The following is a 72,089-nucleotide window of genomic DNA, read 5'->3' as shown; positions in this document are numbered from 1 at the left end:
TGGACAAAGTCCGCCATCTTTCTTGCCCACAAAAAAGAAACCTGCCCCCATCGGGGAGGTGGAATTCCGGATCAGCCCGGCAGCTAATGAGTCCCGGATGTAGGTCTCCAATGATTCGCGCTCAGGTCGTGAGAGGTTGTACAGCCTGCTGGACGGGAACTCAGCGCCTGGAACCAAATCAATGGCACAATCGTACGGACGGTGCGGGGGAAGGGTGAGTGCCAGATCCTTACTGAAGACGTCAGCAAGATCGTGGTACTCAACCGGCACTGCCGTCAGATTGGGAGGGACTTTGACCTCCTCCTTAGCCTGTGAACCGGGAGGAACCGAGGATCCTAAACACCCCCGATGGCAGGTTTCGCTCCACTGAACCACCACCCCAGACGGCCAATCAATCCGGGGATTGTGCTTCAACATCCATGGGATGCCCAAAATCACGCGGGAGGTAGAAGGAGTTACAAAAAACTCAATCTCCTCCCGGTGGTTTCCAGACACCACCAGAGTTACTGGTTGTGTCTTGTGTGTGAGTAAAGGGAGGAGGGTGCCATCTAGTGCCCGCACCTGCAACGGCGAAGGAAGCGCCACCAGAGGGAGCCCTACCTCCCTTGCCCATCTGCTGTCTAGCAGATTCCCTTCTGACCCCGTGTCCACCAGTGCCCGGGCTTGAAGGGTTAAATCCCCGCTCAGGATTGTGACTGGAAGTCGTGTGGCAATTTGTGTGTGTCTCACTTGAATGTTTTGACCCCCCCTTAGCCCAGTCTCTAAGGGCGAGTGTTGTCGTTTTGGCCGTTTGGGGCAGTTTCTCTGTGTGTGCTCAGTTGAGCTGCAGAGAAAACACTCTCCACGGATCAGCCTCCCCATTTTGGCCCTGTGCGTTTCCCTAAAAACGTCAGCAGGGGGAGCTGTTGCCCCACAAAGCGCTGCGGCTGTGGAGCATGGGGAGGGCGGCCCCTTTTCGAACCCGGAAGGGAGAGGGGCGGCGCGTATCCGGTCACGTCCTTCGCCTCGCTCCCGACGGCGTTCCTCCAACCGATTGTCTAACCGTATAACGAGATCTATAAGCCCATCTAAATCCCGCGGTTCCTCCTTAGCTACCAGCTGCTCCTTCAGAACCAACGATAGTCTGTTTATGAAGGCGGCGCGGAGCGCAACGTTATTCCAGCCGGACCTCGCAGCCGCGATGTGGAAGTTGACTGCATAAGCGGCTGCGCTCTCGCGTCCCTGTCTCATTGACAGCAGCACGGTTGAAGCGGTCTCTCCTCTGTTAGGGTGATCAAACACTGTTCTGAACTCCCCCACAAACCCAGTGTATGCTGATAACAACCGTGAGTTCTGTTCCCAGAGCGCCGTAGCCCAGGCGCGTGCTTTACCCCGAAGCAGAGCAATCACATAAGCTATTTTACTAGCATCTGACGCGTACATGACGGGACGTTGTGCGAAGACGAGCAAACACTGCATAAGAAAATCCGCGCACGTCTCCACACAACCTCCGTACGGCTCAGGAGGGCTTATGTATGCTTCAGGGGATGGTGGGAGGGGTTGTTGAACCACCACTGGAACGTTTATATCCTGCACAGGGTCGGCAGGAGGACGAGCTGCAGCAGCGCCCTGAGCGCTCGCCGCCATCTGTGCGGAGAGAGCCTCCACCCTGCGGTTCAGGAGGATGTTTTGCTCAGTCATTTGATCCAACCGAGCCGTAAAGGCGGTGAGAATGTGCTGCAGCACACCAATCACGTCTCCTGCAGACGCCTGCACTCCCTGCTCTCCCATTGGTCGTTCAACAGCCAGGTGTCTTCAGCCACTGGCCTCTCCCCTTTTGAGGTGTGTCTGGGGTATCAGCCCCCGTTGTTTCCGGTGGTTGAGGGAGAGGTCGGTGTGCCCTCGGTCCAGGCCCACCTGCGGAAGTGCCGTCGGGTGTGGCGTGCCGCCCGTTCTGCTTTGCTAAAGGCCCGGACGAGGGCAAAAGCCCATGCAGACCGTCGGCGGACCCCGGCCCCTGCGTATCGGCCAGGGCAGGAGGTGTGGTTGTCCACAAAGGACATTCCCCTGAAAGTGGACTCCCCTAAATTACAGGACCGTTACATCGGTCCCTTCAGAATCCTTAAGGTCATCAGTCCAGCCGCAGTGAGGCTTCAGCTTCCGGCCTCACTGCGGATCCATCCTGTTTTCCATGTGTCCCGGATAAAGCCGCATCACACCTCACCCCTCTGTGCTCCGGGTCCGGCGCCGCCTCCTGCCCGGATCATCGATGGCGAGCCGGCTTGGACTGTGCGCCGGCTCTTGGATGTCCGTAGGATGGGCCGGGGCTTCCAGTATTTGGTGGACTGGGAGGGGTACGGACCCGAAGAACGCTCCTGGGTGAAGAGGAGCTTCATCCTGGACCCGGCCCTCCTGGCCGATTTCTACCGCCGCCACCCGGACAAGCCTGGTCGGGCGCCAGGAGGCGCCCGTTGAGGGGGGGGGTCCTGTTGTGTGGGCCGCTGAAGAGGAGGTACTGCTGGCCCACCACCACCAGAGGGCACCCTGCCTGGAGTGCGGGCTCCAGGCACCAGAGGGCGCTGCCGCCTCACAGGAGTAGCTGGGGTGACAGCTGACACTCATCACCTATGACAGCTGTCACCACTCATCTGATCAGCAGTGGTATATCAGCAAGACGACATCTCCACCTCTTTGCCGAGATATTGCTCTACCTAGGAGGTAAAGTGCTCAGCCGACTGTGTTGTCTTTTTGACATTAACACTTTGTTACTTTTGTGCGTTAAATAGCAGACATTCTTCCGACGAGAGGTGGAGGTGGTTTTCCCGCCATACGGGTTGCTGGGTGCAAACGCACCCACATTTAACTGTTTTTGTTCCTCGCCAGCAGTACCAGATCCGACACGCGGAGGCAGTGGCCACCTGGGAGTTCGGGACTTGGCGGCTCCAGTATTCCCGGGGTTCGGTGGCGGAGGAAATCGTGTGGTTCCGGTTCTGCTTTGGACAGACGTCTCTTATCTTCGAGCCTGCCCACGTGACACATTTTGTGAATTGACTTCTTTGTCTATTGTTGTAATCTGTTGTGTTTGTTGTGCTTATTCACAACAGTAAAGTGTTGTTATTTGACTTCCTCCATTGTCCGTTCATTTGCGCCCCCTGTTGTGGATCCGTGTTCCTACACTTTCCCAACACTTCTCCAAGGTCTAACAGTCCTCCCTGTGTCTATTTCATTGTGAGATGGTTGTTCCTGATGGTTGATCTTTTTTCTAACATATAGTTCCTGATTGTTGACATTTGATCCTGATTATTTACCTTTGTTTCTAAATGCTAACTTAACCTTTTTTGACCATTCATCTTTGATCCTGCTTGCTAAACTTTGATCCATTTGTTTGTTTGTTAAGTTACCTCAGTAGACAACCTGATCATGTGGCAAAACGTGACTGCGTCATGAAAAGTGATTTCATATAGTAGTTTGTGATGTCGTCATGAAATTGAGTACATTATTATTATTACTATTATTATTTTATGTTTGTGATGGTAAATTTCTTCTGGAAATTTGGGGTGACACTGGTGGGAGGAGGGTGTCTTAGGCTTATGGTTATGGTTAGGGTTAAAAATATTGAATGAAAGTTGACCATGTCACAAAAATATAACACATTTTGCGACAATATTACAAAAAACCACAAAACAAAATGTGAGACTGGACTGCAGCAGATCGACTACCCATGTTCCGCTGGATAGATCCTCATTCAAGCTCCATTTTATGTAACAAAAAGGGAATTTTGAACACAATACCAAACCTCAGTGCAAAGTCCAAACACAGGACAAGAGAAGAAGAAACAAACAAACAAACAAAACCCCAAACAGAACACTTTGACAACATCAATTTTTTCCAAAAGCTGCATGTCAGTGATTGTCTAAAGATCTGGACATGAGCGTTGAACATGGCGTGTCATTATCATCACTGTCTGTCAATATTTCCTTGGTACTGCCCCTGTCAACTGCCCCTTCCTAAATCATTCTATTGTAACCTAAAGGACAGTGATGTAGAGGGGTGTGGTGGTCTAGTGGTGATGTCCCTGTTGTGTTCTTTCACTGGCACACTTTTGATTGGCTCTACCTTTTGTTTTTATATCTCGGCATTCATCAGACGTGACTATTTCAGCCTGACAGAGAAAAAACAAATGCACAAGAAAACAGCAGCAGGTTCCACTTTGCTACATAAAACATACACAGTATGGTACTTGACACTGGAGTTAAGTCTAGCATCTAGTATCCAGGTGTCTTGTACTGCTACAGGGAGAATTTGTTCCCCGCTTCCTCCACTCCACATCTACTCGTCTCTATCTGGATCAATACAGACATCCAGCTTGGCCTGATTTTTAGATTCTCACTGGCTCTACTTATTTTGATTACATACTTCGTAGGGGTGTAACAATTAACCCATACAAATTGAAAATTGATTTTAATGTAAGAACTATGACTACATTGATACACGGACCCTTGAATCAACCCAAATATACTATGAACCGGTCGATGGCTTGATTTTAACATCATAAATTGGTTGAATTAAGCATCTTCAATCTCTTGTAAATGTTCGAAGGTTGGTCCCAGGCTCTCGCGAGACTGGTTAAAGGAACGCTAACTTTGCAATGTAAAAACAAAATCAACATGTCTGATAGTGACAGAGCGTATTAGTCTTGTAGTATTCAAGTCTCCTTAGTATCATCAAGACTACCTTTTCACTTATTCTGTCTTGTCTTGGAATTGAAAGCAATTGTAGTCCAGCTTGACTTGGTCTCAGACTAGAATAAATCTCGGCCTCTGGCAAGAATCGATATGTCAGTATCAGTAATATATCAGTATCTATCTCAGAGACTTACAACAGTTGAGTTATGGTACACTTTTTTAAAAAACTTTTTGACTTCATACAGTGTTCAGGTTGACCCCAACTGAGGCACTGAGCCCATCATGGTCTTGAAAACAGACTTGTTTCTTTAGGTCTTAAGCCTGATTTATGCTTCTCCATCGTCACATCTCCATAGTGACACAGCGTTGCTGCATACCCTGCGTAGTGTTACGTGTACTGTACCTCCCAAAAATTCAAACTACACGCCGAAACAATTGCACTATGATTGGTCTCTTTTCTGATTTCACTCTTTCCTCTCCCTTCATATTTAAAAGTTTTTGCAGTGCGTATGGCAATTCCATTTTGATCATGGATCAAGTAGATGAATGAATGTCTGGCAGAAAAGGCCGCAGATATGACCAACTTTACAACATGGAGTTGAAAAGCTACAGAGACACTCAAATGACACTCAATTCATGGAGGGAAATTGCATGTAACACTAGTTTGGAGGTTCATGGTTGTACAACGAAGTGGAGCTCATTGGTCCGGAAAAGCGTGGAGGGGGTGACCATGGCGGAAAGAAAGCATGTAAGAAAGAATGTCCCTGCCTTGTTTGTAACGTCGCGCTTCCTACTATTTCAGTGGTAAATTGCATTACACCACCCACCAGTGTGATGGAGAACCTCGAAAGGGTCACGCTCGCATCGACGTCATTGTGTGGCCACAGAGTTACAGAGTTGTGGAACCATAAATTAGGCGTCAGCTTCAGCTTGGTCTTGCCTCTTCAAAAGACTTAATCTTGACTGTCTCAACCACTCCAAAATCCCAAGCTTTTGGTCTTGACTCATACTCGGCCTTGTTCTTGATTCTGACTAGATATAGGTGGTCTTGTCCCCATCCTTAGATGGTATAATGGATAAATGTAACCGTTTTAACTTTATGTTGAATTCACAGTTTGTTAATACAGTCTTACTAGTTCAGAATAGGGCTGCCATGACTTGTCGACTAGTCATGACTACAGCGACTATTGAAACTGTCGACAGCTAATTTAGTAGTCGACAAGTCATTTGCTTCGATCCTTGAACCAATGAAGCAGTGGTTCTATCCGCTGCTTTGTTGGATCTTTGCTTCGCTCCTCTTCAGAAGCGGCAACTCCGCTTCTTATTCTCTCTCAACGCCATTAAAATATTTCAATCATGAGTCACTTTTGTGCAGATTAAGACTCCTGTCTTGTTGCAAGAAAGAAACAAGAATCTCCCTCCGTTCCGTTGCTCCAAACACTGCTCCGCCGACTCAAATTAGAAAGATAGAGTTTGCTTGGAATTAATAACTTCAAATTGAATTGCCATTTAAATCAAATGACATCTCTTTCCAAATGTTGTAATACAAACAATAAACTTAAATCGATCAAAATGGGGTTTTTTTTCCTCCCAAAATGAGACATCCTGGCTGACGTGCAGCAGCCCAAGACTGTGTGGCTGCAGACCTGCAGACTCCAGCAGCCAGTTGATCTCAGCTCAGACATATGGAGTGACATCCATGACGTTACTGTCTGAAAGGAAATGCTTTTGACAAAAGCTACAGATTTTCTTCTGTCTATGTCCAAAGATCAAGGATTCAGTGACCAATTTCATATTTATTTACTTTAAGACTCAATAAAATGTTGTTGACATAGAAAACCTGTAAAGCCTACTTTTAGCACACAGAAAATTCTCAGAGGTGTTGATAAGGGAATCGATATGGAATCGGATTGATAAGCAGAATCAATAATGGTATCGACATCGATAAAATGCGATAAGCTGCAATTTATGTATGATCCGACTAGTCGATTAATCGCAAAAATAATCGTTGACTATCAAAATAGTCAATTGTGGCAGCTCTAGTTTAGAATGGAAAAATTACGCTATGCTATTTATGTTACACAAACACATGGCATGTCTTCTAGGCTTCTTCTATGCTGTGCTTTCTGCTACTGTATGTAGTGCTGCCCCAGTGGTAAATAAAAGGTGGCACAATGCTTTGTAGCACAGTAGCAAAACCTGAAGAAGGTCCCTAGTATTTAATGAAAAATGTATTTGAAGGTAGGCAATACCACTTTTGGCTTATTCTGACTGCATTAATCAAAGATTTCTGTTGGATTGCTTTGTATCGTACTGCAATGACTCAAATTCCATTGAATGAATCATTTAATAATAAAAATTATTGTTCCTAAATTGAATTGTAGCCCATGTATCTAGATACGTATTCTATCATTTTATAATGGAAAGATCCACACATGTCGTCCTCCCTTTTTTGGTCAAGAACATATTCTTTCATTTGTTGTTTCCGTTTTTCTGTCACTCTCTGTCCCCTCTCTCCCCAGATGCCTGCAACCCTGGGGCTTGTCAAGCTGGCCATGGCACCGCATCTGCCAGCACATCTTTAGCAGCTTGGCAGTGAGGAACGTCCGTCACAGGTTGTAATCAAACCTGCCTGGAAACTGAGCAGGAGGAGAGAGGAGGAGGAGGTGGAGGGAGTGCAAGTGAGGGGGAGGGCCCCTACTTCTGCCTGATTAATCATAATGTAATTTTAATTAAAAAGCACAGTGTCAAAGGGTTTAGCTGCTTGAGAAGTGAGCCCAGATTGCCACACAGCAGCAGCCCCCTCAGTCTGCGGGCAGGAAATCCATCCTGACAAATCCAGGCGCCTGGGCCAAGAAAAACAAAGGCCACCATTACGGGGATATTGTCATTGAGAGAAGAACAGGGGAGTGGGTGGGAGTGGGGGGTGTCACGGATGATTTTGGGACACAGAAAAGAAGAATAACGATGCGAGGGGATGGGATGTGGGGACGACAGAATAGGGTTGGGGGTCACACTGTCATGCCAATTGGCTCTTGGTGCAAACGCCTACATCATGCAAAATGGAAAAGAAAGTGGAGATGCAAAAGTAAGGTGATGGAGGGAGACTGCAGAATCATGTTTTGTCAAAGGGGCTTGGAGGGTGGGTAGTGTAAGCTTATGTGAGGGTTGCTGCAGGCTGGAGGGGAGGGGGGGTGTTTGATGCTTAAGTTTGTTTACAGCTCAGGTGGATCCACCGTCCGATCAGTGTCAGGTCAGCTTACCTGTATCAGTCGGCTCCAGGCCAAGCTGCAGCTAAGATGACAAAAGCGCCATTGACGGGATGCCAAAGGGGAATTTCTGAGGAAATGTGGCCAAGAAATGGTGGAGGTGGAAGTTGACTTGAACCCTTATGGTGACACGGTTATGGAATGTGTCTGTGTATGGGTACCCATAAGGTACACATATGCATATCTGAAATAGCACTTTTCCAGAAACTATTTTTCTGCCAGTTGTACATTTTGACAACCCTTATGTGCCTATTAGAGTTGATGATGATGATGATGATGATGATGATTCATCCACATATACAGTGCAACCTCTGTTTAAGAACAACTCTGTTTAACAACAACTCTGTTTAAGAACATTGTTTTTGAATGAATGAAAGATGCATCACTTTTCAAAGTCTTGGTTCATGAACACCTCCGCTGCAGTAGGTGGCGGTAATGCACCATGTTAGGTTGCAAACTCAAAAGAAGAAGAAGCAAGAAAGTCCATATTTGGGTGTTTATTAAATCATATTTTGGGGGAATGCACAGTGGTTCTCCTAATGGTTTACTTTGTTGTGGACATTACAAGTTATGACATGAAAACTTACATATTTTTTCCAGTAGTCATACATTAAGTGGAGATAACAGGTGAAGCTACCGACAGCTAAAAGTGCTGATGGTGTTAGCATACAACATTAAAGCCAACCATAGTTTCACTGCAGCAGCCGCGTTTGATCCGTTTAGAAGTTTGGTTACCTGATGTTCTTATGGTCTCTTCTGTACAGGTAAGGTGAAATTAAAAGGTCTATTTTGTTACAATTACAGGACAATATTTTGTATAAGATATTGTGCATATTCTTTATGTATTTTGTCCGCCTCTTTTGCATGAAATGCTGTTAAAAAGGTAAAAACACTGTGTTCTTTTTGGGGCCAAGAACTGATTAATCCATTTTCCACTGTTTCTTATAGGGAAATTGGTTTTGCTTTAAGAACAGCTCGGTTTAAGAACACATTTATGAACCAATTAAGTTCTAAAACTGAGGTTCCGCAACACAAACACCCATGATGTACCCTCACAGAGAGAAGGTCCTGCTACATCTTCTGTTTGGTATTTGCTTTGTCCCAGTCCCCTCTTTCCCTGGTTTTCGGGGGTGGACTTATGCCAGGATTCAATGACCTTTAACAGGGGTCTGGGTGGGGCTGAGGTGGGGGTGGGAGGATGGCGGGGGCATTACAAGCATCCAGATTGGGGAGGGTGTTTCTGGATTGAGGTTTCGGAGGTGAGAGACCGTGAAGTGCCCTCCACTGGGCCCTAACAAGCATTTGATTTCTCCCTCCGGGTGCCGTGTGCCTTACACTCCTCAGACAAGTGCTCTCGAAGCAGCAGAATATCCTCCGAGGCCTTTTCCCCTTTTCTGCACGTGTCGCTTCAGCATGAAGGAGCGTTTTCAAAACCTCTCTTGCTAATTGTAACATGGCGTGCACGAGCTAAAACCAAAATCCTACCCTCCAAATCCTGCATTTAACTGTGTTATATGAAATCAAAACCTTTGATTGTGTTTGAATCTGAATCTTATCCTTTGCCTTTCCTCGTGTTTGTCAAATGTCCTCAGATTCTTTGTCAGAAAGAGCCAAGAGGCCTCAAAGTGCAAAGAGAATAATGAGGTCTGCGTATGATCTGATGTGGCCCATATTGTCCTGTGATCCAGCAGACCACACGTGCATGCAGTCACACTGGGACGCTAACGAGGGGTTGAAGAACCTCTTTTGACACCTGGGGTTGGAACCCAAAATGCACCACCCGCCCCAACTGAACTGAGACACAATAAGAGCCAGATGACATCTTAAACAAGCACAAACACACAGGTAGGTAACAAAGCCAAAGGCGTCTCATTTGCATGTCTAAAGGCGTGCACGTGCTTCAGAATTGCCGAGCACATGCCGAAATGGCGTGTGATATATGAACCATATGAACAAATAAAAATAACACAGCAATCCTACAGATCAACACAAGGAGTTTATTGTGTCATTTACCAACGGCTGAATGGAGACGCGTCTTTCTTACTGTCAGCCTCCTTTTCACTCGGAGCTCCTCGCACTTCGGCTCACTGGTCCCCCTGATGGACCCACCCGCTGGCTGCCTTAACCAGCCTTTAATAAACCCATCTGTTGGGTCATTATTGCATTTGAAGAGGGCCGCCACCGCGCAAAGCAAACAGAGACCAAGGCTGAGTGCCGGAGAAGATCAGACAAAGTCAAGGAGCGGCTATTTAACACAGTCGTTTCAAGTGTAGGTGACACGATATGTAAATTTTTTTTTTTTAGTATTTACGACTATAATTAAACAACAGTTTGAAATGTATCCTTTCCTGGTGCACAGTTACTGAAGAGATAAATATTCGGATTTTGAACTGCACACCACTAAAAACCAAGAACTTCCTGGCGAGTCCCGACATTGGAGAAGAAGGAGGAAGTGATATCAACGCTGGAACCATTATTTTAGTAGGCCCATTAATTTATGGATTAATTTATGGATTTTACAGGCTACTGATAGCCCCGTTTCCACCGAGTGGTTTGGGTCGTGATGCACATTTTTATATGTGTCAGAACGGTTAATTCTCACCGGCAGAATCCTTTTGATTGGCAGGTGTAACACTTATATTGACGAGTGCGCACGCACAGTGTCTGCGGCTTCTCCACGCTACACAGAGGCAAAACTGAGTATTTACACATTATTTTATTGTTTTGTGGATCATGGAATAATTTCATCGTGTGCAGACTGAGATGTTACGATCAGATGAGGCGCTGCGAGTCTTTTAACTTGCAGCTCTAAGCAGCCCACTGTGGAACAAGAGGGTCCGTTCACAGCAGAGACTCAATCCATCAGCCGCAGACGCGATTAACGAATTACACCTGTTGTTGACCGTGTTGGTCCCGGATCAGTACAGCAGAGACTCAACCCATCATGGACTTTTCTTCAGCCATGACAACAAATTACATTATTTTCAGATGTTTTCATCAGACTGAAGATGATCCCACTGAAACGGACAGGTAAGACTATATTATTTACTCCTTACGTGAATGGTTTTAATATTTAACAATAAGGTGTTACGCTACTAACTTAAGAAGGAAACAATATTTATATTAAAATATAGCTGATATTTTCAGTCCCAAGTGACATTTTTCAGATTTGAAATGTATGTACCTGTTTCTCAGAAAGGAAAAAAAAAAAATCATAAATAAAAAATCCAAACTTCCTCATTACTTTTTTTCTGATGTCAGAGATAGTAAAACTATTTTTTTTTAGCAGTTGACTACAACCAAAGAGCTGGCAACCAAAAAGTTTATCATCACCTGAATGCCGAAATTGCCTGTATTATGTATTTACTCATTTTATAATCACCATTCTGTGTTCTGAACTCTGTCAGTATCGTCACTGTTGTCAGACTGAAGGTTTTCCTCCAAGGTTTAGTCTCCCTCACTGTGGTCTAAATAAGGCTCAAAACCATAAGGCTGTGTCCTCCACAGCTGCTTCAGAAACACCTTCAGACTGGACTTTAAAAAAAAAAGCTCCGCACTAGAAAAAAAAAATCTGAAAACAGCTCGACCTCCACTGTGTTTACAGTTGATTTGGGCTTGAATCAGCAGGTGCCCTTTCGGCAATGACGTAGCAACAATATGGCCGCGGCTAAGGGCTGAAATACAGCGCAGGCTTCAGACAGCTGTACTTTATCCTTCACTTGCGCACTTATCATCGACTTTTATTGTTCAGGATTTTTAAAAATATCAACATTTAATCATTTTTGGTGATTACTTGTGCACATTTTTTTGGTGTCACCTACACTTTAATGGAGGCATTGTCAAAAACAAAAAACAGTAGATGATGTGATTTCTCCAATAGGTATGGTCGGACCTACATCACTTCCGCTTAGTTACGGCCACTATTTTGGATCACCAGTGAAAACAAACTGTACCCAAAACCATTGTTGATATAGTCATCTTTACCGCTATTTATTCGCAAAGGCCTGCCAATTTGGTCATGCCAAATGGTGTATGAGTATGTGGAGACCCTTGATAGGTGTGCAAAAGTTCCATCCATCCATCCATTTTCTTCCGCTTTATCCGGAATCGGGTCGCGGGGGCAGCAGCTCAAGCAAAGCCGCCCACACCTCCCGATCCACACACACCTCCCCCAGAGGAGCTGGGGGAACCCCAAGGCGTTCCCAAGCCAGCCGAGAGATGTAGTCCCTCCAGCGTGTCCTGGGTCTTCCCTGGGGCCTCCTCCCAATGGGACGTGCCCGGAACACATCTCCAGCAAGGCATCCAGGGGGCATCTGGAAAAGATGCCCAAGCCACCTCAACTGACTCCTTTCGATGTGAAGGAGCAGCAGCTCGACTCTGAGCTCCTCCCGAGTGACCGAGCTCCTTACCCTATCTCTAAGGGAGCGCCCAGCCACCCTGCGGAGGAAACTCATCTCGGCCGCTTGTACTGGTGATCTCGTTCTTTCGGTCATGAGCCAAATCTCATGACCATAGGTGAGGATCGGCACGTAGATCGATCGGTAAATCGAGAGCTTTGCCCCCCTACTCAGCTCTCTCTTCACCACGACGGTCCAATACAGCGACCGCATCACTGCACATGCTGCACCGATCCGTCTATCGATCTCACGCTCCATCTGTCCCTCACTCATGAACAAGACCCCGAGATACTTAAACTCCTCCACTTGAGGCAAGGACACTCCACCGACCTGAAGAGGGCAAAGCACCTTTTTCCAGTCGAGAACCATGGCCTCAGATTTGGAGGTGCTGATTTTCATCCTGGATGCTTCACACTCGGCTGCAACTCGCCCCAGTGCACACTGAAGGTCCTGATTTGATGAAGCCAACAGAACCACATCGTCTGCAAACAGCAGAGATGAGATTCTGTGGTTCCCAAACCAGACCCCCTCTACACCCTGGCTGCACCTAGAAATTCTGTCCATAAAAATAATGAACAGAACCGGTGACAATGGGCAGTCCTGGCGGAGGCCAACGTGCACTGGAAACAGGTGTGACTTACTACTGGCAATGCGAACCAAGCTCCTGCTGTGGTCGTACAGGGACCCGATAGCCCTTAGCAAAGGACCCCGTACTCCCGTAGCACCCCCCACAGGGTGCCCCGAGGGACATGGTCAAACGCCTTCTCCAGATCCACAAAACACATGTGGACTGGTTGGGCGAACTCCCATGAACCCTTGAGCACCCGATGGAGCGTGTAGAGCTGGTCCAGTGTGCCGCGACCAGCATGAAAACCACACTGCTCCTCCTGAATCTGAGGTTCAACCATCGGTCGAATTCTCTCCAGTACAGGGAGTTTGCATACCCGGATGATCCTATGAGCTATGTTGTCGGGGGCTTTGTGCCCCTTGTAGGGTCTCCCAAGGCAAACAGGTCCTAGGTGACGGGTCAGACTAAGGGCAGTTCAAAACCTCAATGACCAGTAAAAAATCAAGGACCGAGACGTCGCCCAGTATGGCGGAGCTGGGGCCCCACCTTAGAGCCAGGCCTGGGATTGGAGCTCGTGCGCGAGCGTCTGGTGGTCGGGCCTTAGCCAATGGGGCCCGGCCGGGCTCAGCCTGAAAGAGCGACGTGGGCCCGCCCTCCTGTGGGTTCACCACCTGCAGAGGGGGCCATTGGGGTTGGGTGCAGAGAGAGAGGATTGGGTGGCTGTGCAAAAGTTGCTGCAGTTAAAAAGCTCATAGTTGGATCTCGGGATCAATCTAACGGCCTGCCGCAAGGTGAGCTGCCGCCTGTCCCAGCCCCTGCCTCTCGCCGCCCCCTCGATGCTCCTAGCTGAGTGTCCCGTGGGGTCCAAAGCATTTACTTTGAAAAAAATTACATTGTTCAAAGCAGGCCCGGTGGCCAGAATACCCCAGCTAGGAATAATGGAATAGGACTCCGGTTCTATTTTGTGGATTTTCTTTCTCTGAACTGGGGCCATGATTAAGAGAGACGGCCGGGGGCATTCGTATTGTGCCACTAGAGGTGAAATTCTTGGACCGGCGCAAGACAGATGAAGGTGAAAGCATTTGCCAAGAATGTTTTCGTTAATCAAGAATGAAAGTCGGAGGTTCGAAGATGATCACATACCGTCGTAGTTCCGACCATAAACGATGCCAACTAGCGATCTGGTGGTGTTATTCCCATGACCATCCTCGTTTACTCGGCTGATAGCAGCCAGCCATTTATCCCTTCTGTTTTGGACTTTTGTGGCGCTTTGGGAGCTCGGAAAAACGCACTGTTCGATCTTTTAACTTATTGTGGTTGGTACAGCCAACTGCAACATACAATTGTGGCATTCTCTGTGAAAACTGGTGTATATTAAGTAGAAAAAACGTGGCAGAACGATGCGAGCACGATGGACGTCAGGTAGGAAAAGAGCGTGACAGCAGTTTGTTTTCAGCGACTCGCTGGTTACTATTCGCATTGCTCTGTGCGCACACATCAGGGACACAGATGTCTGACCGTACCTATGATGGATTCATTCTTGGAGATCCATGTACCACTAGATAATCACCATTATAGTGTTTTGAATGTTTCACAACAGTGAATCATTTTCTGAATCTATTGTTCCATTAGTGTTCTGGACCTCTCGTTTCAGAAATAACAAGTACTACAACCCCTGGCAAAAATTATGGAATCACCGGCCTTGGAGGATGTTAATTCAGTTGTTTAATTTTGTAGAAAAAAAGCAGATCACAGACATGACACAAAACTAAAGTAATTTCAAATGGCAACTTTTTGGCTTTAAGAAACACTACAAGAAATCAGGAAAAAAAAACTGTGGCAGTCAGTAACGGTTACTTTTTTAGACCAAGCAGAGGGAAAAAAATATGGAATCACTCAATTCTGAGGAAAAAATTATGGAATCATGAAAAACAAAAGAACGCTCCAACACATCACTAGTATTTTGTTCCACCACCTCTGGCTTTTATAACAGCTTGCAGTCTCTGAGGCATGGACTTAATGAGTGACAAACAGTACTCTTCATCAATCTGGCTCCAACTTTCTCTGATTGCTGTTGCCAGATCAGCTTTGCAGGTTGGAGCCTTGTCATGGACCATTTTCTTCAACTTCCACCAAAGATTTTCAATTGGATTAAGATCCGGACTATTTGCAGGCCATGACATTGACCCTATGTGTCTTTTTGCAAGGAATGTTTTCACAGTTTTTGCTCTATGGCAAGATGCATTATCATCTTGAAAAATGATTTCATCATCCCCAAACATCTTACAATTGATGGGATAAGAAAAGTGTCCAAAATATCAACGTAAACTTGTGCATTTATTGATGATGTAATGACAGCCATCTCCCCAGTGCCTTTACCTGACATGCAGCCCCATATCATCAATGACTGTGGAAATTTACATGTTCTCTTCAGGCAGTCATCTTTATAAATCTCATTGGAACGGCACCAAACAAAAGTTCCAGCATCATCACCTTGCCCAATGCAGATTCGAGAATCGTCGGTGCATATGACTTTCATCCAGTCATCCACAGTCCACGATTGGTTTTCCTTAGCCCATTGTAACCTTGTTTTTTTCTGTTTAGGTGTTAATGATGGCTTTCATTTAGCTTTTCTGTATGTAAATCCCATTTCCTTTAGGCAGTTTCTTATAGTTCGGTCACAGACGTTGACTCCAGTTTCCTCCCATTCGTTCCTCATTTGTTTTGTTGTGCATTTTCGATTTTTGAGACATATTGCTTTAAGTTTTCTGTCTTGATGCTTTGATGTCTTCTTTGGTCTACCAGTATGTTTGCCTTTAACAACCTTCCCATGTTGTTTGTATTTGGTCCAGAGTTTAGACACAGCTGACTGTGAACAACCAACATCTTTTGCAACATTGCGTGATGATTTACCCTCTTTTAAGAGTTTGATAATCCTCTCCTTTGTTTCAATTGACATCTCTCGTGTTGGAGCCATGATTTATGTCAGTCCACTTGGTGCAACAGCTCTCCAAGGTGTGATCACTCCTTTTTAGATGCAGACTAACGAGCAGATCTGATTTGATGCAGGTGTTAGTTTTGGGGATGAAAATTTACAGGGTGATTCCATAATTTATTCCTCAGAATTGAGTGAGTCCATATTTTTTTCCCTCTGCTTGGTCTAAAAAAGTAACCGTTACTGACTGCCACAATTATTTTTCCTGATTTCTTAAAGTGTTTCTTAAAGCCAGAAAGTTGCTATTTGAAATCACTTTAGTTTTGTGTCATGTCTGTGATCTGCTTTTTTTTTTTACAAAATTAAACAACTGAATGAACATCCTCCGAGGCCGGTGATTCCATAATTATTGCCAGGGGTTGTATATTCTGAAGCAGTAGTTTCATTTCAAAGGATTCAAAGGATTCAAAAGAATTTTATTGTCATATGCACATAGGAACATGTTCCCTGCACAATGAATTGTGTCTACTGCATTTAACCCATCCTAATTGCCAGTTAGGAGCAGAGGTCGCCTTTAGGCACACGGGGACCAGCTCCAGATGTACATCCCTGCCTAGGTCAACAGCAGGGCTGAGCAAACCATGACCGGCCTCATGACAACAGACGACACACACATAACACACAACACACATAAGCCGGCCCGGTACATGAACACATATAAAAAGCACACACAAAGTAAAACTAGGGACAGAAAAACCTTCATAGCTGCTGCATTAAACCACACAGTAGCAATGGAGGAAAAAAAAAACCATCAGAACAAAAAAAACAATGATCACACACACAGACGAGAGACGAGAGACGACGAGACAATGACCGAGATTTGAAAAGTCCAGTTATCAGACAGAACACTCCTGAGGCAGCCTTTAGGCGCCGTCAACCTTGTTTGTCCATCCTGGAGGGAAAAGGGGCCCAGCCCTGAACAGTCCACTGTCCACAGTCAACGTCAGAGCTGGAGAAGGTAAGGGCGGGGGGAGACCAGGGAATGAGGCTTAAGTGTTGTTCTACTTCAGGAGGTTTTTATCACAGCGGCCTTGAAGTGCAGCTGTGTTTTGGGAAGCCAAATGAATATCCAGATTAGCAGACGCCTGAAAGATTCCACAGTCTGAAACAGAGTGGCTTTCAATACATCTGAATATAGGAGAGGAGATGTGGTCATTACTGACAATCAAAGCAGTTTTCCAGTGCAGCCATCCTCCCAGAGATGGTTTCCAACGTGCGGTTAACACCCGCCGACTGAGCTGACACTCACTCATGGTTTGACACTGAATGTTTTTTTGGGGGGGGGGGGGGGGGACATTTAATTTACTGGTGTGTTTCCAAATCCATGAAAATTTTTTGAAACAATTGTTTTAGTTACTGTTTTTACAGTTTTCAAAGCAGTGTCTATGTCAACAGCCACTGTTTCATTTGGAGTTTTGAGTATGTCCAGTTTCTGAAGTAGTTTGTGTATTTGATGTTTCAAGCTTTTCAGAAACAGTGAATATTTTCTCTGACAGCTGTTTAGTTAATGTTCTGAGCATTTTCAGAACATCAAACATTTCTGAAGCAAATGTTTCTTTAAGCGTTTTGAATACAGTGAATAGTTTCTGAAGCTACTGTTTCACTTGTTCTGAGCGTTTTCAAAACAAGAATCATTTTGAAGCAAACGTTCCATTTAGAATTTTGAATACAGTGAATATTTCCTGAAGCTACTGTTTCATTTGTAGTTTAACACATTGCAAAACAGTAAATACATTTTGAACATTTGTTATAATTGCTTCATTTTGGAAGCAATGCTTCATTTACTGTTTCATAAATATGGCTCTTTTCTTTCATGTAATGTTTTGACCATTTTCAAATTGTAACTATTTTCTGAAGCAACTGTTTATTTACTGTTTTGATCATTTCCAAAGAAGTGTTTTAAAAAAAACAAATGTTTTATATTGTGTTTTAAGCATTTTGAATCACTGGATATTTTCTGAAGCAGGTGTTTCATTTAGTGTTTCAAACATTTGGGCCATTTTTCACAGTGAACTCAATAACCCAAGCTTCAGCACTTAACCACAACCAAAATGACACTTAAAAAAATCTAATCAGTATCATTTTTCCAGGCACTTAATGTCTCGGTATCCCAACGATCAGGGTCGCTGTATCTACTGATGCCAAAGCACCACCATTTGACACCTTGGGTTTAAAAATGGGTTTATTTCCTCAGGAAAGAGTCGGGCAGTGGTGGGTTTGTATGTTCGAGGCTTGTACAGCAATGCGTACTGTACGGGAGCGTTGTTCTGTTGGCATAGCCAGCCAGAAGGGCTTGTGAGGCTTTAACTTTGCTAAGCTTTTTCCTGCCATGTCCCTGAGAGATCCCACTGTTAGTTTATATTGAACTTTGTAGGCCGGCGGCTCTGCCAGGCTCCCCTGCCTACTGCTGTAATATAGGAGCTGCTGGGCACCTGCACAGCCAGCAAGACCTACAGCGAGACACACAGCTCACGCCGGCCCTGTGGTTATTACATTTACTCCGGTGTGTGCACGTGCGTGTGCACATGAAGCTGGCATTGCTCTGCCAAGTCCTCTTCAGATCGCACGGGCCCTGCCATAAACAGCCACAGTCTCTGGCAGGTGTTGCTCTGTGGTGCACAGATATGTTTCCCAAAGTGACACACATGGACACACATGTGACAAACACACAGAAGCACATCCAAACACAAACTGCTGGGAAGCCCCGCAGGTGAGCCTTAAGAGGGCAGAGTCAACACCATATTATTAAAATGCGACGACACCCACATGTGCACGCACACATACACCCTGACTGTTATGTGTCGGACGCGGTCGGAGCACCGACCCAGCGTTTGACAGGACCCAGCATAAAATAAGCAGAGCACGGTTCAAAAGGTAACAGAATTTAGTAAACATAATAGTGAGTAGAGTGATAAACAACCCAAAAAGTCCGCGGTCTGGTGAGGTGGAAACATGGTGCGCTCTCAGCAGCGCAAACGGAGCCACAGCAGTTCGGACCCAGGGACCCCGCCGACACCCCCCCAGGCGGCCACGACAAACCGAGTCTGCGAAGGAAGAAATCATGAGGTGAGTCCAACACTCTCCACACAGAGAGACACAGCTCAAAGGTGCACACAATCAGCAAACACTTCCTGGCTTTAATATAACTCAGCTTCTCACCCTGCAGGCACAGAACAACTCAGTTCAAATCTCCACTGCAGCAGAAGCTGATTAGGCAATTAGCATAGCGTAACAGCTCAATATAACAAGGTGTGAGGGACACCAAATCCACTGTCATTACTTCATGAAAGTCACCAAAACCAAATTACCTCAGGAAGTGTGCTGAAGAGCGTGAGACCTCACCCAATCCTCCTTCACAGACTGTGGCGTCAAACCTGGAGCGGTCTCTGCGTCCGTAATGGTGAGATTGTTCTCCTGACGTCGATCTCACACGTCTGCTCACAAGGTCGAGTCTCTGGCAATCACACACTGTGCATTCAAGGTTTAAGTGCAGCAAGCTCTGATCAAGACAGATACACCACAGCTGAGTCCTGATGACCTGCACGTGATAACAAGCCTCAGGTGTTCAGGGTGAGGTCCTAATACTCAGCCACACATCAGCCACTCAGTCCTGAACGCATACCACCTGGAGGGAGAAACAGAAAACAAAAACAAAGCCAGCCGAACACCCCAGCCAACAACAATGACAGCTGTTTAGGGTGTCTCCCACAAGACTTGTTCAATGCTTACTTTGGTCCAGATGTTGTATGTGTTGTTAGATTTTACTAGGGAAAATCAGAATAAATATCATTTGAAATAAAAATTAAATTTTGCTTTCTTTAGTTGATACAACAATAACAACAACAACAACAACAGTAATAATACTTTTGAATTCCTGTTTATTTTGTTGTACCAAACCTGTTTTCATGAAAAACATTTGCACTGACATTTTTGCGCTGACAGTTCAGTAGGTCAGAGGCTTTTGTGTTACTGTACTCCTTCTCTTTGGAAGTACGCCCTCGCTCAGATAAGACGGTACTTTAAATCCATTGATTTGCATAATGCAGAATTCTTGCATAATTTGTCACTGATTTTGGAGTTCGAAACAAACAAGTCCTTTTGTCTTCATGAAAAGTCATTTTTGGAATCAGCTGGAAAAGAAGTCATCAGGTTACAGGGCTTTCTCTTGTTGTTACCTGCACATGAAAAGAAGACAATCTTTTCATGGTGATTTTACAGTAAAACAAACACAAATCTTTTTATTTTCATGAACAGGACTTGCACTCAATTAAAAAAAAAAAATCTGAAAAAGTTACACTTTTCATTCTTGTGCTCCTTTTCCACAATAATACCTGCACACTTACAGTAGTGTTCACAATAATAGCAGTGTGGCATTCAGTCAGTGAGTTCGTCAATTTTGTGGAACAAACAGGTGTGAATCAGATGTCACCTATTTAAGCATGAAGCCAGCACCTGTTGAACATGCTTTTCTCTTTGAAAGCCTGAGGAAAATGGGACGTTCAAGACATTGTTCAGAAGCACAGCGTAGTTTGATTAAAAAGTTGATTGGAGAGGGGAAAACTTATACGCAGGTACAAAAAATTATAGGCTGTTTATCTACAATGATCTCCAATGCTTTAAAATGGACAACAACAACAACAAAAAAAAACAGACGCGTGGAAGAAAACGGAAAACTACCATCAAAATGGATAGAAGAATAACCAGAATGGCAAAGGCTCACCCATTGATCAGCTCCAGGATGATCAAAGACAGTCTGGAGTTACCTGTAAGTGCTGTGACAGTTAGAAGACGCCTGTGTGAAGCTAATTTATTTGCAAGAATCCCCCACAAAGTCCCTCTGTTAAATAAAAGACGTGCAGAAGAGGTTACAATTTGCCAAAGAACACATCAACTGGCCTAAAGAGAAATGGAGGAATATTTTGTGGACTGATGAGAGTAAAATTGTTCTTTTTGGGTCCAAGGGCCGCAGACAGTTTGTGAGATGACCCCCAAACTCTGAATTCAAGCCACAGTTCACAGTGAAGACAGTGAAGCATGGTGGTGCAAGCATCATGATATGGGCATGTTTCTCCTACTATGGTGTTGGGCCTATATATTGCATACCAGGTGTCATGGATCAGTTTGGATATGTCAAAATACTTGAAGAGGTCATGTTGCCTTATGCTGAAGAGGACATGCCCTTGAAATGGGTGTTTCAACAAAACAATGACCCCAAGCACACTAGTAAACGAGCAAAATCTTGGTTCCAAACCAACAAAATTAATGCCTCGCAGATGTGAAGAAATCATGAAAAACTGTGGTTATACAACAAAATACTAGTTTAGTGATTCACAGGATTGATAAAAAAGCAGTTTGAACATAATAGTTTGAGTTTGTAGCGTCAACAGAAGATGCTACTATCATTGTGAACACCCCCTTTTCTACTTTTTTTTTTTACTAATAGCCCAATTTCATAGCCTTAAGAGTGTGCATATCATGAATGCTTGGTCTTGTTGGATTTGTGAGAATCTACTGAATCTACTGGTACCTTGTTTCCCATGTAACAATAAGAAATATACTCAAAACCTGGATTAATCTTTTTAGTCACATAGCACTACTATTATTCTGAACACTATTGTAGATGAGACAGTGTTGTAAATGTTTTACCTTTTCATGATGTGATTCCAAATTCCTCTGAATGATTTTGCTATAGTCACAAACAAAAATCCTTTGTTTTCATGAAAATCATTTGCAGTGAGTTTTTTCTTGTTTTTAAATCAGCTGAAAAAGAAGTCAGCAGGTTCCAGGCCTTTCTCTTATTGTGCTACTTTTCTTCAGTTATTTAAATCCTTTAAATATGCATTATGTGAGCACATAATCTCCATGATGATTACTGAAAAAAAGAACAACAACCACCAGTAACTCCACTAAGCATGAGAATATTGTTAAATAATTTGAAAAGAGTAGAACATATGTAAAACTCTGAGCACAAACCTATGCATTCATATTTTACTTTGCCATGTTCACAATAAAAAAGAAAGAAAAGCTGAGTAAAAAAATTGTTCTTTTAACTTTAAAGAAGCTACTTGAAAGTATTATAACATAACACATCTGATTAGTGGTAATATTACATAGTCAGTTTTCTTGAGCAACTCAAAGTTTACATTGAGATGTCCAGACTTGGTGAATGTGGACATTTTACACTAGTATCTGTAATATATCAGCAGGATTAGATGTGCTGTTGATTAATTTATCATCATAATCATTTCCTTTCAGTCAGACTCACAACAATACAACATTTGCTTGCGCTATGGTGCAATAAGATAAAGTTGTTTTTTGTAAATGCAAACAAATATAGAAGTATTGGTGTTTCCAAACAGAAAATCAAAATCTCTGCTGCACGTTGGAGTGATAATCCCGAAAAGCAGCGTGTTTATCCCTCGTCCCGAAATAGCAATTCATCTGTGACCCTATAGTGCTGTTTTCTGTCCAGGGCAGCACTAAATGTCCAAGCAGAGGTAAGTGCCATCAAGTCCTCTGACAATACAAGTATGGTTTCAAGCTCCCGCTCAGTGGTTTTGCTCTCCTCAGAGGGCACGAGGATGAGCTGAGAGGGGGAGCACGGGATCTGGACTTTTGGTGGAGGAGGTCACAGAGTGCACGTGTGGCTGGGGATTGTGTAGGTGCACCGTTCTTCCTATGCAAAATTTGGAAGAGACACTGCAAGATGACAACTTGGTTGATTGAACCAAGTTGTGCAAAGGGTCAGCAGGGAGGAAGGTCATCTCAAACAAACCCTCCTTTGCTTTAACGTAGGAGAAAAAATATAATGCAATGCTAAAATACTCTTAGCCGTATGAGCATTGTCTTCTTTATAATTTGCAGATGTTTATTTGGTATCCCAGTGTAAAGTGTGTGTGTATGTATATATGAATATATATATATATATATATATATATATATATATATATATACACACACACACACACACACACTCATCTTCAACCGCTCAGTCCAATTAAGGGTCGCGGGGGGCTGGAGCCTATCCCAGCAGTCATAGAGCGCAAGGCGGGGTACACCCTGGATGGGACGCCAGTCTGTCGCAAGGCAACATACCAAGTCTATTAGAAAAGTATCCGACCTTATTATTTTTTTCAAAAACCATATGGATTTGAATCATGTGTGATTGCGTCAGACAAGCTTGAACCCTCGTGCGCATGCATGAGTTTTTCCACGCCTGTCGGTTGCGTCATTCGCCTGTGAGCAGGCTTTGAGTGAGGAGTGGTCCAGCCCCCTCGTCGGATTTTCATTGTCAGGAAATGGCGGAATGATTTGGAGTTTTTTTCCATCAGAATTTTTTCAGAAACTGTTAGAGACTGGCAGCTGGAACCCATTAGAAAAATTTATCTGGCTTTCGGTGAAAATGTTACAGGCTTGGTAGAGAATAAGGAGTGTTACTGTTGCTTTAAGGACGGCCCCCAGCAGCTGTGGGGTGCGCCGCGCTCCGAAGCCGCCATCAACAGGCTGAACGACCATTTCATTTCTAAACGGATGGCTGTCTGGACCATCGTGTGCCATTTCTCTGGTTATCACAAGAGCTGGACATCAACCATTTTCCAGCAGATTTCACTTTTAACAAGAGATTTTGTCATGGAAAGCCAAGCGGAGGCTTCGCGCGTCATGATGGATTCGCTATCGGAGCGAGACAAAACCACTTCCATTTTGGTCTCACAGGACGGCTTTGCGATGGCGTTCAGACAGCTGTCGGTGGTTTTCCATCGAGTGATTATCCGAGAAATTGTGGATGTGCCTGGACATGCCAGAACATGTCCCGTGAGGCTTCATCACGGCGTTGCTGTGCGCCATGCGGCACCACCGCGACACATGGAATTCCTCCGCACGTCTATCTCAATGTGCCAAAAAAGTGCTGATGTCCACATCTTATCACAATTTCTGTGCTAGTCAGACGACATCCCGGATAAAACACAGCGTCCAGTTTGGAAATGAACGGCATATTCCACTGTTACAGGAGTTTTTGTCATGGAAAGAGGAGCGGAGGCTTCGCGCCTCATGGCAGTGCTGCATGGCGCACAGCAACGCTGTGATGAAGCCTCACGGGACATGTTCTGGCATGTCCAGGCACATCCACAATTTCTTGGATAATCACTCAATGGAAAAACCACCGACAGCTGTCTGAACGCCATCTCAACGCCGCCCTGTGAGACCAAAACAGAGGTGGTTTTGTCTCGCTCCAGTAGCGAATCCATCGTGACGCGTGAAGCCTCCGCTCAGCTTTCCATGACAAAATCTCTTGTTAAAAGTGAAATCTGCCGGAAAATGGTTGATGTCCAGCTCTTGTGATAACCAGAGAAATGGCACACGATGGTCATGGATCCAGACAGCCATCCGTTTAGAAATGAAATGGTCGTTCAGCCTGTCGATGGCGGCTTCGGAGCGCGGCACGCCCCACAGCCGCTGGGGGCCGTCCTTAAAGCGACAGTAACACTCCTTATTCTCTACCAAGCCCGTAACATTTTCACTGAAAGCCAGATAAATTTTTCTAATGGTTTCCAGCTGCCAGTCTCTAACAGTTTCTGAAAAAATTCTGATGGAAAAACAGCCCAAATCATTCTGCCATTTCCTGGCAATGAAAATCCAACGAGGGGGCTGGACCACTCCTCACTCAAAGCCTGCTCACAGGCGAATGACGCAACCGACAGGCGTGGAAAAACTCACGCATGCGCACGAGGGTTCAAGCTTGTCTGACGCAATCACACGTGATTCAAATCCATATGGTTTTTGAAAAAAATAATAAGGTCGGATACTTTTCTAATAGACCTCGTATAGACAAAAAAACACATTCACACCCGCATACACACCTACGGACAAAATAAAGTTTTCAGTTCACCTAACCGGCATGTCTTTGGATGTGGGAGAAAGCTGGAACAACCGGAGAGAACCCACGCAAACACGTTGAGAACATGCAAACTCCACACAGAAAAGCCACAGGTGGGAATCGATCCCACAACCTTCTTGCTGTGAGGCAACAGTGCTAACCACTATTCCACCGTGCTGCCCGCATTCAGATACAGCGAGGGAATATCAAGTATTTGCCATGATGTGGCAGAGGGAGAAAGAGCGAAAGAGAGGGTGTTAGTGTGTCAAGACACAATGCTAATCATGACGGAGAAATTTGTGTTATGCTGAACTGTGAATGTGTCAACAACTCACTTTGATGATGACAGCATGACTGTGCTGCCTCCTTCAAGACATCATTTGACCTTAACATTTAGGCAGTAGCGCTCCACTGGCCTGAACAAGTCAAACTTGGACCAACTAAAATAAATTTCTGCTATTTGTTGCTTCTAAAATTTCTAAATTTTTAATCAAAGTGTATTTATAATATGGCTGAAACATGGCTCATAAATATCCCTTGAGTTTAGTATAACAAATTATAGATTGGCTGCTAGGCACAGCTAACCTAAAAGTTAGCTTCAATAGTAGTCTGCTAACAAAAATGTCAGCTGTGGTCATGCCAGACCTGTAACCTGTTAACACATTTAGCTGATATCACTCCACAGAGACGGCTCTCACTAAAGTGATGAATGATCTTCTGCTTGCAATGGACTTGGACACCACCACAGTTCTAGTGCTGTTAGATCTCAGTGCTGTGTTTTGATACTGTAGATCATCATATTCTACTTGATAGGCTGGAGAATCATTTTGGGATTACTGGGAATGCACTTGCGAGGTTGACGTCATACCTGACCAGTCGTTCTGTGTTTTGTACAATAACATTACGTCTAACGTTAATGACATGAAATTTGGGGTTTCACAGGGGTCCTTCTTAGGCCCCCTGCTTTTCTCCCTTCATATAGCACTCCTTGGGCACATACAAATTGCGTATGCCTCGTAATGCGATTGGATTACCTTTCACTGCTATGATGATTATATGTGCCGATAACTGCTGGTAATCTCATCCACATAAAATCCTTAGAAGATTGCCTTGCATCAGTGAGAAGCTGGATGTCTAACAACTTCCGACTTTTAAACTCTGATAATTTGCATCATTTTTTTACTGAAATTGGAACATCTTTAACTTTTGACCCCTATACAACCTGAAACTGACCTTTGTTACCATTTTTGCTGTTTTTACCCCATAACTCCAGAACATTCCGTCACAGATAGTCCAAACTATACCTTTTTGGAATCGTTATGATCAGACAAATAATGTGATATAGTTTTCAACATGATTGGAGCATTTTATATTTTGACCTCTGTGTAATTCTTCATTGACCCCTAACTGGCTACAGCTACCACCCTGTGATGGTTATGATACATTTTTATGTAGGCCATGGTACACTGAAGCTGGATTCTAAGTATTGTATGGCCACCTTCAGTGGTACCAATCTGGTCAAAATTGATGACTGGTTCCTGGACTGTAACCTATAAATATGTTCATGGACTGGCATCTCCCTACTTAGCTGACCTAATTAAACCCTACGTACCGACCCGGCCTTTGCGTTCTTAGGGTGCAGGACTACTTTGTGTCCCTAGGGTGAATAAAAAGTCTGCGGGTCACAGAGCTTTCTCTTATCATGGCCCTGTTCTGTTGAATGATCTCCCTGCTTCAATAAAATAGTCAGATTCCGTAGAGACTTTCAAATCCAGACTTAAGACGCACTTATTTTCCCTTTCGTATGGCTAGTATACTGGCATAGTATGTTACTATGCTTTTTACACTTTTTAAATTAATTTTATTAGGAAACGGAGGGGGCCGCGGCCTCAACTTTATCTAAAGTCTGGGTATTTTAGTGAAGCTTAGTGCTAGTGGCCGGTGATCACCTTAGTATTTCTTCTGTTTTTCTTGCTGCTTAATCCTGACAAATTATACTGTATTTGTTGTCTTTCCGATGACTGATTCTGTTTTTTCTCTCTGTTTGAGGTGTGGCTCCATCCAGAGATGGGAGTGATGTCACTTCTGCAACCCTCCTGTCCTGAGCACTGGCAAAATTTCCTTTATATTCGTTTTGTAAATTGTTTTGTAAATTGTATCATCAATCATCAACAATCAATTTTATTTATATAGCACCAAATCACAACAAACAGTTGCCCAAGGCGCTTTATATTGTAAGGCAAGGCCATACAATAATTACGTAAAAACCCCAACGGTCAAAACGACCCCCTGTGAGCAAGCACTTGGCAACAGTGGGAAGGAAAAACTCCCTTTTAACAGGAAGAAACCTCCAGCAGAACCAGGCTCAGGGAGGGGCAGTCTTCTGCTGGGACTGGTTGGGGCTGAGGGAGAGAACCAAGAAAAAGACATGCTGTGGAGGGGAGCAGAGATCAATCACTAATGATTAAATGCAGAGTGGTGCATACAGAGCAAAAAGAGAAAGAAACACTCAGTGCATCATGGGAACCCCCCAGCAGTCTAAGTCTATAGCAGCATAACTAAGGGGTGGTTCAGGGTCACCTGATCCAGCCCTAACTATAAGCTTTAGCAAAAAGGAAAGTTTTAAGCCTAATCTTAAAAGTAGAGAGGGTGTCTGTCTCCCTGATCCGAATTGGGAGCTGGTTCCACAGGAGAGGAGCCTGAAAGCTGAAGGCTCTGCCTCCCATTCTACTCTTACAAACCCTAGGAACTACAAGTAAGCCTGAAGTCTGAGAGCGAAGCGCTCTATTGGGGTGATATGGTACTATGAGGTCCCTAAGATAAGATGGGACCTGATTATTCAAAACCTTATAAGTAAGAAGAAGAATTTTAAATTCTATTCTAGAATTAACAGGAAGCCAATGAAGAGAGGCCAATATGGGTGAGATATGCTCTCTCCTTCTAGTCCCCGTTAGTACTCTAGCTGCAGCATTTTGAATTAACTGAAGGCTTTTCAGGGAAGTTTTAGGACAACCTGATAATAATGAATTACAATAGTCCAGCCTAGAGGAAATAAATGCATGAATTAGTTTTTCAGCATCACTCTGAGACAAGACCTTTCTAATTTTAGAGATATTGCGTAAATGCAAAAAAGCAGTCCTACATATTTGTTTAATATGCGCATTGAATGACATATCCTGATCACAAATGACTCCAAGATTTCTCACAGTATTACTAGAGGTCAGGGTAATGCCATCCAGAGTAAGGATCTGGTTAGACACCATGTTTCTAAGATTTGTGGGGCCAAGTACAATAACTTCAGTTTTATCTGAGTTTAAAAGCAGGAAATTAGAGGTCATCCATGTCTTTATGTCTGTAAGACAATCCTGCAGTTTAGCTAATTGGTGTGTGTCCTCTGGCTTCATGGATAGATAAAGCTGGGTATCATCTGCGTAACAATGAAAATTTAAGCAATGCCGTCTAATAATACTGCCTAAGGGAAGCATGTATAAAGTGAATAAAATTGGTCCTAGCACAGAACCTTGTGGAACTCCATAATTAACCTTAGTCTGTGAAGAAGATTCCCCATTTACATGAACAAATTGTAATCTATTAGATAAATATGATTCAAACCATCGCAGCGCAGTGCCTTTAATACCTATGGCATGCTCTAATCTCTGTAATAAAATTTTATGGTCAACAGTATCAAAAGCAGCACTGAGGTCTAACAGAACAAGCACAGAGATGAGTCCACTGTCTGAGGCCATAAGAAGATCATTTGTAACCTTCACTAATGCTGTTTCTGTACTATGATGAATTCTAAAACCTGACTAAAACTCTTCAAATAGACCATTCCTCTGCAGATGATCAGTTAGCTGTTTTACAACTACCCTTTCAAGAATTTTTGAGAGAAAAGGAAGGTTGGAGATTGGCCTATAATTAGCTAAGATAGCTGGGTCAAGTGATGGCTTTTTAAGTAATGGTTTAATTACTGCCACCTTAAAAGCCTGTGGTACATAGCCAACTAATAAAGATAGATTGATCATATTTAAGATCGAAGCATTAAATAATGGTAGGGCTTCCTTGAGCAGCCTGGTAGGAATGGGGTCTAATAGACATGTTGATGGTTTGGATGAAGTAACTAATGAAAATAACTCAGACAGAACAATCTGAGAGAAAGAGTCTAACCAAATACCGGCATCACTGAAAGCAGCCAAAGATAACGATATGTCTTTGGGATGGTTATGAGTAATTTTTTCTCTAATAGTTAAAATTTTATTAGCAAAGAAAGTCATGAAGTCATTACTAGTTAAAGTTAAAGGAATACTCGGCTCAATAGAGCTCTGACTCTTTGTCAGCCTGGCTACAGTGCTGAAAAGAAACCTGGGGTTGTTCTTATTTTCTTCAATTAGTGATGAGTAGTAAGATGTCCTAGCTTTACGGAGGGCTTTTTTTATAGAGCAACATACTCTTTTTCCAGGCTAAGTGAAGATCTTCTAAATTAGTGAGACGCCATTTCCTCTCCAACTTATGGGTTATCTGCTTTAAGCTGCGAGTTTGTGAGTTATACCACGGAGTCAGGCACTTCTGATTTAAAGCTCTCTTTTTCAGAGGAGCTACAGCATCCAAAGTTGTCTTCAATGAGGATGTAAAACTATTGACGAGATACTCTATCTCACTTACAGAGTTTAGGTAGCTACTCTGCACTGTGTTGGTATATGGCATTAGAGAACAAAGAAGGAATCATATCCTTAAACCTAGTTACAGCGCTTTCTGAAAGACTTCTAGTGTAATGAAACTTATTCCCCACTGCTGGGTAGTCCATCAGAGTAAATGTAAATGTTATTAAGAAATGATCAGACAGAAGGGTGCTTTCAGGGAATACTGTTAAGTCTTCAATTTCCATGCCATAAGTCAGAACAAGATCTAAGGTATGATTAAAGTGGTGGGTGGACTCATTTACATTTTGAGCAAAGCCAGTTGAGTCTAATAATAGATTAAATGCAGTGTTGAGGCTGTCATTCTCAGCATCTGTGTGGATGTTAAAATCGCCCACTATAATTATCTTATCTGAGCTAAGCACTAAGTCAGACAAAAGGTCTGAAAATTCACAGAGAAACTCACAGTAACGACCAGGAGGACGATAGATAACAACAAATAAAACTGGTTTTTGGGACTTCCAATTTGGATGGACAAGACTAAGAGTCAAGCTTTCAAATGAATTAAAACTCTGTCTGGGTTTTTGATTAATTAATAAGCTGGAATGGAAGATTGCTGCTAATCCTCCGCCTCGGCCTGTGCTACGAGCATTCTGGCAGTTAGTGTGACTCGGGGGTGTTGACTCATTTAAACTAACATATTCATCCTGCTGTAACCAGGTTTCTGTAAGGCAGAATAAATCAATATGTTGATCAATTATTATATCATTTACTAACAGGGACTTAGAAGAGAGAGAGACCTAATGTTTAATAGACCACATTTAACTGTTTTAGTCTGTGGTGCAGTTGAAGGTGCTATATTATTTTTTCTTTTTGAATTTTTATGCTTAAATAGATTTTTGCTGGTTATTGGTGGTCTGGGAGCAGGCACCGTCTCTACGGGGATGGGGTAATGAGGGGATGACAGGGGGAGAGAAGCTGCAGAGAGGTGTGTAAGACTACAACTCTGCTTCCTGGTCCCAACCCTGGATAGTCACGGTTTGGAGGATTTAAGAAAATTGGCCAGATTTCTAGAAATCAGAGCTGCTCCATCCAAAGTGGGATGGATGCCGTCTCTCCTAACAAGACCAGGTTTTCCCCAGAAGCTTTGCCAATTATCTATGAAGCCCACCTCATTTTTTGGACACCACTCAGACAGCCAGCAATTCAAGGAGAACATGCGGCTAAACATGTCATTCCCGGTCCGATTGGGGAGGGGCCCAGAGAAAACTACAAAGTCCGACATTGTTTTTGCAAAGTTACACACCGATTCAATGTTAATTTTAGTGACCTCCGATTGGCGTAACCGGGTGTCATTACTGCCGACGTGAATTACATTCTTACCAAATTTACGCTTAGCCTTAGCCAGCAGTTTCAAATTTCCTTCAGTGTCGCCTGCTCTGGCCCCCGGAAGACAATTGACTATAGTTGCTGGTGTTGCTAACTTCACATTTCTCAAAACACAGTCGCCAATAACCAGAGTTTGATCCTCGGCGGGTGTGTCGCCGAGTGGGGAAAAACGGTTAGAGATGTGAACGGGTTGGCGGTGTACACGGGGCTTCTGTTTAGGACTACGCTTCCTCCTCACAGTCACCCAGTCGGCCTGCTTTCCCGGCTGCTCGGGATCTGCCAGGGGGTAACTAACGGCGGCTAAGCTACCTTGGTCCGCACCGACTACAGGGGCCTGGCTAGCTGTAGAATTTTCCACGGTGCGGAGCCGAGTCTCCAATTCGCCCAGCCTGGCATCCAAAGCTACGAATAAGCTACACTTATTACAAGTACCATTACTGCTAAAGGAGGCCGAGGAATAACTAAACATTTCACACCCAGAGCAGAAAAGTGCGGGAGAGACAGGAGAAGCCGCCATGCTAAACTGGCTAAGAGCTAGTAGCTGCGCTAAGCTAGCGGATTCCTAAAAACACACAAAGTGAATAATGTGTAAATAATTTAGAGGTGATTCAGCAGAGGGAGTGCTTTAGTTAAGGCACGTGAAGATTACACTGTGAAGCAAATCGTTATCTAGGTAACTAGATCAATCTAACTGCGCAGATTAAACAGCTAACAGATGCAGCAAAACGCCGCTGTGCTCCGGAACAGGAAGTGATACAATACCGCAGTGAGAGCCAACCACCCTCGGTATCGGTAGCATGGCCCAAGCAGAGGGTCACCTCTTTAAGTCTGGTCTCCTTGAGGTTTCTTCCTCAAATCATCAGAGGGAGCTTTTCCTTACTACTGTTACCTGTGTGCTTGCTCTGGGGGTTGGTAAGGTTAGACCTTACTTGTGTGAAGCGCCTTGAGGCAACTTTGTTATGATTTGGCGCTATATAAATGAAATAAATAAAATAAATAAGCTGAAGCTACTGCTAATTGCTAACTTTTACTGTATGAATTAAGCTTTGGTATGTTTTTAGTATTTGCTTTTGCTGGAAAATCCCCATCAAAAAACAGACTGGAAAAAGCCAAATGCTATCCAACAGGAGCAAGCATGTATGCTTTTAGCATTTAAAATGTTTTTGAACATCAATGATTATTTTTTAAAAAAGTTAGCTGACTTAAAGTTAGTGGAACCAAATTTAACGGAAGCTAACTGGTCCGCTAGTGGTTTTCGAAGTTACTGTGTTTTCCGAACTATAAGTTGCATCGGAGTATAAGTCACACCAGCCACTTTATCCATTATAAAGAAAAATAAACCATAAATGAGTCACACTGGACTATAAGTCGCACGGACATAGAGGTATGTTAACATGAAAAGTTCAGATGATAATATTGTGACGGCTACCGTTTTCGGATGCATATTTCACCAGTCGCAACTTGCAATCTGCAGAGTATGATTTTCTTTTTGGTTGCATTTTTTCGGGCCTTCTCCGTTGTCTTGTTAAGTTATCAATAATGTTGAAATTTTTATTTTTCTATGGTAGTCAGAAGTCGCAAGAACAGTCACACAAGCCTTGAGTGCCCTCTCGTGAGCTGCATTTTACCTACGGATATGTTTGTATTTTGCGGACCACATTGCGAGTCGAACCATAACCCGCACCATCACTGAATGGTTCTTTTCTAACATATTACCCACTGTGGACCATAGTACACACCAGGTGTCAGCTGCCGATGTTCGTGCAGCACCTACCTGCGCAGCTCATGACCTCCCCGTGGTGTCGATGCCAGCTCCTTCCAAGTGCAGACGCTAATCCTCTGCCGTCGCTCACCCAGTGCTCCCACGCAGCTCTCAGCATCAACTTAAAAACTCTGCTCACACTGATATCCAAGGGTTGAAGCTGTTTTGTTAGCCCTCCCGGAATAACAGCAAGCACCGTGTTCGTCTGCTTCACACGCTGTTTTACAATCATTGTCTGGGTGAGGTGAGGAATATGCGCCGAATGTTCTGTTCTCTGATTGGTTATCGCGACCAGCGTGACCTATAGGGCGGCCGCCATACTACAGTGCCCATGATGATTGCATTTCTGTTTCCGGTGGCCATTTTAAAACATAGAGCGACTCTGTCACGTAAAATTGTTTTATTACGGTAAATTAATTGAGAATCTACCAGTATATTTTTCATTTATAAGTCGCTCTGGAGTATAGGTTGTACCCCTGGCCAAAACATGTAAAAAAGTGCAATTTATAGTCTGAAAAATACGGTAGATGAAAAGCTAACTTGTGATTTCTTAGTTTTTTATCTTCAATAAATTTATAAAAATTTCCAAAAACTTTTTTTATGTTGTCATTATGGGGTGTAGTGAATGGAATTTTGAGAGGAAAAATTAATTTACTCCATTTTGGAACAAGGTTCTAACATAAAATGTGGAAAAAGTGAAGCACAGTGAATACTTTACAGAACCCTTACACTACATATATATATTATGTGTGTGTGTATTTTTTTTCCAAACCCAGCGACAACATGTGGCATAAATGCAAAGTCCACAAATAAAAACTCTCTACTGTGATTCAGACAGAACAAATACGTATAAGATGAGTGACTTTTCCGAGTGCAGTCAGACGCAGATTCTTCCACACCTCTCCCTGTTCTGCCTGAAGGCTTCTCACAGGTACGATTTCTTGCCCTCTGTTCGGGAACTGAAAATGAGAATCTCCAAATTAGGAGTCAGAGAGCCGTGTTGGAGCCTGACCCTGGATTCTCACCTCCTCATCCAGCTGGACCTGTGAATCCTGGCTCTGATCTATTGCTCTGCCAGGTTTCTCATCTTCTGTCTTTTCTGCAACCCTTATTTGTCTGCAGCATTCTGTCACTATAATGGGATTTTCTTTTAACATTATGCCTCGCCTTCATTGTTTTTTGCTGCTGTCTCATGATTCAGATGGGAAAGCTCTGCATTCTCAGCTTCATATCATGTCCAAACTTTGAACTGCATCAAGCGCTGTGGCTTGTTTTCTGCTTTGTTTGTGATGATTACTTTCTTAATTCTTTTACTGAATCCCAGAAATCAATAAGTTCATACACATTTATGGCAAAGGGTCAGTGGACTCATAACATCCAATTATCTTCATCCACAATTTCAGACAGCTTTATTTAATGTGTGTTTATACACAGTACTGGTTTCAAATGCTGCAGAAAGTCCATTCACCTTCAGCTGCTTTCAGATATTGACTGTATATGCTATTGTTTTGATGGGACAAGATAAAATTCCACTGTGAACATGGCACAATGGTGCATGCTGTCAAAAGCTTGGAATCTTCAGCTTTTCCTGGTTGCCAAAGCACAAACAACAAAGTTGCTTTTAGTGCAGCAGATAAGAGAATATTTAGAGCAGAATCCTGAAAATGGTGAGACAAGCATCAAATTTGACACAAATAGTCTTTAGACGTTCTTGAAAAAAGCAATTGGCCACTTGAATTTTCAATTGGCGGTCAGGTAGGGGTCTAATGAAGAATTACACAGGGGTCAAAATAAAAAAAAATGCTCCAATCATATTGAAATCTATACCACATTATTTGCCTGATTATAAAGATTCCAAAAAGGTATACTTTGGACTATCTGTGAATGAATGTTCTGGAGTTATGGGGTAAAAACAGCAAAAATGGTGACAAAGGTCAATTTCAGATTGTACAGGGGTCAAAAGTTAAAGCTGCTCCTGTTTTGGTAAAACATGATGCAAATTATTACTTGAGTTAACAGGGTTTTAAAAACGAATAGTTTGCACAATGTGTCATGCTTAATTATCACATTATGGAGTAACGTGTCACATGTCATAGAATCCAATGGATGTTGACCTTGTTTGACCTTTACGTTGCAGACTAAGGATTTAACACAGTCAAAACTATTCCATTTATTAATCCTATTTGCTCAAACAATAATTTGCACCATTTCTTTTCTTTTTTTTATTTAATTTTTTTTTCTTTTTTTTTTACCAAAATTGGAGCAACTTTTACTTTTGACTCCTGTACAAACTGAAATTGACCTTTGTCACCATTCTTACTGTTTTTACTCCATAACTCCATAACATTCAGTCACAGATAGTCCAAACTATACCTTTTTGGAATCTTTATGATCAGACAAATAATGTGTTGTAGTTTTCAATTTGATTGGAGTATTTTTAAATTTTGACCTCTGTGTAATTCTTCAACTGACCCCACATGGCTGCCTGTTGAAAATTCAAGTGGCCAGTCAGTTTTTTTTTTCAAAAAAGTAATGTCTAAGGTGTATTTGTGCCAAATTTGGTGCTTGTATCACCATTTGAATGATTGTTTAAGTTATCTGTTGCACTATTTCCCTTTAAAGGTGGGGAACAATGGGCACCAAGAGATGACCTGTTTTAGTGCAGATACACACAATTTTGGATCAGGTGAATGGGAATAATTTGTCTGATATTACAGTGAGAAATTAAGCTGCAACATAAGAAAAAGATCATTTTTTAAGCAATCAACAAAACCACTGTTTCTTGCATTGAATATAATATAGAATATGCCTCACCTCTGCCAGCTAATTTTTCGATTTTGCTTGAGGACATCACATGACATCACTGATGTCAGAGGTCTGATACATTTGTTTGAGAGAAAACAGAATTTCATCTATGTTGGGAAAGTGTAGGTACACGGACCCACAACAGGGGGCGCAAATGAACGGACAATGGAGGAAGTCAAATACAACACTTTACTGTTGTGAAAGGGCACAACAAACACAACAGATTACAACAATAGACAAAAGGTCAAATCACAAAAGGTGTCGTGTGGGCAGGCTCGAAGATAGAAGACGTCTGTCCAAAGTAGAACCGGAACCACACGATTTCCTCCGCCACCAGACCCCGGGAATACTGGAGCCGCCAAGTCCCGAACTCCCAGGTGGCCACTGCCTCCGCGTGTCGGACCTGGTACTGCTGGCGAGGAACAAAAAACAATTAAATGTGGGCGCGTATGCACCCAGCAATCCACATGGCAGGAAAACCAACTCCACCTCTTGTTGGAAAAAGAGTCTGCTATACGATACACAAAAGTCACAAAAGGTTACTGTCGAAAAAATCTCACAGCCAGCTGAGAACGTTACCTTCCTGGTAAAGCGATATCTCGGCAAAGAGGAGGAGATGACGTCTTGCTGATATACCGATGCTGATCAGATCAGTGGTGACAGCTGTCATAGGTGATGAGTGTCAGCTGTCACCCCAGCTACTCCTGTGAGGCGGCAGCGCCCTCTGGTGCCTGGAGCCCGCACTCCAGGCAGGGTGCCCTCTGGTGGTGGTGGGCCAGCAGTACCTCCTCTTCAGCGGCCCACACAACAGGACCCCCCCCCTCAACGGGCGCCTCCTGGCGCCCGACCAGGCTTGTCCGGGTGGCGGCGGTAGAAATCGGCCAGGAGGGCCGGGTCCAGGATGAAGCTCCTCTTCACCCAGGAGCGTTCTTCGGGTCCGTACCCCTCCCAGTCCACCAAATACTGGAAGCCCCGGCCCATCCTACGGACATCCAAGAGCCGGCGCACAGTCCAAGCCGGCTCGCCATCGATGATCCGGGCAGGAGGTGGTGCCGGACCCGGAGTACAGAGGGGTGAGGTGTGATGGGGCTTGATCCGGGACATGTGGAAAACGGGATGGATCCGCAGTGAGGCCGGAAGCTGAAGCCTCACTGCGGCTGGACTGAGTACCTTGATGATTTTAAACGGACCGATATACCGGTCCTGCAGCTTAGGGGAGTCCACTTGAAGGGGAATGTCCTTAGTAGACAACCACACTGCCTGCCCTGGCCGGTACGTAGGGGCCGGGGTCCGCCGACGGTCTGCATGGGCCTTCGTCCTCATCCGGGCCCTCAGCAAGGCAGAACGGGCGGCACCCGACGGCACTTCCGTAGGTGGGCCTGGACCGAGGGCACACCGACCTCTCCCTCAACCACCGGAAACAGAGGAGGTTGGTACCCCAGACATACCTCGAAAGGGGAGAGGCTGGTGGCTGACGACACCTGGCTGTTATGGGCATACTCGATCCAGGCCAGATGGGTACTCCAGGCCGCCGGGTGCGCGGCTGTCACGCAACGCAGGGCCTGCTCCATCTCCTGATTGGCCCGTTCTGCTTGCCCGTTGGTCTGGGGATGATACCCGGATGAGAGACTCACCGTGGCCCCCAGTTCCCGGCAGAAGCTCCTCCAGACGTGCGAGGAGAACTGGGGACCGCGATTGGAGACGATGTCTGTTGGGATCCCATGCAACCGGACGACGTGGTGGACCAGGAGGTCCGCTGTCTCCTGGGCCGTCGGGAGCTTCGGGAGGGCCACGAAGTGGGCCGCCTTGGAGAATCGGTCCACTATCGTGAGGATGGTGGCGTTGCCCTGGGACGGCGGGAGGCCCGTGACAAAATCCAGGCCGATGTGGGACCAGGGGCGATGGGGCACGGGCAGTGGCTGGAGCAGTCCCGAAGCCCTGCGATGGTCAGCCTTGCCCCTTGCGCAGGTGGTGCAGGGCTGGATATAATCCCGGACGTCGGCCTCTAGGGACGCCCACCAGAAGCGCTGCCGGACAACTGCCACGGTTCTTCGCACCCCTGGATGACAGGAGAGCTTAGAGCCGTGACAGAAGTCCAGAACTGCAGCCCTAGCTTCTGGTGGGACGTAGAGTCTGTTCTTCAACCCAGTTCCGGGGTCCGGGCTTCGTGCCAGGGCCTCCCGGACGGTTCTCTCTACGTCCCAGGTAAGGGTGGCCACGATAGTGGACTCCGGGATGATGGGTTCCGGTGGATCCGACAACTCCGTTTTGACTTCATCTTCATGTACCCGGGACAAGGCATCCGATCTCTGGTTTTTGGTCCCGGGACGGTAGGTGATCCGGAAGTCAAAACGGCCGAAGAACAGTGACCAGCGGGCTTGCCTGGGGTTCAGCCGCTTGGCGGTCCTGATATACTCCAGGTTCCGGTGGTCAGTGAAAACCGTGAATGGCACGGACGTTCCCTCCAACAGATGTCTCCACTCTTCAAGAGCCTTTTTCACCGCAAGGAGTTCTCGATTGCCGACGTCATAGTTCCGTTCGGCCGGGGTCAACCTGTGGGAAAAATAGGCACACGGGTGAAGGACCTTATCGGTCTTCCCGCTCTGGGAAAGCACAGCTCCTATCCCTGAGTCCGAGGCGTCCACTTCAACCACTAACTGGCGACTAGGATCGGGCTGCACCAGAACGGGTGCAGACGAGAAGCGCCGTTTCAACTCCTTGAACGCGGCATCGCAACGATCCGACCAGGTGAAGGGGACTTTTGGTGAGGTCAGGGCTGTCAGGGGGCTAACTACCTGACTGTAGCCCTTAATGAACCTCCTGTAGAAATTTGCAAAGCCGAGGAACTGTTGCAGCTTCCTACGGCTAGTGGGTTGGGGCCAGTCTCTCACCGCCGCAACCTTGGCCGGATCAGGAGCGACGGAGTTGGGGGAGATGATAAACCCCAGGAAGGACAAAGATGTGCGGTGGAACTCACACTTCTCGCCCTTCACAAACAGCCGGTTCTCCAACAACCGCTGCAGGACCTGACGTACATGCCGGACATGAGTCTCAGGATCCGGAGAAAAGATGAGTATATCGTCTAGATATACAAAGACGAATCGGTGCAGGAAATCCCGCAAGACATCATTAACTAAAGCTTGGAACGTCGCGGGGGCGTTTGTGAGGCCGAACGGCATGACCAGGTACTCAAAGTGACCTAAGGGGGTGTTAAATGCCGTCTTCCACTCGTCTCCCTTCCGGATCCGAACCAGGTGATACGCATTTCTAAGATCTAGCTTAGTGAATATTTGGGCTCCATGCAGGGGCGTGAACACTGAATCCAACAGGGGCAACGGGTATCAATTACGAACCGTGATTTCGTTCAGTCCCCTATAATCAATGCATGGACGAAGTCCGCCGTCTTTTTTACCCACAAAAAAGAAACCTGCACCCATCGGGGAGGTGGAATTCCGGATCAACCCGGCGGCTAAAGAGTCCCGGATGTAGGTCTCCATTGATTCACGCTCAGGTCGTGAGAGGTTGTACAGCCTGCTGGACGGGAACTCACCGCCTGGAACCAAATCAATGGCACAATCGTACGGATGGTGGGGGGGAAGGGTGAGCGCCAGATCCTTACTGAACACATCTACAAGGTCGTGGTACTCCACCGGCACCATCCCTAGATTGGGCGGGACTCTGACCTCCTCCTTAGCCTGGGAACCGGGAGGAACCGAGGAACCTAAACATACCCGATGGCAGGTCTCGCTCCACTGAACCACTACCCCAGACGGCCAATCGATCCGGGGATTGTGTTTTAACATCCAGGGGAACCCTAAAATCACACGGGAGATAGCAGGAGTCACAAAAAACTCGATCTCCTCCCGGTGATTTTCTGACACCACCAGAGTTACAGGTGGTGTCTTATGTGTGATTGGAGGGAGTAGGGAGCCATCTAGTGCCCGCACCTGCACAGGCGAGGTAAGCGCCACCAGAGGGAGCCCTATCTCCCTGGCCCATCTGCTGTCTAACAGATTCCCTTCAGAGCCCGTGTCCACCAGTGCTGGGGCCTTCAGGGTTAAATCCTCATAAAGGATTGTAACTGGGAGTCGTGTGGCAATGTGGGTGTGTCCCACGTGAATGTCTCGGCCCACCCCTAGCCCAGTTTCTAGGGGCGGGCGTTGGTGTTTAACCGCTCGGGGCAGTCTCTTACCTGATGCTCTATCGAGCCACAAACAAAACACACTCCGCGGGCCAGCCTCCTCTGTCTATCTGGTGCCCTAAATGTGGCCCTGCTCGTGTCCATAGCTTCGTCAGCAGGGGGAGCTGTAACCACACGGAGCGCAGGGGCCGTGGAGCGTGGGGAGGGCGGAACGCGGTCGGAACCGGAAGGGAGAGGGACGGCGCGTGCCCGGCCACGCCCTTCGTCTCGTTCCCGACGCCGTTCTTCTAACCGATTGTCTAATCGTATTACGAGATCAATAAGCCCATCTAAATCCCGCGGTTCGTCCTTAGCCACCAGGTGCTCCTTTAGAACCAATGACAGTCCGTTTACAAAGGCGGCGCGGAGGGCAGTGCTATTCCAGCTGGACCTCGCAGCCGCGATGCGGAAGTCGACTGCATAGGCAGCTGCGCTCCGGCGCCCCTGTCTCATTGACAGCAGCACGGCTGAAGCGGTCTCTCCTCTATTTGGGTGATCGAACACTGTTCTGAACTCCCTCACAAACCCATCATATGTCTGAAGGAGCCGTGAATTCTGCTCCCAGAGCGCTGTAGCCCAAGCGCGTGCCTCACCGCGAAGCAGGTTTATTACATAAGCTATCTTGCTGGCATCAGTCGCGTACATGACAGGACGTTGTGCGAAGACGAGCGAACACTGCATAAGGAAGTCCGCGCACGTCTCCACACAACCTCCGTACGGCTCTGGAGGGCTTATGTATGCTTCCGGGGAAGGTGGGAGGGGTCGTTGAACGACCTGTGGAACGTCACTGTTACGCACAGGGTCGACAGGAGGGAGAGCCGCAGCAGCGCCCTGAGGGCGCGCTTCCACCTGCGCGGCGAGAGCCTCCACCCTGCGGTTAAGGAGGACGCTCTGCTCGGTCATTAAATCCAACCGAGCCGTGAAAGCGGTGAGGATCCGCTGCAACTCACCGATCATTCCTCCTGCGGACGCCTGTGCGCCCTGTTCTTCCATTGGCCGTTCAACAGCCGGTTGACGCCCCTCGGGATCCATGACGTTGGCCGAGATATCCTGTTGGGAAAGTGTAGGTACACGGACCCACAACAGGGGGCGCAAATGAACGGACAATGGAGGAAGTCAAATACAACACTTTACTGTTGTGAAAGGGCACAACAAACACAACAGATTACAACAATAGACAAAAGGTCAAATCACAAAAGGTGTCGTGTGGGCAGGCTCGAAGATAGAAGACGTCTGTCCAAAGTAGAACCGGAACCACACGATTTCCTCCGCCACCAGACCCCGGGAATACTGGAGCCGCCAAGTCCCGAACTCCCAGGTGGCCACTGCCTCCGCGTGTCGGACCTGGTACTGCTGGCGAGGAACAAAATACAATTAAATGTGGGCGCGTATGCACCCAGCAATCCACACGGCAGGAAAACCAACTCCACCTCTTGTTGGAAAAAGAGTCTGCTATACTATGCACAAAAGTCACAAAAGGTTACTGTCGAAAAAATCTCACAGCCAGCTGAGAACGTTACCTTCCTGGTAAAGCGATATCTCGGCAAAGAGGTGGAGATGACGTCTTGCTGATATACCGATGCTGATCAGATGAGTGGTGACAGCTGTCATAGGTGATGAGTGTCAGCTGTCACCCCGGCTACTCCTGTGAGGCGGCAGCGCCCTCTGGTGCCTGGAGCACGCACTCCAGGCAGGGTGCCCTCTGGTGGTGGTGGGCCAGCAGTACCTCCTCTTCAGCGGCCCACACAACAATCTAGTTCAAGCAGCCCTGCCTTAGACTGACGGCCTGTCCAGGCTGTACTCTCCCTCTTGCCGAGTGACCACTGGGATAGACGCCAGCCCCCTTGTGACTCCTAACGTATATAACCTGGTTGACAAAACAGATAGATGGATCTAGTTCTGGAGATATGCTCATTAATATAATTTAGAAGCATACTTTTGACTTGACCTTACACCTATGACCTTGACATGACCTGTGTTGTGAGAGAACAGTCCACTAACTTTGTCTACCAAGTTTGGTTAAAATTACTCATTACATTTTGGAGATATTGCCATGGACAGTAGACAATGACCTCTGACTTGACATTGACGTTTGTCCATGACCTGGTCATGGCTTGTATTGCAAAAGGACTATAAACTGAGTTTTGCTACCAAGCTGAATTGAAATCTCTCTTGCAGTTTTGAAGATTTTGCCGCAGACAGTAAATGACCTCTGACCTGACATTGACCTTTGTTCTCTATGATGTTGACATGACTTGTGCTGTGAAAGTTTGATTGAAGTTGCTCTTTGAGTTTTGAAGACACAGTGCATTCAGAAAGTATTCATAGTGCTTCACTTTATCCACATTTTATGTTACAGCCTTATTTCACAATGGATGAAATTAATTTATTCTTCAAAATTCTACACACAATACCCCATAATGACAGTGTGAAAAAAGTTTGTTGAGATTTTTGGAAATTTGAATTCAGGGGCATCCTGTTTCCACTGATCATCCTTGAGATGCTTCTATTTATTATTATTGTTGTGTTTTTTGTTCAAATCTCTGCTCTGCTTGATCATTCAGATTTATTATGGTGGTCTACTATAGTAAGTCCTTTCAGCTGCTCTCTTGTTTTCACTCAGGGTCGCCACAGCAGAGCCCATGTGGTTCTGCAATGTTGTACTGGCACAAGTTTTACGCCGGATTCCCTTCCTGTTGCAACTCCACTTTACACGGAGAACTGTGGCAGAGGGTAGGGTTTAAACCAGGAACTTTCTGGATTGAAATCAAGCGTACTAACCACTTGGCCACCACCCCTTCATGGTAATTTACTATAAGGGATTTAAATGCAGAAGGACACAACTGCAGACACACTGACAAAACATTTTTAGCTCCCAAGATACGGTAAAAGTGTCAAACACCATTAATTACTTAATGCAAATAACACAATACTCAGTGGGGTTTCAAGTAGAGTAGGGTTGCGATTGACTGAAAGAAAGCCAAATGATACAGAGATCATGTTTGGTGTGAAAATTCTTATAGTATATGTAGTGTCACATTCATTTATTAATGTACAGTGAAGAATAAGACACACACACACACACACACACATATATATATATATATATATATGCTGCCACCAGGAGGCAACAGAGAGTCACCCACCTCTCCAGAGAGCCTGCTGTTAATCCTAAAAAAAAATGAAATATTTATTTTTGTGTATTTATGTGTATATATTTATATATTTTTAAAATGTTTTGTGTGATTAAATGTGCTTATTAATGGAATTTTAATACAAAATAATATTTTTAAGAAAAATCACAACAGAAAATTGGTTTTCTTCTGCTTCCTTCTGTGTCCCACTTCCATCCTTGTCTCCAGTGTGAGTGGTTTTTGTTTGTTTGTTTTTTCTTTTTCCCCAAAGTATGCATTTATTTATAATTAAAAAAGAAACTAATATCAGACTCAAACACTTCACAGAGCAGCATCCATGCCATCAGACTTGGGGCACCAAGAAGTAATAATCATTTTGAGCTGATGATGCCTTTATGGGGCATTTTCACTTTTACAGAAAGGTAGTCATAAAAATATCTTATGTTGCTTTTATGCTTAATTTTTACAATCGCAGAGATTGCACATGAGTAGAAATGAGACATATTAAATACGTTTGTAGTAGTTGTAGATTTACCTTCACACGGGTTGTGATGCACCTGGTGAATACTGCAAATAAACACAAATATGTGTCATGATTTTAAAAAGAAATACTTGTGCTCAATGATAAATAACTTTAATTTGATAATAATTTATAATTGTTTTGTTGTTCATGAAATAAATATACGTTATTTTTTATTTGCAAGAATATGGTTAAAAATTACAATGTACACACACACACACACACACAGTTTGCACTGAATCATAACGCTGGGATTACTTGATTTTGTGCGTTCGTATGGAAGTGAAATGTTTTTACCGGCCGCCATCTCTCCGCGCGATGACACCCGCCAGGATTAGTCCTGATCGGGCCTTGCTTGTTGGTGGGCTGCAGCCTCATATATTCACCACATACAATGAACATGTGCCCACATCAATACATTCATCATGTCTATTATAGTCCAGGTAAATTGGCAGCCTCTCGCACAAACACACACACGATAACCATTGACAGACTTCTCTCATCACATTTGCTAATGGGGGAACGAGGGATATGAAATCACTTTCAGTGGGACATAAAGGCGGCATTGTGGAATGGCCTGCTGGTAATTACGGCACACAGACCCCGTACTCAAGGAAGCTATTTAGCAATATGGCCCTGGCCCGGGCCTCTAGCGCTGATCTCATTTTGCTGCATTAATTAACTCTTTCTGAGCCGCGGAGCTGGCTGTTAACGCAGCAGCCCACTGCTTGGCTGGTTGGTTGGTTAGTTAGGATGACTAACACGCCAGTCTGTTCAGTTCTCTTGTAAATCTACAGGCCTCGTGAACTTTGTTAGAGCTTGCCATTCTCCTCCACCGCCCCCCAACCTGTCAGTCAAGAACAGCTGCTGCGGCACAGAGGGCCTGATTTCTCCGGGTTTACTGTATTCAGCACAGTGGCTGGCACCACGCAACAAACGTGAATATGTGTTTGAAATTTCTGAAATCACACTGTATGGCAGCTACACAGGGGTGACCCCAAAGCTACAATTTACTGATGTTATTTGTATGATTTTTTTTTTTTAAATAATAAAAGTGATAAATGTCTGTAAAACAATGTAGTGGGTGTTGGCAAATAGAAATCTAATATGTGATTCTAACATATTTAAATGGAACAAACAGGAACATACTATCAGTTATCAAGTTGTTCACCAATGAATATGGCTTTTTACACCCTTCAGAAAACCATATAACATTTATCATTTATAGGTATATGATAAAATCTTTATCAAGTTGTTCACCAATGAATATGGCTTTATACACCCTTCAGAAAACCATATCATATACCTATAAATGATAAATGTTGTATGGTTTTCTGAAGGGTGTATAAAGCCATATTCATTGGTGAACAACTTGATAACGATTTTATCATATACCTATAAATGATAAATGTTGTATTTTTTTTACAATTTTTATAGATGTTTTAAGGCTGTAAAACCCCTCACTACACACTTTATACACTTTTCTCAAACAGGCATGAACATTTTCTCACTTTTCTCTCCTGTGTAATCACTCAAAGTTCAAACAGTAGAAAAAAAATAGAACGTTTTCCTATAAATAATTATGATGGCTTTTAGAACTAACAAATTTAATTTTAACGATCAACCTACAAGGTTGGACACGTAAGAAATTATTAATAGTGACTCACCAGTATTTCATAGTTCCTCTGACCGCGCCTCTTCGTCGTGGCGCCGCTCCGCTGTCCGGATTGGCTGATTACTCGGGTGGTATGAAAAATATTACCCGTCCACGAAAAGGGTGTATTGCTATTTATTCTTTAGTGTTTTATCCAATTATACTGGTGTATCATTTATAGGTATATGATAATGTATTTTGTTGCTGTTTTTTTCCAATATTACGTCAGAGGATTTCTGTATTTGTTTAATATAGCCACATGGATGATTTACCAGGTTTGACAATAGTAATTTTATTCATTTCCTTATTTTATGTTTGATTTCTTATTAAAATGAATGGGGATGGAGGCATGTTATCAGTCTGGAGGTAATCATACACAATTTGCAACATTACAACTGCGATGTAAACAGTTTTTAAAAAATTAACTGGTTAGCTGTCTGATGTTGCCCAGCCAACATATATTGGCAGGATACATAATATTCCAAGTAATAAATGCTAACAGGCTAACTGTCAAAATAAATATATGCTCAACTGGCTAGCATTGCCCCTTTTCAGAAAATAAAATAATGATGGAATTGTCCTTGTGCTGTCAAGTATTATGTTACAGTGGTTTGCTAAGAACTACTTGTTTTGGAACTGTTTTTTGGATAGAATGTTATGAAATGTTTCTGTCATCAAGTAGCATGGAAAACATAGCAGTGAGTCAGCCATGATAGCTACGTCCGTAGCACTGCTAGCAATAAGGTAACAATTGTACGTAGGGGGTGTCTTTGTACTGTCAAGTATTTTTTACACCTGTCTGCATCAGTTTACTTCAGTAGGGCAGAAATTAGATATCACAGCTTTCATATTGTGCAGTGCATCCAGAAAATATTCACAGAGCAAAGCTCTTATCTTTGTATATATCATGAAACAATAGTTTAAAATTGACTAATTGTTGCAGAACCTCAAAGTAATGATAGGGTACTTCACAATTGTCATTACGATTCTTTTTTTTTCTTTTTTTCTTTTTTTTTTTACAGCAATATTGTAATAATGTAAAGAAAGAAGTTTGTGCCATTTCCGGTTTGTGGCTTCATCTGGCATTGAGCAAGCTCATGACAGCGGCACAGCTCATATTATTTGGTGATTATATTACAACCCCAAACTGATTTTAAAATTCACAAATAAATTTAATACTTTCAAATACTGAACAAACAGTTCAATTTGTTCAATTTACAAAAATAAAACTTATGATTCTGTTGACATACACCATTAATCACCTTTAATTGTACTGTTGTCTATAAATTTGTTGAACTGAAAATCAACAATGATAATTTACCATAATCAATGTTTTTTTAATTGTAACACTTTTGTAACATTACTTAACCTACTTTAGTGCAACATATAGCCTATGAAAAATGTAAAAACAACTTCAACATGCTCTCCTTAATGCTAGGACAAGGATTAGTGGACCCTAGGACTAGTGGGAAGTTCCTGTTATGTTACAGCCTTATTCCAAAATGGAGTAAATTCATTTTGAAATTAAAACTTTAAAAGTAACCAAACCAGTAACCTGTTAAAACGTTCAGCTGAAGCTACTACTAATCAGTAACTTTACTGTATGAATTAAGCTTTGGCATGTCTATAGTTTTTGTTGGAAAATCCCCCCCCCCCCCCCAAAAAAAAACAGACTGAAGAAGCCAAATGCTATCCAACAAGAGCAAGCATGTATGCTTTTAGCTTTTAAAATGTTTTTGAACATCAAACATAATTTTTTTAAAAAGTTACCTGACTTAAAGTTAGTGGAACCAAATTTAACAGCTAACCGGTCCGCTAATGGTTTTCGAAGTTAGATGAAAAGTTAATCCACTCAAAAAATGGTTGGACCAACTTTCACTTTTTTCATTGTGGGCTGAGTTTAAAGCTGTAAAAGTAACTTAGTAAAATTCATATCTAAAACATTCAGCTGAAGCTGCCACTAACCACTAACAATGATTATATGAATTAAGCTTTGGCATGCTTTTTGTTTGTTTGTTTTGCTGTAAAACCCTTAAAAAAACAGGCAAAAAGAGGTGAACTCTATCCAACAGGAGAAAACATCTATGTTTTTTAGCATTTAAAATGTTTCTGAACGTTAACTTTTTTTTTCCCCAAAAAAATGTTAGCTGATTTGCAGCTTGTGGAAACAAATTTACTGGAAGCTAAATGATCTGCTAATGGTTTTCAAAGTTAGCTGAAAAGCCAATCCTTTCAGAAAATAATAATAATAATAAAAAAAAATGCCTATTCATGAATGCACATTTATAAATGTGTATGAATGAGGTGGTGGTCGGAGGGGCCATAGATCCATTATTTTTTGCTAATTTATAAAAGAAAACTAAAAAATCACATGTACATAAGTATTTACATTTTACTCAATACTTTGTTGATGCAGCTTTGGCAGCAATTACCGCTTCAAGCCTTGTTGAATATAATGTGATGTCACAAGCTTGGTGCACCTATCTTTGGGTAGTTTTGCCCATTCCTCTTTGCAGCACCTCTCAAGCTCCATTAGGTTGGATGTGGCGCATCGGTGCACAGCCATTTTCAGATCTCTCCAGAGATGTTCAATCGGATTCAGGTCTGGGCTCTGGCTGGGCCACTCAAGGACATAAACAGAGTTGCCCTGAAGCCACTCCTTTGATATCTTGGCTGTGTGCTTAGGGTCATTGTCCTGCTGAAAGATGAATTGTTGCCCCAGTCTGAGGTCAAGAGCACTTTGGAGCAGATTTTCATCCAAGATGCTGCATTAATCTTTCTCTCAATCCTGACTAGTCTTCCAGTTTCTGTCACTAAAAAAACATCCCAACAGCATGATGCTGCCACCACCATGCTTCACTGTAGGGATGGTGCCTGGTTTCCTCCAAACATGACACCTGACATTCACACATCTTTGTGTCATTAGGCCAGAGAATTCTGTTTCTCATGGTCTGAGAGTCCTTCAGGTGCCTTTTGGCAAACTCCAGATGGTTTGCCATGTGCCTTTTACTAAGCAGTGGCTTCTGTCTGGCCACTTTACCATACAGGCCAGATTGGTGGATTGCTGCAGAGATGGTTGTCCTTCTGGAAGGATCTTCTCTCTCCACAGAGGAATGCCGGAGCTCTGACAGAGTGACCATCGGGTTCTTGGTCACCTCCCTGACTAAGGCCCTTCTCCATTAATCACTCAGTTTAGATGGGCGGTCAGCTCTAGGAAGATTCCTGGTGGATCTGAACTTCTTCCATTTACAGTGATGGAGGTCACTGTGCTCATTGGGACCTTCAAAGCAGCAGAAATGTTTCTGTATCCTTCCCCAGATTTGTGCCTTGAGACAATCCTATCTCAGAGGTCTACAGACAATTCCTTTGACTTCATGCTTGGTTTGTGCTCTGACATGTTCTGTCAACTGTGGGACCTTATATGTAGACAGGTGTGTGTCTTTCCAAATCATGTCCAATCAACTGAATTTACCCCAGGTGGACTCCAATTAAGCTGTAGAAACATCTCAAGGGAGTTCTTCAGTGGAAACAGGATGCACCTGAGCTCAGTTTTAAGCTTCATGGCAAAGGCTGTTAATACTTATGTACATATGATTTCTTAGTTGTTTTTTATTTAAAAAAAAAATTGCATAAATCTCAAAAACAGAAAAAAAAAACTTTTTCACATTGTCATTATGGGGTATTGTGTGTAGAATTTTGAGGGAAAATAAATAAATTTCATCTATTTTGGAATAAAACTAAAACATAAAAAATGTGGAAAAAGTATAATGCTGTGAATACTTTCTGGATACACTCTATTTCTCATGCAAGTGCAACATCTATTTACAACACTGCTTCTGCAGCCTTCAAGGCAAAGCCTATTTAATTTTGTGGTGGCAGAGGTATTTGAAGCACATAGTAAGTCCCTTCGGCTGCTCCCTTGTTTGCACTCGGGGTCGCCACAGCAAATCCAAGGTGGATCTGCATGTTGATTTGGCACAGGTTTTACGCCGGATGCCCTTCCTGACGCAACTCCACATTACATGGAGAAATGTGGCAGGGGTGGGATTTGAACCCAGAACCTTCCGAACTGAAACCAAGCGCATTAACCACTTGGCCACCACCCCTGCTGGGCATTTGAAGCACATAATGGTGCAAAATTTATGCAAAAAAAGAAAACAAATCAATTGTAAATCATTTATAAACTTTAACAGAGAATACACTCACGCTATGGTAACATATGGTGAAGGTGAGCCTTGCATGTCATGCAGGTCAGGCAACAGTAGGTAATTTCCATAAGGTGGCGATGGAGCAGGTGATAGGACAGTGCTGGCATGAACAGGACAGAGGTAGCGGGGCAGATGGACCTGTCTTGCACTGACCATGTATCTCTACACCCTGCTGGGGCCCCAGGAGGTGGGCTGAGCAAGCTCCCAGAAAGAAGGGCATCTCACTGAGACCCTGGCATCGAGCCCTGCCCAGGCTTTTGGCCTACACCCATCTCTCTAGCCTTCCTCCACACTCATCGCTCCCTCACCGCTCCCACTTCCCCCTCGCTAAACACCCTAAATGCTGACCAAGCCCTCAGGGCTCAGGCGGGCCTCCTGGGCTAACAATGGCCCAGACAACTGGCTGATCGGCGGCACGGCCATGCCAAAACGAATGCGCCAGATCAGACTTCTCGGAGAAAGTCTGCAAGACTGCAATCGGGAAAATATTACTGCCTGAAAATGTCTTTGTTTTTCATGTCAGAGGTGAATCTGTTCATGCAGATGTAACTTCTCATCTTTTTATCTGCTTCTTTGGAGGTCCAGTCATTTTCTGTTATGTGGCAAACACACACAGCTTGAGCTGTGAATTTTCTTTGCAAGGTGACATTTCCTGGCTATGTGCAAGTAAAAAAAAAAAAAAAAAAAAACAGACAGAAGATCGAGGTGGCTCTCTGTGCAAGAGATGACATCAGTTCTTATTTTTTAACACAGTGCTCAGTGGACCCAAGTAGTGGAAATATAGTGAAAATTTCAGTGTTTTACCAGCAGATTAAATGTGCCATGAATGGGCTTTTGTTAAAGGAAAGCACCACAGATTTATTTGAGTAAGTGTACTGTCACTGAGGCCGTGGCTGCAGGGGGTCTGCAATCTCATATAAGCACTCCAAACTATTATTTTCTAGTAGAAACTCAATTTGCACCGCTCAGAGTTACAAGTTGTATTTATCGACCCTGGAACTGCACGAGACCGAGCTGCATGAAGAGCATTTAAGTCACGCGGGAGGAGGATGGCAGGGGGGCTGCAGAGTAGTAGATGGGCGATAATTGGTTGAAGGACAGTATACAGTAATAACGGGTCTAAATAGGCCGGCTTGAGTGGTTCCTGTCATGTTTTACCACTTCTATTTCCATACCAATTAAACCTTGTTGAAGCTGCTGTGATGAGAAAAATGGAGGTGCAAAGGATGTGGCACAGCTAAACGCATCAAACCCCACTCTGCTTCAGCTGCTGCAAAACCACGTGAAGCATGTTTATTAAAAGCGCCACATTTTTATTCAGATATTTGTCCCCCGTATGATGAGTGCACTACTGTGTTGGCAGCTACACCAGTGATTTCCCTTTTGGTTTAACTGACAGAAATGCTTGCAGTGTGTATGTCTTCTGCAGAGCAGAGGTTTTATTTGACATAATCTACCCACCTCCATCACAATATCTAAATACAGTAAGGGATTAAAACAGAATCAGAATTGAATTTATTGCCAAGTAGGTTCTCACATACAAGAAATTTGATCTGGTGTCATTGGTGCATAAACAATAAACAGAAAAGGAAAAAAAATACTTGCGTAAGAAGTAATTAGTGCATAAACAACAATAAAAGAAAAGGAAAAAAATACTTGTGTAAGAAGTAAATGAGTCAAATAGACAAATAAGCAAATAAGCAAAACTGTGTTCACTGTCAAATAGATATAGTGGAATGGGGCTGTGCAAATAGGCAAAAGGAAAAAATACTTCTGTAAGAAGTAATTAGTGCATAAACAACAATAAAAGAAGAGGAAAAAATACTTGTGTAAGAAGTAAATGAGTCAAATAGACAAATAAGCAAATAGGCAAAACTGTGTTCACTGTCAAATAGATATAACATAGTGGAATGGGGATGTGTAATTTTGTGATCCATTTAACTGTATGTATTTGATAAGGCACAGATGAAGGATCAGTTTTGCTTGTGACAGAAACACCTATGAACTTTGGTTTGACCTTTCAAGGTCACCCAAAGGGCTCAAAGGCCATGTGACCAAGAGAAACATGATATATGATTTCATATTAGTGTTGAATAGTAACAATGGGTGTATTTTTAACCAATTACTCAAAAATAGCCATTCTAAATAAGTACTGGTTCAAAATTATGACCTTGATTTTTTTTTTTTTTTTTTTTTAACTGATTTTTCTCTGCGATTAGTTAACCCGCAGTCATTCCAAAAAAGTTTGGTCCAAATCAGATAAAATGTCTTTGAGTTACTGAAAAATAATACTCCTGCATGTGCATCAGTTCTGAGGACCCCAATAAATGGATGAAACCAAGGGGGTACAAACATCTGGCTGCGTCAGATGAATGGTTTTCTTTAAGATATAGGAAGGGCCGTGCAGTCTGCCTGGGTGGTTGCCAATCAAGGCCCAGAATGGTTCTGTAGAGGTGTTGCTGCAGACCTGATTGATGTAGGTGTAAATCCACATGTAGATAATTGTAAAAAAAAAAAAAAAAAACACTTTTCTTGTGACTGTAACTGCATGAAAATTCTGCATTTCCATTTCGGGTGTTAAAAAAAAGTACAGCTGCATAAATCCCTCCAGAAATCTACACTTTATGTAGATATTTTAGAATAAAATGAGATGAATGAAACTTTGCACTGACGTGTGATAAGTATTTAATGATGGAAACCGATGAGGAGTGCACCCCCCCCCCCAGTCTTCTTGTTGATGAAGTGGGAGTAGTCCTCGAGGTCCATGTTTACATTTCTCTTCGTGTGGTTCCCCCCACGGCGCTCCATCCAATTCTGCTCAACAAGGGAACATGAGGGAGCGGGTAAAATGAGAGCAGGCCCATGAATGGAAGGGGACAAATTGACATGTGGCGTTTTGTGAGGTGAGTGCCCAACCTCTCGACCACTGATTACCATTCGCTAATGAGCACTCTGGTTTGTGTGTGGGTGTGTGTGTGTCTACGTTTTACTCTCCCTGCTTCTCTGCAGCATGTTCTTTCTCTTTTTCCAGCTTTGTTGCAAGCCCAGAGTGGACCGGCGGACCATAGGTGCGCCATTAATAGGGAGACGCACACATCGGTAATTAAAGCAGCAGGAGGTCTTGTCCAATCCCCCTTCCTTAAAGCCCGCCCTTCCTCCGTAATTCAGTCCTGTCTGTCGAATCGGTCATTGTGCTGGGCCAGTTTTGCCTCTGGCAGTTTTGTCACTTTCTAATGATGCTTTTCAGAGATGCAAGGCCTGTGTTCTACCAGCACCAGGGCCAGTTGGGGCCAATCGTTGTCTTCACGCCATCTTTACTCCACCTAATAATGATCTTAAAATTCACAGTCAGGTCCATAAATTGGACAGTGACACATTTTTAGCACCACCACAGTGAAGATGAAATAAAAAAAATCAAAATGTGCTTGCAGTGGAGACTTTTAGCTTTAATTCTAGGAGATCAACAAAAATATCCCTTAACCATTTAGGAATTACAGCCATTTTTATACACGGTCTCTCCACTTTCAACAGCCATAAGTCATTGGACTAAATCAGTAAAAGCACTACTGTTCACACAAATCATCACTTTTACATCCAGTTTAGTATAAATGATACTGTGGTAAATGTAGGGGGGGCAATTCTCAAAACTGAGTGAACATGCAAGAAGAAGACTCGTGAAGGAAACCATCAAGACACCCATAACTACTGAAGGAACAGCAGACTTCTTTGTCTGTGATTAGAGAAACTGTGGATCATGTACTTTTGTCTGTTGCATCACCAGTTACACAGCTTGAGGTGGAGTGGAACAAAGAAGGATTTTTTTTTTTTTTTCAAATACATGTGAAATTTCATCTACAGTTTGCCAGAATAGACATGAGGGGCCTGGACTGAGATCGGGCCAGTTGTCTTCTGTGAAATCATTTATTGTTTGCACACTTTGATTGCTTCATTTTAACTTGATTGTGTTGGATGTACAGAGGAAATGTTTTGAAAAACATCAAAAAAAAAAAAAGGTGGACACTGTCACTGAACAGATACTTGTAGAGCAATCAGTCTATTTCTCAGTCTCTATGTGAGTGTGTCTGTGTGAATGGGTGAATGTGAAGCATGATTGTAAAGCGCTTTGAGTGTCTGATGCAGATGGAAAAGCGTGATATAAATGCAGTCCATTTACCACATATATGGTAAATGGCAAATGGACTGCAAATGTTTATGGTTGTTTATGGGGTGTATATATATATATATATATATATATATATATATATATATATATATATATATATATATATATAAATGGGATAAATGCAGCCCATTTACCATATATATAGTAAATGGTTAATCCCAAATATACAAACTTGGCATGCATTAAGTTCAACTCTTCTGATGACTAACTGTGTTATTTTCTTCCAGGTTGTGAGGTAGTTTGTGGTTCATAGCCAAGGTTGAAAGTTCGTGGTAGAGGGAAATGGTAAAAATGGACAAAATCTGGCATTGCGGTGTGATTAAGTACCTGCATAAGAAGGGGTTAAAGCCCAAGGACATTCATGCGGATATGGTTGCTACATTAGGGGATGAAGCTCCCTCCATATCTAAAGTGCAGAAGTGGGCAGCTGAATTTAAGAGGGGCAGAGAGAGCCTTGAAGACGACCCAAGGTCTGGGCGGCCTGCAACAACCACAACCCAGAAAAACATTGACTTTGTTCATGAAATGGTGATGGACGACAGACGATCGACGATTAATCAGCTAGCAGATGCTGTGGGAATATCCCGTGAGACAATTGAACACATTCTGCATGAAGAACTTGGAATGTCAAAGGTGTCAGCTTGGTGGGTGCCACGTCTTCTGACGACTGATCAGAAACGCACCAGGCTAGTCATGTCGAAGGCAAACTTGGCGCAATTGGAAGAGGAGCCAGCCAATTACATGGAACTTTTTCTTACTGAGTGTTGGGTTCACCACTTTGAACCAGAGACAAAAAAGCAATCAATGCAATGGAAACACCCAAGGTCACCACCTCCAAAGAAGGCCAAGGTCGTTTCGTCTGCGGGGAAGGTCATGGTTTCAGTTTTCTGGGATGCCAAGGGCATTGTGTTCGTGGAGTATCTTGAAAAGGGACAAACCATAAATGGACAGTACTATTCTAACCTACTGAGACAGTTACGCGAGGCTATCAAAAAGAAGCGACCAGGAAAGCTGACAAAAGGGGTGCTGTTCCATCAAGACAATGCCCCAGCTCACAAGTCAACAGTGGCCATGGCCACTATCCACGAGTGTGGATTCGAACTGGTAGATCACCCACCATACTCCCCTGATTTGGCACCCTCGGACTTTCATCTGTTCCCAAACCTGAAAAAAAAACTTGGCTGGGAAGCACTATCGGAGCAATGATGAGGTGATGGCTGCCGTTGAGGACTATTTTGACTCTCAAGATGAAAGCTTCTATGCCAAGGGAATCGAAGCACTCAAGCACCGCTGGAAGAAGTGTGTGGAATTACAGGGAGACTATGTAGAAAAATAACCCTGAATTTGTTCAATTCGACAACTGCATCATAGTGAGCCTTAGAACTTTTCAGCCTACCCTCGTGTGTGTGTATATATATATATATATATATATATATATATATATATATATATATATATATATATTCAATAGCAAATTGTTCCACTGAGATACAGAACTGCACAAAAGTTTTTGGTACATTTAATGTGATATCGTCATCCTGATGGGCCATAAACCTATGATAACCTGGCATTGATCCTTCATACAGAAAGCAAAAAATGGGGGAACAAATGGGACATAAAACATTAAGCGTATTAAAGTAGAATAGACTGTACATTTCGGCAGATACAACATACATTCACATTGTTTGCACGACAGACAATACACAATATATTCTTTTTTTTTTAAACTGTGACAGTTTATCAGAAAACTTAAAAAAAAAAACTGAACTCTGCAGAATATTTACTTATCTATTTATTAAGAAATACTGCAAAGTAAATGTAACACAAAATTAAATAATAATGCACAGTTTTAAAAAAGTACTGCATGAAAATGAATGACAACGGCAAAATCCTTAATATTAAGTGAAGATGTACAGTGTTAAAATGAACTCTTCTTCTCACCACTTTGGAATTACAGTTTCACTTTGCATAATATTAATATATTAACTTTGTCACATTTGCGCTGTTACTTTGAGTGTTTTTTTTTTTAACACTACAGAGAGTTTTACCACTGTGTATTTGCTTGAGCAGTATTTCTAGGAGTATCACAGACAAAAGCCCCAAGTTAGGGTTGAAGTCATAACCTTCTGGTTTCGAGGTGTCCACTGCAGCGTGGATATAGTTACAATTACACCATCAGAGAGTTAAAATACACTTCTAGAGATTTAAATCAACACTGATTGGAACAACTTTGGAAACAACAGTGGTGCAATAACATATGTTGAATTTCAACACTGCAGCTTTGGCTGTGTGTGTGTGTGTGTGTGTTCTTGTTCTGTTTTGTGCAGGCAGTGACAGTATATTAGGAACACTTCTCATTTGACTTCGTGGCTCACACATTCTTCTTTAAATTTCATTTCCACTGTAATTTCTGCACCGACTCACTTGCAGCTAAAGCTGAAATTATGGCAACGCACAATGCCATGAAAATATTTCAGCCAAACGGCTCCATGCACCCCTGGGCCATGTTTGTTCTGTTTTCTGGGCCCGTTCGAACCCCACCTCTTATCTCTTTGACCCCCTTGAGTATGGCGTTTTACATTTCTGTTTGTAAAACTGTCAACACATCCACTGGCTGTACTAACGTGTGATTTAGCGCCAGCAGAGAGGAGGGATTGTGAGTGAGAGAAAGGCAACTGCATGAGATTTTTGCACATTTTCAAAGTGGAATTTTTTTTCCTCAAGTATTACTCTGCTAATACTCCCCACCCCGAATACATCTCCAAGTTTGCAAAATGCATCTTTTTTTTTTTTTCTTTTGTGGAGGGGAAGTGCACAGTTCGTTTCTGCTGGCAGTGAAAGAGAGAACATGTTTAAATTTAATTGGATTGATTTGTGGAGTTGAATTGCGTGTGAAATTTACACCTGTCACACGGCCGTCAAATCAGACAGCACCTGTCTTTGCTAATAAGTACCAGAGGGAAGCAGCACTGGAAAGGCTGGAAAACAAATATCATCGAGGAAATCCGTTTACTCGCATATTTTATACACACACTTCACATTATAAATGGTTGTCAAACTTCAATTTAATCCCTTAAGCCCTAGAGCCTATTTCACCAAACTCACATACTCATACATTATGATTTATTTCTCAGCTTGTACAAGGTAAAAATGCAAAGGTTTGGATCAGCTAAAAGACAGGTCCTAGGCTAGGGCATGTTGTGGATGCAAAAAAATTGAAGGTAAATAATACTTGGTAGGAGTAAATTAGTTAGTTTGTTTTTTTTTTTTCCCCAAAAAATGAATTCCCATTTATGTCTTTATTTGCTTGGCATTTCAGCTGTGGTTAGTTGATATGTGATTGAAATGGATTCTTTTGTAGAGGAGACTTCACTTGACATTTTGATGTATAATAAGTCTATGTTGGTGTCAGCATTGGTTAGTTATGAGTGTTCAAATGTTCCCAAACAGGGCAAGTCCCCAAATTTGGGAACTCTAGGGTTTAAGAGGTTTTAAAGGGATCACGTGCAAATTATTTTTTATCGACTGTTGACTGGGACTTCATGTTAAGCATCACCAAAGTCGTACAATTCTTTGCCTGTGCATGTAGAAATTATTCTACGTTAAACCCTGAACAGACAGCTTGTTTTAGACTTCTCTGACATATGTACAGGAAGTCCTCATCTGGACTCATCCACTCTATGTGACACCCACTTTTGAGGTATGTGTTTTGTGTGATGTGCCCACATAGTGTTTGGCAGAAGAGCAATGCCCTCTTGGCAGTGGTAAAGGGGCGTGGCAAACAGCAGCTCATCTCCATTTAAAGTGACAGGTACAGAATTAAGTCACTTCTTATATATATATATATATATATATATATATATATGAGGTCTGTGAGAAAAGTAACGGACCTTTTTATTTTTTTCAAAAACTATATGGATTTGATTCATATGTTTTTACGTCAGCCAAGCTTGAACCTTCGTGCGCATGCGTGAGTTTTTCCACGCCTGTCAGTTGCGTCATTTGCCTGTGGGCAGGCTTTGAGTGAGCACTGGTCCACCCCTCTCGTCGGCGTTTCATTGCCAGGAAATGGCAGAATGATTTGGGCTTTTTTTTCCATCAGAATTTTTTCAGAAACTGTTAGAGACAGGCAGCTGGAAACCATTCGAAAAATTTATCTGGCTTTCGGTGAAAATTTTACTGCTTCACAGAGAATAAGGAGTGTTACTACAGCTTTAAGGATGGCCCACAATGGCGCACGGCACGCCGCGCTCCGAGCCGCCATCGAGAGGCAGAAACCACCACATCATTTCGAAACGGATGGCTGTGTGGAGCCGGGACCGTCGTCTGCAATTTCTCTGGTTATCACAAGAGCTGGACATCAGCCATTTTCCGGCAGATTTCACTTTTAACAAGAGATTTTGTCATGGAAAGCCACGCAGAGGCTTCGCACATCACGACCGATTCGCTGATGAAGCGAGACAAAGGAACACCTCTGTTTCGGAGTGCCAGATAAATTTTTCGAATGGTTTCCAGCTGCCTGTCTATAACAGTTTCTGAAAAAATTCTGATGGAAAAAAAGCCCAAATCATTCTGCCATTTCCTCACAATGAAACGACGACGAGAGGGGTGGACCAGTGCTCACTCAAAGCCTGCCCATAGGCAAATGACGCAACCGACAGGCGTGGAAAAACTCACGCATGCGCACGAAGGTTCAAGCTTGGCTGACGTAAAAACATATGAATCAAATCCATATAGTTTTTGAAAAAAATAAAAAGGTCCGTTACTTTTCTCACAGACCTCGTACACTCTTTGTTCTTATATTAAAAGTTGTGGTATTTATAACTGTTAAATTGTTCTTTTTATGAGTTTTTGTTATTGTTGATCTGTGTGCTGAATAAATTAATTCATTCAAATAAATTCAATTCCTTAAAGATGTATCACCTTAGTATCTATGGAGTAGTTTCAGTTACAAACTTTAATGCCTCCATTTAAGACACCTCTGTCAAATATTAGCTCAACAAGAAGGCAGATATGACACTTTTTAAATGTGTCCAATGATTTTTTTAATTGGAAATGCTTTTTAGGAAGTGCCACACATTTTGAACATTAAATTTCCCTGCATTTTGTATTAAATTGTTACATATTGCAGTGACTGTTACATGAAAATATTAAAATGTTGCGTATTATGCAATAACCAATCAAAATCAAAAGTTAATAAATTGATGCACAAATAAATAATGAATAAAATAATCCAACATTATGCATGTTTTGATTTTGCATTTTCCTGCATGCTCACGAGGGCTGCATGATTAACAATATTAAGTATAATATTACCTATTGCATTTAGGCTGTTTATTACCAAATATGGGTGTTATTACATATGAAAGTGAAACTGTATTACATAATGTGTCATTGAAAGTACCTGGTCAGGTATAAAAGAAGCACAAAAACAAAGTGTTTCACTTTGGTTAAACACTTAAGAATGTTGTTGCCTTGGCTTGGCTTTGTGATTTATTTATTTATTTGTTTGGCTGTAATTTACACCTCTGTTTTGCACCTGCAAGACAGGAATTCAGCTTCTGTCTCTTTGGAGAGGAGCGCTGGCAGCAGAACATTAGCTCATTTTAACGGCCGGCGTAATAATCCGTTAGAAGCGCCTCACCGGACGGCTCCCCTGTCAATAACAAGACAGTCACTTCATTACAGCTTCACAAGTCACCCATTTATTATCCAACGGCCCCATCAGAGCTCAGAGTCAGATGTTACAATATATTAATCAGAGAAGCACCAAATGTAATTTAAAGCTGCTGGGATGGAACTGTAATTGTTTGATTTGATAACAGAAGTACAGAAATGTTGCCCAGGGAGCAGCTGTGCACTTATTCAGAAATAGCTGATTGCTGGGGCTTGAACTGGTGTTTAAATCTGAGACAGAAAATACAGACGTGAGAATGGGATCAGTGGGTTGTTCATTATGGGAACCTCCAAAGTGCTAACGCTCGCTTCTGTAGTTATTACCAAAAGGTGTCTTCAAGAAAAGCAGGTCATAATGATCCACAAAAAAGAATTAATCAAGTCAGTGTTTTTTTTCCTGTGGTTTATATCAAAAGTTTCATACACTCAAAAGAAATGGCTTATCATGTATTAGATGGAATTCAATCCAATGAGTCAGTTTTTTGAGTGTATCACTCTAACAAATGACTCATTGGATGAACTCAATTCAATTATGGGCAGGATTTCCATGTAATAAATATATGTAGTCCCAACTAAATTAAATTACATTATCTTGCATGGATGTGTTTTATTTGAGTTGGGGCTATATATATTTACACTGTAAAATCACCAGCGTTAAATTAACACTGCCAGTGAACATGGCCAGAGTGGGACCATATGTTCACTGGTAGTGTTAATTTAACGCTGTCAGTGTTAGTTTTACACTGGTGATTTTATGGTGTATTAGATGGAATTCAATCCAATGAATCAGTTTTTTGAGTGTATCACTCTAACAAATGACTCATTGGATGAACTCAATTTGATTATGGGCAGGATTTCCATCTAATAAATGGGTGATTCTTTAACTACAGGCACTATTGGCCTTGTAAATGTAATTTCCACCACACCATTGCCTTACAATATAAAGCGCCTTGGGGCAACTGTTTGTTGTGATTTGGTGCTATATACATGTGCTCTGATGTCACTGTTTATCTCCATAGAAACTACCCAAACAATCTTTCATACAAACTGTTTAGGGACATTACAGTGTTGTGGTGGAAATTACGGCAATAGTGTGGGACAACTACATTTTGTTTAAAAAAAATCACAACACTTGTATGACACTGAATACCCCAATTATGTTTTGATTATTTTACTGATATTTTATTCAGAGATATTTTAAAACATTAGAAAAAACGTTTCTTTACCATTCATTTTTATCATTGAAGATCAAAAGTCTGGGTGTGGGACAAGCACAAAATGGCAATATTTGCATGTAATGATGCTGAAAAAAAGGTGAAAAAGTCATCATAGACTACTAGAACAAATTTCTTAACACACTTTCATTGTAAAGATAACTATAAAAGTGTGAAATTTCCCCTTTTTTCTGTTTTTCATACAATATGATCAAAGGACATAATAAGTCCCCGTAGTCTAAGAATCACCCAAATATATGTAGTCCCAACTAAATTAAATTACATTATCTTGCATGGATATGTTTTATTTGAGTTGGGGCTATATATATTTACACTGTAGAATCACCAGTGTTAATTTAACACTGTCAGTGTTAGTTTCACACTGGCGATTTTATGGTGTATTAGATGAATTCAATCCAATGAATCAGTTTTTTGAGTGTATCACTCTAACAAATTGGATGAACTCAATTCAATTATGGGCAGGATTTCCATCTAATAAATATATGTAGTCCCAACTAAATTAAATTACATTATCTTGCATGGATGTGTTTTATTTGAGTTGGGGCTACACATATTTACACTGTAAAATCACCAATGTTAATTTAAAACTGCCAGTAGGACCATATGTTCACTGGCAGTGTTAAATTAACACTGTTAGTGTTAGTTTTATACTGGTGATTTTACGGTGTATTAGATGGAATTCAAGCCAATGAATCAGTTTTTTGAGTGTATCACTCTAAGAAATGACTCATTGGATGAACTCAAATCAATTATGGGAAGGATTTCCCTCTAATAAATATATATAGCCCCAACTAAATTAAATTAAATGATCTTGTATGGGTGCGCTTTATTTGAGTTGGGTCTACATATATTTATTAGATTGAAATCCTGCTCATAATTGAATTGAGTTCATCCAATGCATCAGTTTTTTTTTAGTGTATTTACTGTGAAACCGTTACCAATAATGTAGAGTTAACTTAGCAATGGATTTAACAGAGGTTTTTAGAATTTTTTTTTTCAGGAAAATTAATATTATCTGAAAAACTTTCACAATAAAAACAAACACGGGTGATTATTCACTCTTGCTGATTTTACAGGGAAGTCTACAATTGCTTATCCACTTTGAATTTCTTTGCTCAATTTATAATTTTCTTTCCAATCTAGTCAGACCAGTGGGGGTAATTAATTGTATTTATTTATTTATTTTAAAGAAATGGCACAACACTTCTGAAGGCCTGAATGTGTGAATCCACAGACACGTCTGCATGAGTGTAGTGGCTTAGTGCCAATTATAGTTGCACCAAATGTTGAATAGGACTTTGAAAAAACACATTCATCAGAAGCTGTGAGAATTTCACTCACACCAGCGAATGCAAAAGCTGACCGCAGCCAACAAAAGGAGCAGAGCGAAAAGAAAAAAAAAAGCCACAAGTATACGCAAGCGGGCAAACTGTCCCTGAAGAACAGAGATGCAGAATGCTTAAAAAATAATAATAATAAGTAAAAAAGAAAATAAAGACGTAAGGCTTGCATCATAATTCTGCACAAATTGAATAATTTTGCAGAAGGGAAATAGAGCGCAAATATCTCCTTTATCTCAAACTAAAATGGCTCGCAAACAAGTAGGGATCTAAAAGCCTAACCTCACCGTGGCAAAGTTCTCTGTCAGAGAAAAACACAGCGAGACCCCCTTTTCAAATTTAGTGATTATTCCCCTTCATTAAAACTGCTAGTAACCCTGTTACGCTGGAATAGACTCACTACGGGTAATCGCGAAAACACTTTTAATCAACGCACAGCAACAGCGGAGACCTTGCTAGAATGCGATCGCTCCAAATAAAGCAGCCTCTTTATAAACAGGCGCAGCAAAACAGCTAAGACCCTGATAAGACTTCTCACACTCTCAGTGGCGAAACCTGCCTGTGAACGTCTCCTGACAGCTCCTTAGCCCTTGTTAGAGGGAATCACTTCCTAATGATTCAACCCAGCTTGGAAACATCAACACAGGCAAAGTAACACTCAGCCGAGCAGTTTTGTGTAGGGCGACGTGCACTGCGGCTGTGGCATTGGCTTAAAGGTCGTTAATACCGGCAGTTTGCAAAATTGTTGAAAACTTACTTGAAGGTGTTGGATCAAATTCAGTGTTGGTGCACTATGACCATAGGTTTTATATATACTGGAGAAACCCTCCATCATGTCACCCATTGGTTTATTGAATGGCGGTTAAAGCTCAAATAGGGCAGCTCCAAATGTCACCATCTTGGCAATGCCTAACTTTGTCTACCGCCGAGCTAGCCTACACTCAAAAAATGGCTCATTGGATGAACTCAATTCAATTATGGGCAGGTTTCCATCTAATACATGTAGCCCCAACTCAAATAAAACACATCCATGCAAGATAATGTAATTTAATTTAGTTGGGACTACATATATTTATTATATGGAAACTGAATCCAATGAGTCAGTTTTATCACTCAAACAAATGACTCATTAGATGAACTCAGTTCAATTATGGGCAGGATTTCCATCTAATAAATATCTGTAGTCCCAACTTACTTAAATTAAATTATCTTACATGGATGCACTTTATTTGAGTTGGGGCTACATATATTTATTAGATGGAAATCCTGCCCATAATTGAATTGAGTTCATCCAATGCATCAGTTTTTTAAGTGTATGAATGAGTAACCTGGGCAGGACAACTGAATATGTACCACATCTCGAAGTTACCAAGCAAGCTAATTTAATCTAATCTAAGACTAATGGGATAACATTGATTTGGGTGTTTAATAAAGACATATTTTTGTGGACTGAGAGGTGGCTTTCATAACCAGATGGCTTGGGTGTGGTTATTAAAATCTGTGATCGGCCCAAGTGACCATTGCAGTGGTGCTATATGCTATGTTGAATATGAATGTTATACACCATTTATGGAATATAGTATTCACAATCATCTGTTCATTAGCATATAATATTACCTGCAACAAGGAATCAATGTGTTTTTATGAACTTAGAATGAGCCTGTCATACTATCTACATGGGGGGCGGGTCCTTTCATGTTGCACCACCATGTTGATATACATGTATAACAGGAAGACAGAGGACAGGAAGGAGAAGAACAGTAGTAGCCAGTAAACCAGTAGAAATGAGTATGTCTAGTATTTATATTTATAGTGGATTTTTTTAACTTTAACTTTTGATGCTCTGTGTGCTTCTTACCCTGTGTACTGCTATACAATGCTGCTGGAACCTCAATTTCCCTGAGGGAGTCTTCCCAAGGGATTAATAAAATTTTGTCTAATCTGACAGTCACCCAAAAGGGTTACACTGGACTTATCTCCATCTTTTGCATTTTACTGTGTGACCAGATCATTGAAGAAAAAAGAAGAGAAATTGGTGTTTTCACCTCCATACAGTTTCCACTGGTAGCTCGTCCATGCTAACATGTGCGAGAACACTCATTTTTGCAAAATTGAAGGTCTAACGTGTTACTTATCACAATATAAAGGAAGGGAGCATGAATCCCTGTCATCAAAGAAGCAAAAAATGAAGGGAATCAAAGTTATTAATAATACATATTGTCTGGTGATGTCATATTGCAATAGGAGCCCTCACCAGCAGATGGCAGTAAATCCTGCATACTGTGACTTTAAATGCATAGTGTTTTCTTTTTCCTTTTCAGGCAGTTTTCTGTGCTCAAAACCTATTATTCTTGTTTCAATCTATTTGCAAAAATGATATTTATAAATCATTTCATGTTGCGTGATAAATTTAGAATTTTGGAAACGTGATAATTTAAGTGTATTGTTTTGCAGATCACACCTGTGAAGAGGCTTCTTGCCACCTCAGTGCACACTGTTGCTGTCACAAATATATGCATGTGCTTGCTCAAAGGCATACACACACACACACACACACACTCAGGGCATTTGACACATGGTATATCAGCAGGCGCAATTCTTTTGTCCCCTTGTTAGTTTTAGCAGCACCGCTGCTTCTTGGAACATGCTGTGCTTTTGTCCTGAATTTTTTTTATTATTATTTATGTGCTGAAAATGAGAAGGAATTTTATTTTCTGATATCACTGTTAAAATGTGCAGATTAAAAAATATATATATTGCTGATTTCTGGATGCTTAAGTTGAAACTTGAATTGCACATAATTAAGTAGTGATCCTCTCTGGATTTTCCACAGTCAAGTAATAAAAATGTGACAGAAATCGCTGTGTGGCTAAGATTTTCCAAGGTGTCTATTCCGGTACGCAGCAGCAGCTGTATTGTGGTGTTGTGGAGCGTGGCATTTGCGCTTTATCTCAGCTGTCAATCATGCTGAGAGTGGGTGGGTTCTGAGTCATGGATGATGTCATTTTGACAGGTATGATTCAGTCAGTACTGATGAGGCGGCATCTGAAAGTGCAGAACCAGATAATCAAAGACATTCAGGCTGATTGTCAAAAGAGGTCATGTGATTGTGATCATCAGCACTAACAAATTTCACATCATTTTAAGAATAGCCTTCTCTTGTTATACTAAAATTTACCCATACTGATTCAAACCAATCGTGTATTGCGAAGACTTTGTGTCAGTCCATCCATCCGTCTGTCTGCGTTTAGAATAAGTCCAGACCTATTATTGCCAGTCTTCAAATTCACAGGGAACATCTTTAGGACACAGACCTTGGACAAGTTCAAAGATGGCTAACCTTGACCTACTTTAAGAGGTATTTTAAGAGGTTAAAATGTCACATTCTGTTTCAATCTGTTTCTTTTTTTTTTTTTTTTTTTTTGAGTGGCGGGGGTGACAGCCAATCAGTAGAGGTGGGCGATACCGGGAATTTTGGTATTGATCCGATACCAAGTAAATACAGGCCCAGTATCACTGATATCGATACTGATTCTGATACTTTTTCATATTTAAGCTTCATAAATCCAAAGAATCCAAAAGACCTACAACAGAATTTCTCCAAACATTGTACGTGACAACAAAATACTTTATTATCACAATCAACATTTTTGTTTAAAAAAATATCACTTAGCACAAGTTAAAACAAAATCTCCTGAGGTAGAGGGCTGACTCGAGGAGCACTGAGTGGGTAGGCCAGGCTGAGACTACCTGCAGGGCTGTTGGCTGGCGACACTGAGCCACGTGACGATGCAACAACAAAAGACCAGGGGGGGAGGGGGCACTGTTCCGTGTTGTGTGACACAGCGCAGTGCTGCTCTTACAGACAGAGAGTAGGCTGTTTGAGTATCGATCTTTTTACACGAGGATCGTTCAATATCAATACCAGCGTTGGTATCGAGATTATCGATATTAGGATCGATCCGCTCACCTCTACCAATCAGAGTAGAGTAGCACCATGATGTCAGTGGTTGGCCTTGCCAAAGCTGCTTCTTTTTCTGTGTTTATATACATGTTTCTCATATATTATGTAAAAGATAGAGGGAAATAAACACTTCTAAAACTGACAATGCTGTTTTTGGAACCTAATTACACCTCTGAACTTATTTACAAGACATTTTGTGGACGTTAGCATGGTGACATCACAGGCTGGTCTAGCTACCTGCAAAACTCAGTTTAATTTGTGTATAAATATAACCTCTGTCATGTATTATGTAAAAGCTAGTGAGGAAATAAACACTTCTAAAACTGAAAACACTGTTTTTGAAACCTGATAACACCTCTGGAGTGATTTACAAGACATTTCGTGTTAGCATGCACGCTAACCTCCACTAACTCAAAGCTAACTTCCACTCTTGTCAAAAGCTCATGCACCCTGCTCTCGTTGACGCTCTCATTGGAGCGTCATCTCTGCTATTTTGGCATTGTGGTATAGCTCGCTCACAGATCGAGCTCGCTGGACTACTTTCGCCTGACCTAGTTTACGGTTGCAAAATGGTGCTGAATTTGCCAACATGAGAAGATGCTGCTGGATGAGTGTATTGAGTTACGATCATTTAGGCCTTAAAAACACACGAGATACACAAGTTCTTGTGCCAAATACCGGTGCGTGTCGCTGTAACGGCTGCAGAGACGTGCAGACACGTCTCAGGCCCGCGGGGTTACACTGCAGTTACCGGCACGTGTCGCTGTAACGGCTGCAGAGACTTTTCTGTAGGTAACAGGTTGGTCTCTGCAGCCGTTACTGCGACACGTGCCGGCAAGTGCAGCGTAACCCTGCGGGTCTGAGACATGTCTGCGCGTCTCTGCAGCTGTTTCAGAAAGAAACACCAAACACAGAAACTGTGAGCGGCAAGGTCTAAAAGCTATTATATCTTTTTTTTTTTTACACATCATGCCACGTGGCATCAAAACTACCAAAACGGCAGATGTGAAATTGGTTCTATTTTCATTCGCGTCATTTTGCATCTATTGGCAGTGAATCTCGACTAAGAAGTCTTGGTCCAATGCTCTGCGTGTGTGAACGGCTGAAGCTTTTTCTGTCTGCAAACCCCACATGCTCTTAACAGCACTCTTAACACCTCCAATTATATATTTATATATATAAAATTATAAAATAAAAACACAGTTGGACCAAGTTACTTACATCTTGCGTCAGTCTGTGAAAAGCTGAACACCTTGACACTGGCTTTTAGTGAAAGCTGCTGCTTCCCAGGAGAGGAGAGCAGCTCCTTGATGCCGCAACATCAGTTTTTCTCAGGTATGGTGCTGCATCTGCGTTTTCAGAGTGCAGCATTGTGCCACACAGTATAGTTGGTAAAACCCAAAGGGAGACAGGATAGATATATGTGCACTACAGAAAAAAAAAATTAAATCCCCAAAGTGCTTTGCAGTGATGCATAACATTCTCACAGTCATATAGCGACATCTTGATGATGCAATACAGGCTCCTTACTGGTTCCTTACTGGCCAAAGTGCATCATCAAGACATTGCTATCTGATAGAGGGATTGAACATAAAAACCTCTGGTCACAAAGTTAGAGAAACAGCGCAGTGCTGAAACTTTGAAATATGCTCCAAACACTTCAAAATGGAAAGAGTTTCTTCTGCTTTTGATACAAAGTCCCAAAGTGCCCCCTAGTGGGTTTTGTCTGTACCTGCTCCAAGCAAAGTGTGAAAAACTGTTGACCCTAAAATAAAGAGTCAGGACTTCACTGTGCTAATTGGGGGGCTCACGCAGTTACAGTGTCAGCCTGACTTGTTTCTTTAAGTCTAACTAACTGCTAAGTGTCTGTGAGGGTAATAGGTTCCAAGTAAACGCTGCAGAATCAAAAGAAAACACGAGCCCCTTCTGCACACAATTAAACTTTAAAGTGTACATTATGACCCACTATATTACATTAGAAAATAGAATCTGATTATTTATGGCTTTCAGCTTTCTAAATGTTTGCAGCACTTTAAAGGGGTTGTATTGTATTAACGTTTTCTGCAAAGTACTATAAATCAGCAGGTACTATACTAAAAACAGATTGTATCCCGAAACAGGCCGCATACACTGAGATAATGCACCGTAAAAATAAAACTGTTTTCCAAACATATCGCGTGGATAGCCTTAGCCTCATCCTAGATTAACCTAACTCTAACATTAACTTATATTATCTTATACTAATCCGAACATAATACTGACCTTATCAAAGACCCCTACCATAACCCAACTCTAACGTTGACCTAATCCCTACTATAACCTGATCAAAACCTTAACCTTAGCCGAAGACTAACTCCATAACCTTTATCTAACGTTAGCCTAACTCCAACCTTTACCTAAAGCTATCCTTAATCTAATCCATATCATAATCAAACCTTAACTTTGACCCAAACCTGACCCTAATTTACAGTTAACCTTAACCTAACAATAACCTTAATATAATCCCAACCTTACCCCATCACTACCTCTAATTAATCTAACTCTAATTTGAACATAATCCTTAAACTAAATTTTAACTTGAATCTAATCCTTACTTTAACCTAACTTTAACGTTAATCCAAATGTGACCTGAATTTATAGTTAACCTTAACCTAACACTAACCTTAGTATAATCCCAATTTTACCCTAACACTACCTCTAATTAATCTAACTCTAATTTGAACATAATCCTTACTTAAACTAAATTTTAACTTTAATCTAATCCTTACTTTAACCTAAATTTAACGTTAATCCAAACCTGACTTTACTTTACAATTAACCTTAACCTAACACTAACCTTAATATAATCCCAATTCTACCCCAACACTAACTCTGATTAATCTAAGTCTAATTTTAACACAATCCTCACTTAAACTGAATTTTAAATTTAATCTAATCCTTACTTTAACCTAATCTTAACGTTAATCCAAACCTGACCTTAATTTAATCCTAAATTTATCTTAATACTAAATTTAACCTAATTTTAATATAATCCTTTCTGTAACTAAATGTTAATTTTAATCTAATCCTTATTTGAACTCTAACACTACCCTTAACTTCACCATAACCATAACCTAGTCCTTACCTTAATATATTCTACCTTTAATTTAAAACTAAATTTAATCTAATCCTTACTTTAACCTAAGTTTAACGTTTATCCAAACCTGACTTTACTTTACAATTAACCTTAACCTAACACTAACCTTAATATAATCCTAATTTTGCCCCAACATTAACTCTGATTAATCTTACTAATTTTAACATAATCGTTACTTAAACTAAATTTTAACTTTAATCTAATCCTTACTTTAACCTAACCTTAACATTAATATAAACCTGACCTTAATCTAATCCTAAATTTAGCCTAACACTAAATTTAATCTAACTAATTTTACTATAATCCTTTCTGTAACTAAATGTTAATTTTAATCTAATCCTTATTTGAACTCTAACACTACCCTTAACTTCACCATAATCATAACCTAGTCCTTACCTTAATATAGTCTACCACTAAATAAAACTAAATTTAATCTAATCCTTACTTTAATTTAAAACTGACATTGAGATCATCCAAAATATAACCATAATCCTAACCATACCGTAGCCCCAACCTTAACCTATTCCTTCCCTGAACCAAACACTGGTAACATAACTTAATCCTGTATTTAACCTGACTTTAACTCACCCCAAATTTAGCTTTACCCTTACCATAATCTAATCCTAATCTTAATTTAAATTGGTCCTTGAATCTGTGTTAAAAATATATTTTTAAAATTAAAAAATGCAGCTTGTGTTGGTGTGAATTGTGTTTCTAAACACAGCAAGATGATACATTTAACACTGTGTGACCCACACGGACAATTTTTCTGCCAATATGCTGAACAAAATGTGAAGAGTGTCACCTCATATATCAGGAAACATGAGCCATAACATGGATAAACTAATTTCTGTAACTTCAGTGGTCACCTGACATTCTGTGGAAATGATATAATGTTCTGAGGAATCTGTGACAGATGACGCAGATGTCTAAAACATGCTGTTTCAGGCCTACATTTTGCAGAATTGTGGGACTTTTGAGATATTTAGTGTGAAACACCAAGTTTAAATAAATGGGGATTTTCCTGAAGTTGACCACTTTAAATAATCCACACATTCATGTACTGTCAAAGATTATTCATGCAGAACTCTTTAAGGATTAATGCACAACTTCACCTTCCACTTCTCCATTTGTTTGTCTCTTATTCAAGACACGTGGACACATACTGGCCCACTGTGGACAGTTTGAGCAGAACAGCCTGTCGTCGCTCCATCTTTCCGTAACTCCATCCTGATCCCACCGCACCAACCTGGCACTTTGTCCTGCTGGCTGCCCTGAAGGAAAACAATTACCAGAGAAGTAGAACAACAAAACCCAGAAAACATCTGCTTGTGCCGGCTGGGGCTGATGACACGCCTCACTGTGCGTTCCTGCTGGCTTACACAGTGGACACATGCCCGCCTGGAGACACTGACGGACCCGAGTGCACAGGCAGCCTCGGCTCCACACAGCACCGCACCCTCCGCCTGCTCATCCACCTGCCGCTCCAACTGCACGAGTCTGTCAGAACAGACAAGGGCCTGCAGGAGCAGTTGCTCGTTTGGGCAAATTCCCTCCTGCTTGGATCACGGTGCACGGCACTGTCCCCTTATATGAGGCAGACAGGCCAACACATTCTAGACCTACACACCACACACAAACACATACACACACGAGCTGCAGATCAGCAGATTGGTCAGGCCCATAATGTCAATACCCCTGCTTGGGTTAGGGGGGTCTTCAACAGAGGATTACCCTTCTCCATCTCACCCTATCCGGAATGGAACCTAGATTTTATGATCCTCAGATTTGATTTGCCACAGTTTCCCGACACATCTCCAGATGTACACGATGTGAGAACATGCAGACTCCAAGAAGCTGGGACCACTTTGCTGTGCAGCACTATTCCACCATGGAGGAGTATCATTAAAATGCATTTATTTCTCACCGGCCTCGTCCTTCCACCTCTTTATTGTAATTATGTCGCCACCTTGTGGTCATTATTGAGCCTTACCACTTAAGTTTCTGCAGAAGATAAAAGTTCATTTTTGTGAACTTAATACCACCACTGAAACACAAAACTTTCAAATTTGTGCCAATCAGCTAAAAAGTAAGATCATTTTCTGTGCAAAATCTGACACCTACAGTGCACCTCATTACAAATCATGCACAATGCACATGCAATTAGTTTCAAAGTTTAGTGTATTAATTGTCTCGCTATCACATAATGTGCATTTTAATGATTAAACTTTTAGTTTTGTCTTGCACACTGTGCAATTAAGAGTCTGTGCTGCCTTCTACAACTCCAATTCCAATGAAGTTGGGATGTTGTGTAAAATGTAAATAAAAACAGAATACAATGATTTGCAAATCCTCTTCAACCTATATTCAATTTAATACACCACAAAGACATAATATTTAATGTTCAAACTGACAGACTTTATTGTTTTTGTGCAAATGTTTGCTTATTTTGAAATGGATGCCTGCAACACATTTCAAAAAAGCTGGGATAGTGGTATGTTTACCACTGTGTTACATCACCTTTTCTTCTAACAACACCCAATAAGCCTTTGGGAACTGAGGACACTAATCGTGAGTGTCATGACTGGGTATAAAAGGAGCATCCCCAAAAGCCTCAGCCGTTCACAAGCAAAGATGGGGTGAGGATCATAACTTTGTGAACAACTGCATGAAAAAAATAGTCCAACAGTTTAAGAACAATGTTTCTCAATGTTCAATTGCAATTGCATCCACCTTCTGCAGAAATAACAGCCTCTAAATGCTTCATATAGCTTTCAATGAGAGTCTGGATTCTGGTTGAAGGTATTTTGGACCATTCTTCTTTACAAAACATCTCAGGTTTGTTGGTTTCCGAGCATGGACAGCTCGCTTAAAATCGCACCACAGATTTTCAATGCTATTCAGGTCTGGGGACTAAGATGGCCATTCCAGAATGTTGTACTTGTTCCTTTGCATGAATGCCTTAGTAGATTTTGAGCAGTGTTCAGGGTCGTTGTCTTGTTGAAAGATCCAGCCCTGGCGCAACTTCAGCTTTGTCACTGATTCATAAACATTGTTCTCAAGAATCTGCTGATACTGACTGGAATCCATATGATCCTCAACATTAACAAGATTTCTAGTACCTGCACTGGCCACACAGCCCCACAGCATGATGGAACCACCTCCAAATTTTACTGTAGGTAGCAAGTGTTTTTTCTTGGAATGCTGTATTCTTTTGTAGCCATGCATACTGCCCCTTGTTATGTCCAAATAACTCAATTTTAGATTAATCAGTTCATAGCACTTTATTCCAAAATGAGGCTGGCTTGTCCAAATGTGCTTTAGCATACCTCAAGCGACTCTGTTTATGGCATGTACGCAAAAAGGCTTCCTCTGCATTACAGCATCATACAGCATCTCCTTGTGCAAAGTGCGCTGTATAGCTGAACGATGCACAGAGACACTATCTGCAGCAAGATCATGTTGTAGGTCTTTGGAGCAGTTCTGTGGGTTGACTAT

At 42.5% G+C, this 72,089-nt stretch overlaps 1 long non-coding RNA gene across 1 annotated transcript; it reads left to right on the top strand.

Moving 5' to 3' along the window:
• Window positions 1–31,980: 31,980 nt before the first annotated feature.
• On the top strand, window positions 31,981–47,078 carry LOC117502221. Its single transcript, XR_004558232.1, has 3 exons — window positions 31,981–32,054; window positions 39,257–39,261; window positions 47,065–47,078. It is a non-coding gene; the product is annotated as an uncharacterized LOC117502221 (long non-coding RNA).
• Window positions 47,079–72,089: the final 25,011 nt, after the last annotated feature.

The sequence above is a fragment of the Thalassophryne amazonica genome, chromosome 20 (genome assembly GCF_902500255.1).
Source record: "Thalassophryne amazonica chromosome 20, fThaAma1.1, whole genome shotgun sequence".
Taxonomy (NCBI): Eukaryota; Metazoa; Chordata; class Actinopteri; order Batrachoidiformes; family Batrachoididae; genus Thalassophryne; species Thalassophryne amazonica.
The sequence above is the reverse complement of the archived record's forward strand: the minus strand, read 5'-3'. Positions and strand labels throughout refer to the sequence as shown.